Genomic DNA, 71,867 nt, shown 5'->3' with positions numbered 1-71,867 from the left:
CCTTCCCCTCCCCTTTCCTTCCATGCTTTCCCTCTTTCTCTTTCCCTTTATCTATCTGCCTTTATCTTTCCTTCTATTCTTCACATTGTCTGTGTTAGGTCTGAAAAGAGGGAAGAAGAGGGGAAGGGAAAGAGGTCCGTGGAAGGAGTGGAGTGGACGGCCATGAAAGTAGTGGGTGGCGGTGGCTTTATTTCGGGAATGCGGGGAGAGACCCCCCTCCCCGGCCCGGGGCGCAGCATCTCCACTGCACCCGGGGCGGGTGGTCTCTCTCTGGAACACACTCTCCCTTTCTCCTTCTCCTTCTTCTTCTTCTTCTTCTTCTTCTTCTTCTTCTTCTTCTTCTTCTTCTTCTTCTTCTTCTTAACATGTGGAGTCAGGCCCATAAGTAACCTCTGTCTGGGGTGGACCCCAAGGGGCATTAGGGATGTACAGGTATTTCATTGGCACACGTTTTGGTGCCAGGGTTATAGGGATGGGGGTATAGGGTTACAGGCAAATCTATAGGGGCGGGGGAGGCAGGAGCCCCCTAACTTGGCTGAGGCTTTTCCTGGTTAAAATGTCCGGTCTGGGCCAGCAACTCTTTCAGTCTGTCTGTCACACACACACACACACACACACACACACACACACACACACATACACACACACACACAGACTTTAAGAGTCCTTGAGCCTCTACTCATTCCTGGGACCCTGACTCTCTCTGTCTCTCTCTGTCTCTCTCTCTCTGTCTCTCTCTCTCTGTGTGTCTCTCTCTCTCTCTCTCTCTCTCTCTCTCTCTCTCTCTCTCTCTCTGTCTCTCTTTCTCTCTCTCTCTCTTTCTCTGTCTCTCTCTCTCTGTCTCTCTGCTTCCTAAAGAAAACACTCATTTTCCTGCTTCTTCCCTAACCTGTCTTGATCCCATCTTTGCAGAGAAGCTTTTACAAGGAGGAGCCAGGGTACAGCAGGGTGAGTCCCCAGAGCCCAGAAGCTGGCTGTAAACCCTTTTTCCTGCATCCAGTTAACAGAGGACATATCTGCTCTAACCAGTTCCCCAGGAGCCACTTTGAAAAAGGCTTAGGGGCCTCCAGAGGCCCAGCCTGGATACCTTGCCTCACTGGGTAGTAGAAGAGCCATGGTGGGACCCCAGGATCACCAGGCCTGTCTTCCTCAGCCTCCGTGACCTGCATACCTCAAAGGATTCCACATCTCATCTTCCTAGGCTGACACTGGAAAGCTCCCAGAAACTTGGGGAACTTGAATACTGTTTCAGGTGGGGCTACCATTCCTGGGCTCATCCTCAGAAGAGGCCACCGAAGCTGTTAAGGCACTCACTCCTCACCCAGATGACACCTGCCCATTTTACCTGTGGGGAAACTGAGGTCTGGAGAATCCAGACATATCATGTACAGGCATGAATTCTCTATGGTGAATGTGATTTAAGTTGTACCAATAAACTTAATAATTTTTCGTTTTTACTCATAAAAAAATTTTTAATTACCTAAGGAAATTTTTTAAAAATCTGTCAGGCTTATAAATAATAAGACTTGTAAACTGAATTTCAAAGTCTGTGTGGAAGAACGGAGGAATTCAAAACTTTAATAAATTGAATATTAATTTTGAAAAACACAGAAAAATAAATAAAACATCACCTCCACCCCAAGACAGTGACCCTCACACTCATACTCCATCTGGCAAGTGGGGATCCACAGCCCTGCTGCTTGGTATCCCACCTCACTTCCCCAAGGACAGCCATGCCAACAATTTTCTCAGCAAGAGTTCTGCCTCTGAAATGCTCTGTGGTTGTTTCAAAACCCTAGCATTTTTTCAAAAAGGGAAAAGGAATAAAAATTTGCAAATGCTTCTTGGGATCAAGAAGGTGTTACAAAACCACGGAGCTGAGGGGTTTGGGGTATACAGGGCAGGTTGGGGGATCTTAAAAAACCTGGGGCCTTCAGCCCCTCCAAGCCCCTCAGGAATGGTATAAGTCAAAGGCAGAAGTGCACAACGCTGTGCCCGTGTAATACTTTCTGCCTCTTGAATCACACAAGTGGACTTGGGCCTATCTGGCTCAGTGTGGTTTGTCTAAGGTGTCAGGCCCCCTAGGAGGTGAATGGTCCCATGGAGCCCTTGAAATACCCTTGGCAGTTGGCAATTGGCTTCAGCCTTGGGAGAGAGGGATGTGAGCCCCAGCCTCCCACCTGCTAGCAGTGGGGTCCAGACCAAGTCATTTTCCTTTTGTGAGCCTCAGTTCTCCCACTGTATGAATGAAGAGAAAGCAAGGCTGGATTAAATGCGTTGTCCACAGACTAAACATCCTCTAGGGTTTTCTGTTGTTTTTTATTTTTTAATTCAGAATCTAAGGCCCCACCCAGATCTCCTAATTGTAAGTAAATTGAGAAGCAGGCCGTGAAATCAAACTCGATCATTCCAGGACAACCTGCTAGGGCAAGGACACAGCTAGGTTGACTTCTGTCTAAGAGTCCCCAGGTCTAGATTTGAGGACTGCAGCTCTGATTCTGATCTGGACCTGATTCTATGTGTGTATTCTAAACTTCTTTTTCTGCCAAGATCCAAATCCTAGTGTGCTAGAGGTTCCAAATTTCAGAATCCTAAAATCCCAAGACGAGAGTAGAAGATTTCAGCCCTTCTTTTTCCTAGCCAAGTTTTTTCTCCTGCAGGGGTAGGATTCAGGGCCAGCATGGTCCTCTACCCCAACTGAGTGACAAAGACAAATTTTCTTCAGGGCCCAAAGGCCTCCTGTAGCCACTGAACAGCAGAGATTCCCCTCTGGGCTCCTCATTTCCCACCGTGCCTCTCCTGCCTTCCTGGGAAGGAGCCCCTCCTCTGCAAGGTTCTGGCTCCTAATTTCCTCCTCTAGGCCAAGCTTGGGTATTCAGAGAAGCTCTGAAATGGCCTGGGTCACCCAGCCCAAAGGGGCAGTCATGGAGAGGCCCAGAGGTTCGGGTTACTTTGGCAGCTCTAGGTGGTTTTCCCATAGAAGAGAACAGAGTCCAGGGCCCCAGAACTGAGACTTCTCTGCGTGCTCCCTTCTACCCTCCCTTTCAGCAGCGCCTTTCCTAAAACTCCCCAACTCATTCATAGTGCTGCCTGCAGTTCCCACATTCTGCCGCCAGAAGGGGCCGCTGGCTCAGGATCCGGGTAGCAGCCATGCAGCTAACTTTCTGCAGTAGGAGATTGCCTCACACACACAGGTGAGGAACTCCTGTTCCTGCTGAATGATGACTGCTGTCATAGTAACCTCAACTGAACAGGGATTGCAGAGCCTCAGGAAAGTCGCCACATGTCCTCCTGCCGAAACATCTGGCCTCAGGTGATGAGCATCACACTTCTACATTTCCACTTACAGAAAATGCCATTCACCATAGGCGAGCTTTCTAACTTGAAATGTGTATTTTAATAACAATGAAAATTACAGTGATGATGTTGATGATGATGATGATGATGATGATGATGATGATGATGATGATGAAAATGTATTGTATTTACCGAGTACTACTGTGTATAAGACATTGCCAGTAGCTTTACGTACAGTGTCTCATTCCCCTGACTTGGCTTCTCTATCTATATCTTAGTAACCTATGCTGACTTCTTCCTGTGAGCTCCTCACTTTCATGTCACTCACTGTAGACGGGTCACTTCTGATGGTGCAAAAGGCCTTCCACAGAGGACAGGATCCAGGAGGAAGACAGCACATCCATCCTCAGTGCACAGGCCAAGGAGCTCCTCCTTTAGGATCAGAAGCCAGCTGAGAACTGAAGGACCAGAGCTCCTGAATGGGTAGGGTGGGGATGGATCCCTCACGGAGGAACAGCAAAGACTTGAAGGGGAGTACATGAGACTGGTATAAACAAAGAATTAAAGGTAGCACTTTCCGATTGATTCAGCCTGTCCCATATACTAGGAACTTGCACGATAATCTAAGATTTCTGTGTTCTGGATCTTCATGACTGACAGGTCTTGCCTCCTTGCTCAACCTGGTGTCACTATGTTAATCTCCCTCACTTCCTGAAAGACATAATATGCCTAATTCTTTATAGGATGCAGAGATAATGGAGGTCTCTCTCATCATATAACTTCTTCCAGATGAAATGTGCTATAGGCTCTACCTTCTGGGGATTATGGACTCTCTGACTGCTTTGAAATATTGGGGTTCACTAGCTGGAATAGAAAAAATCTGTCAGGAGAAAGTGAAAAAAGAGTTAGTGCCTACATGTCAAGAATTGGTGAGCTGCTTGTTAAATGAGCTTGGTGAATTTGTCAAGAGAATCATGGGCTGTAGTCTGGACCATCATCTGAAGCCTTCAGTAGGTAAACTTCACTATTAAATTGAGGAGGCAAAGCCCAAATATGAGAAGGTGCAAGTCAGAATGTTTCCTGGTCTGTCTTTAAAAATGGGCTATGATAGATAACACAATTAGAGACATGGGGTATAAATTAATACCAATATTTGTTTAAACCCATCACGGTGTCATGTAGGTAAAGTGTAGTTTCCTGTGCTCTCCAGGGTATGTCCCTCTCTTCTCTATCCGTTCTAACAAAGGAGGTGGTCTGGGCTTACAAGGGTTACAATATACACAGAGTACTGAAGCTTTGTAGACCTACTGAGTGATCACTGCTAGTCCTGGTACTGTGAAATTTTGAGTGACCATTTCCCATCTTTTCCCATATGGAAAGAATCAGGAAGGGCTTTTATAGCTTTCCAATATTTCCTTTGAGAAAAGATCAGTTTGTTTCCCAAATACCCCAAGGCCCCTTTTAATTTCCTCCCATTTACTTCTTCAGAAAACTGGAATATAGCTAGGGCCTTGAGGAGATGTCAGAATGCCATTTTTTGCCTATCAGGTTTTTGAATTCCCAAGGAGACCTCAGATATATCCCTTTGATGCCCCTTGTGATAAATGACAGTGACCTACCTGGGAAAACAGACTGGCTACAGGAATTATAGAATTTCTTGCTGGTGTTTTACAGATGATTATCAGTTATCAAATTCTTTTCTTTCCAGATTGCTTCAAGAACATGTAACACCAGAAAGCGTATTTGGAGTATGTGTAAATATTTGTCCAGTTGCTCTTTTCCTAACATCCATGCCTATCTAAGGGCCTCAAGCTCTGCTTTTTCACTGGAGGTCCCTTGGGGAAGGGATTTGGCTTTAGTGACCTATTGTGAACTGACTGATGTATAAACTATCTTTGTTGGACAAAGATACTTCTATTAGTGAATCATGCCTGAGCGAGAACATGTTTTATTTTTCAAAAGGACTTGTTCATTTTAAGGGCTAAGATTCAGAACTTTTGATAGCCTCATATTAGTATAAATGTAAGTATCCAGATCTGGCAAATGCTGGCCATTCTGAGGAAGGAACAAAGCTGTTGTTTGGTGACAGGGGACCAAGATCACAGATAGCCTAGACCTGGTCTCTAGCCAGCTGTTGTTCCTCAGGTGTAAGGATGTATTTCAAGTGTTTGACTCTCTGAAGGGATACCTGAGCTTTTTCCTTTGAGACTTTAAGGTCCTTCTTAGTTAGAAAATTGAGTGTTTAGTAGTATAATGTTTATACAGCTCCCAACTTGGGCTGCTGATTGCAATATCATCTACATACTGTAGAAATCCCCTGTTTAAGCTCTAGTTGCCTTAAATCTATTGCAGGTGGCCAAGTAAGTCCTGTGGCGAACTGCCCAAATACATTGTGTTTTCCTTTGAAATGAGATTTCTCTCATTCAAAGACAAACAGGAACTAGAAATCTGTATGGAAGAAATAGGGGGAAAAAAGAGAATCTTTGAGCTCCAAGACTGGGAGCCAGTTTGTGTCTTCTGGAATTTGAGAGAAGGCTATATACTGATGTGCCACTAGCTGATGTACTGGGATTATAGCCTCTTTAATGAAGCAGAAATCTCAGACCATCCCATATACTCCTGAAGGCTTTACTATGGATAGAATGGGAATAATGTACAGGGATGGGCAAGGTTGCAAAAGACCATATTTGGGAAACCTGTCTATGAGAGACTTGAGGCTCTTCATACTGTTTTCATATGGGAAATTGTCTGTGATGTTTTAATTTTATAGACACCAGTATTGCTGAATTTTTCCTTCCAACTATTCCACTTTTAGTGCTCAAAATGGCCCCAGGCATGATAGTTGGTGGGGTTAATGTTTGGGCACCTGCAGTTAGCTCATGAGGCCAGGAGAGGTCTGGAGGCTGTTGAATGCTGACTTGCAGACTGCTTGATGTGAGCACCTTATCTAAGGCTTGCATGAAGGGACCTAAAGCTCAAGCAGTTAAAGGCCTGTGATCTGACTACTTATGCTCTGTGAGCCACCTCTCGCCATGCAGCATGGGGCTACTGAGGCTCAGTGGGGCAGATAACTGAGGTGAGGGTGACCTGGGATGCCTGGGAAATGGGATTTCTAGGGCTGGCTCCTAATCCACAGCCCAGTCTTGATGAGGAACAGATGTAGGCTGGCCCTGCCCATCTCTCTTTGGCTGACTGGGTAGCAATGGTTTTCAGATGGACTCAGCTCTGAGTGGTACCTTATGTGACTTGTCTGGTTGCCTGGGGGCCTCTTTCACAGTCTCAGATCCTCTGACCTGGTAAATACCCAATATACTATCTTGATCATGCCAAGTGAATTTTGACAACTTGCTGTAGCCCAAATAAAAAAAGGAGTCCTGGAAGATCCAGGGAGATATGCAGATGAATGATATGCTGCAAAAAGTAAAAGAAGTCACCCTAGAGAGGATACTGTCCTTCTAACAAAACCAAACTGGACTACAGAGCTAATGATGAAAACTTTTCAAGGGAATAAAAAGATGCATTTAAAAACTTGCAGATTATGAAATGGTGAGAGAAATTATAGGGCAAGGAGGAAAATTTATATCTAATTCATAGCTATCTCTGTAAATATACAAACATATGCAAATATGTCCTTCTAAGGAGAAACAAGCATTAATTGGACCACATTTCAGTAGTCAATCAGTCCCAGGTATTTTATGCAAATTATGAGAAATGAAGATGGATCCCCAGGCCTAATGACCCAATTGCTGGACATAGCACTTTCTGTATTCATCAATCAGGATCTGGAGGATTATGAAAAGAGAAGTAGTACTTTAAGCACATCCAAATCATTTCCGGAGAAAACCCAGGACAAATTCAAAAAAAGAATTCCTACTTCAAATGCAAAGAAAACTACACAGTGGGCAAGTGACTATATCAGGCTACTGCCTGGGCACTTTTTCATGTGTCAGAATCCAGAGACAGGCTAGGCCTGACAAACCCCTCACCTCCCACTCTGTTGGCAACTGAAGGCCCAGGACCAAGTGCAGTGGCCCTGTCCATGACATCTCCACCTCCTGCAAGAAACCCTAGGAGACCTTGGAGCAAGCATATCTAACTCCTTTATTAATACAGAGGCGATTTACTTTTTCACATCCCTCTCTGGAAAACCATTGTCTAGTTCGATAGCCACAACTGAAGCTAAGGAGAGACATTTTTTACCTCTGTTCTGGCATGTGAATTTGAAGGTCAAATATTCAACCAAGAATATTAATAATCCCATAATTCAGTATTCTTTTAGTAGGGGGAGATTTACTAGCAATTTGTGGGCAGCTCTTTAGTTCTGGCAAAAGTCACAGCAGATTTTACCTACTGGGATAACACCAGGCCTTCCTGATCTAATTAATAAACAGAAGAGTCTTGCTGCAAACTGAGTAGTTTGCATGGTCATACAGCTCACAGGAGGCAGAGGAAGGATTTGAACCTCAGTGCCTGGCTCTAGAGTTCCCATTACAAAGCACTCCCCACTGCTTCTCTGTACCACACCTCCTCCCCAGTGATCCCCTGTAGTTGCTACCACAGTGTCCCCTGAAATGGAGATAAACACGGATTCTAAGTTGTGCTGGTAGCCTGAGGCTGTGGGAGGAATCTCCACTTCTAGCCACGTGGAACCAAGCAAGAAAATGAGAACAGTGTGGAGTCTAATAGTGGCCAGGATGGAAGAGATATCAAGTTAGAGTAATGGGATCAACAAGCAGCTCAGACACAAGTTGCAGCCCAGAAAAACCTACTGGAGAGGTGGAATTGATCCTCCTATACAAGGCACCCCAGGAGCCCAAAGAGGCATAAAAAAAGACTGAACCCAAAGCTCCACTTAAAACAGAAGGAAACTGGTCATGCCCCAGATGTTGGTGAGCAGCAGACAGCACCTCGGCCTGTCTGAAAACTATGCAGCAAGGAAAAGCTGATTGGAGCACTTATACACTGACAGGGCTCTGTCCTGAGTCAGTTGTCCCAAAGGCATGGGAAGCTGTTGGGCTGCATGAGCAGTTTGTATCTAAAGCATCTGTCTACACAGCACCCACAGACAGAGTGGGTAGATGAACCATTGTAACTCTTTACCTTACATCCTTCTAGAACTCCCTTCACTGAACCAGTAAATATTTTATCATAATAAGAAAAAGAGAAAGCAGGCTCATGACAAGACCTCATCCCATATTTGATGAAAGTATTTGAATTCCTGCTGCCTGAATAGTAATTTGAAGGCAGTGGCAGGAGAGGGCTGGCAAGCATGTTGGGGGTGGGGATCATAGAGGGCTGAAGTCTTCTCCACTGGGTAATTGAGTGCTGGCTGGATGTCAGGCACCATTCCCAGTGTGAAATCTTCCTCTGCCAGCCAACTGTGCAGATGAGGAAGCTGAACCCCAGAGAGATTGCTCACTTACAGCTAGAGACAGCAATGCCAGCCACAGAGCATAGCACCCAGCATCTAAGAACATACTTTCACCATTGCTCAGGCTAGACATATGGGGTTGTGTTAGGACCCTTCTCAATGTGTTGGGGAGAGAAATTCTACAGTGTAGCATAATCAGCCTCTGTGTACCCATATGTAGTTCTCCTGTAACTCTGTAACATAACTCATACCCAACCAGACTGTAAAATGTTAGTGTACACCTATAAAAGAAAATCAAGGCAAACTGGAAAAGTCAGTACTTCCCAAGAATTGGCCATGCTGGAACTGGGAGGATCTAACACAAAGCCAACTAGTCAGCCTTCCTGGTAAGCTGTGCAAGCCATGCAGCTTCCAAGGAAGAGAAAAGTCAATGCCTCCGGAGAGCCTACCCCTCAAGCAACCCGCTCATTCTAAAGACAGGCTGAGTTAATGGCAACTACGGTCCATAAAGCAACCAAATATTTGTATTTTCTGGTTGATTTTGCAGGCCTGGGGCCAGTGGTCTGAGCATCTCTTAGAGGGACGACAATATGCAATACAGCAAATATGGGAGAGTTCCTTCTATCTTGTCTTTGAAATCCAATATTGTTCTCACTGTTTTGGTTTGTTCTGCTGGTTTTGCTTTACTCAGTATTCTGTTTTGGTTGGTTTTATTCTGTTTTGCTTTTGGTTTGATTTTGCTATACCTAGAATGGACAACTATTGTGAAGATAAGATATACTATGGTACCTATTGTTTTCCTAGTGTCCTGCTTTGAAGTTCTGTACCGATTTTGCTGCTTTGTTTTGATAGGCTTTGTTCTGTTTTGTTTCATTGAATTTTACTATCTTTAAAATAAAATAAGACAAAAAGCACAAAAATTGTATAAAAGGAAATAACTATGCCATGTTTAGCACTCAGCCCACAAATCTGCTGAGTCAGTGCTAGCACAAACAAATTCTCTTCCTGAGAAAAAAGGCCTTTGTGTCCTGTTTCTATAAAAAAAATCCTGCAGCATTTCTGGAGGGTCATCCAGGGTTCAAAGGCAGTGTATTACCACCTCCTTTGTTTCTGGAATTTGAACTTCAGAGCACTTGGGAGACATGACCACACCTGTCACCAGTGGACTGTTTGATCCATAGGAAAGGTTGGCCCCTGCCAACCTGCTGAAGCAAGAGGTCCAGACACATCATTGAACCCAGAAGCTCAGAAATCAGTTTAGGAAACACTACCTGCCAGATTTGGTAAGACATGGATTCAGTTTGGCAGTCCTGCATTTGGCAGGAGAGACTAATCACATTCCAAAGTTCCCAGAGTAAATGTCATTAAAACTGAGACTGCAACTCTTAGGAACTAGGTGAGGGACTTGAGTGCTGGAGTTGCCCAAGTAGTTTTGCAGAGAACAAAACCACAGCCCCAAGGCACTGGGCGCTGGGTGGTGGGTTGGAGTCATTGTGTGTTTGCAAGAGTACAAGATGGGCAGCCAGAAGCTTCTGCCCTTACCACAGAGCAAAGTGAGTGTTGAATCCCATCCACAGTTTTGTGGTGATCTTCATATGACTAAATGTGAAAAGGCCCCTGGGAACTCCACCAATGCTAAGAGGTGCCTGAAATGTCTCCAAAAGGAGAGTGACTGGGGACAGTGAGTGTGCAACCTACCCCCTTAAAATCCATCCCCTTCCCTCTGCCCTCTTTTGTGTGTGAAAGTTGTCTCTTAATTGGAGGAAATGAGTGGAAGCAGAATAAACCAACTCCCCTCGACTATATGTTAAAAAATGTTTAAAAGAGATATTGAGGTGACTATGATGTTAAGCTGACTCCTGGAAAGTTCTGGACCTTTTGTGAAATTTATTGGCTGCCATTTGAGGTAGGATGGCTGAAGGCTCATCTGATAAGGAGATAATTAGCTATGTGTTCAGCATTGTTGTAGGGGCCCCCCACTATCTTGACCAACTCCCTTACATTGACTGTTGGCAAGACCTAGTCCTGTCTCAGCCACCTTGGCTGAACCTTTCACTGAGAACTATAAAGTGATGATAGCTAAGGTAACAGCCATCTCCTAATGTTGACCGAAGTCAAACAAACCGATTCTATCTGGCAAATCAGAAGTTCTATCTCTACATGTATCCATCACTTTCCCCACTCCAGAGACTCTTCCAGAACCAGTTCCCTAGAGCTTGCCCTTCAATCCCAACATCATCTGAGGCCTCCCCAGAGACCCCCCTTTTGGTGGCCTCCCTTGAGTTCTCCATTTTGATTCCCCACACAGCTGTGGGCACCCAACAGCCCAATCCTCAGATCTCATTGAGGCACAATGCAGACTCCACTTTGAGGGGCAGATCCAAGGAAGGGAATGCATGTAGTGTATCAACCTTCACCACTACTGATCTCCTTAACTGGAAGAACCATACACCTTCATAGATTGAGAAACTCCATGTAGTGGTTGACTTAATGAGTCCCTTATCCACATCCACTGCCCCACATAGACTGACTGCTGGCAATTCTGCTCAATCCTAATCAATACAAACTCAATACTCTATTCAATAAAAAGGTACTCAAGCTGTCACTACAATGGTTGGAAGAAAGTTCCCCAGCCAGAATGTTAGATCCCCAGGCTTACACCTCAGCTAGTTCCAAAGAGAGAAACCCCAGTGGGACTTGAACTCAGAAAGAAAGCTCTCCTCAATCACATGGTATCATGAGGACCTCCTAAAAGGGACAAAGAAAGGAGGAGAAAGGCCATGAACATGAGTAAAATTTAAGAGGTGGTCTAGGAGCCAGAAGCAATCCCAAACCAATTCTACAAAAGGCTTCTAGGCTAGATATTCTGATATTCTGACCTTGCCAGTCACCTTGGAACACACCTCTCCTGCCTGTCCAAAAACAGGGCACAGATGACTATCAGCCACTTCAAGACCTGCGAACAGTAAACCAGGTCACTATTACTCTACTTCTGGTTGTCCTAAACCCTTACACTCTCTTGGTCCTCATTCTCTGCCAAAGAAACCTTCTTTATATTTCTAGAACTCATATATTTTCTCCTGTATCCATCTGGCCCCAAAGAACCAACCAATTTTGCCCTCCAGTCCAAAAATCCCCAAAATGGCAACAATGACCAGCTGACTTGGAATGAGGCTACCCCAAGGGTTTAAAAATTCTCTGGCCACTTTTATTACAACACCGGTTACCAATCTGAAGGCCTTCCCTGCAGGCTAGCATGGCTGTATATTACTCTACATATGTAGATGACCTGCTGTTGGCTCATCAAATACAGAAAGGCTGCATAGGAGGGACACAATTACTCCTTACTCTCCTGTGGGAGGCCAGATATATGGTCTTAAGAAATAAAATCCAAATTTGCCAGCAGAAAGTTAAGTACTTCAATTTCCACTTGTCACAAGGGCAACACCATCTCAGATCTAAGAGAAAACAAGCAGTTTGTTCAATCCAAGTTCCAACAACCCAATACCAAGTCCAAGAGTTCCTCGAGGCCACAGGTTACATTAGGATCTGGGTACCTAATCTCTCAATCTTGGTGAAACTCCTTTATAAGGTCACAAGGGTGAGGGTGAGAACCTCTGTTATGAGAAGAGGAACAGAAGAAAATGCCTTTGAAGAGATGATACAGGCCCTCACCATTGCACTGGGCCTGGAACTTCCAGACAAGATTAATCCTTTTTTATTTCTATGTCCATGTGCATACTGACAGAGCAGTGGGAGTTTTAACCCAGATATTGGGATTCTGGCATTGACCAATGGCATACTTCTCCAAGCAACTCAACTCTGGTGCCCAGGATTGGCTACCCTGTTTGCAAGCACTCACAGATACTGTCCTATTAGTGCCAGAGGCTGACAAACTGACTGTGGGACAAGAATTAACAGTCTGAGTGCCACACTCAGTGCTGACATTAATGACTGGCTAACTAGTGCCCAGATGGCCAGATATTAGATGTCACACATTCACTTAGAGATGGTGAAGACCCTAAACACAGCAACCCTACTGCCAATCAGGCCAGGCAAGCCAAATTATGAATGTGCTGAGGTCATGGATGAGGTGTTCTTCAGCTGGTCAGACATACAGGACCAGCCCCTCAAGGATCCCCGTGCTATTTCACAGATGGTAGCAGTTTTGTAAAAGAGGAAAAACACCTCACAGGGTTACCTTGTGGTAACTCTGAATTCCATCTTTGAGGCAAAAATCTCTGCCAAAAGAGACTCGGCACCAAAACTCAAGCATTTCAGCTGGTGTCAGGAATATACATAAACATATACACAAGCTCAAAGTATGGCCTCAGCTCCCTCATCTACATAGGGCTCCATATAAAGAAAAAAGCCTGACAAACTGAAGGGAAAAAACAAAATATGTCCTTGAACTCTTGGATGTTGTGTGAGACCTAAAAGAGAGGAAGTCACACACTGTTGGGAACAGCAAAAGGGAGACACTACAGCCACTCAGAAAATTATAAAGCAGACCAGGATGCTAAGCTGACAGTCACCAGAGGAACAGCAAATTCAGTGGTCATGGCCATTATACTATTTCCTAGTCCATTAGCAGAGTGAGACCCTAATTACTCACAACATGAGGTTGCTTGGTTTAAGACCAAGGATGGAAATTACCTCCCAGGCAAATGGTAGAAGTTTTAAAATGGCTGTGTATTTATCTCCAAGGCTCTGACCCCAGCTGTTGTCAGTAGGCTTCATCAGAACACCCATATGGCCAAACAGCTCTCAAGACCAAGATGAGTTGACATTTCAACATCCCTCACCTCCCAACATTGCCCGTGTAGTATATGAACACTGTGAATGTGTGCCCCCAATAATCCATGCCAAGGGCTCTGGGCTGCTGCTACAGTACAAAGTGTCAGAGGAGCCCCATGTGAAAATATGGTCATGGATTTTACTGAGCTTCCCTGAGTCCATGGCTGCAAGTGTTTGCTAGTTTTTGTGTGCGCTTTCTCAGACTGAGTAGAGGCCTTCCCCAACGGCATCAAAAAGGCATCTGAGGTGGCCTGGATCCTTCAGAAAGAAATCTTTCCCTGTTTGGGAATTTCTGCAACCATAGGATGAGAGAGCCAATTGGTATTCATCACAGAGATGACGTAGTTAGTAGCCAAACACCAAAGATGACTTGGAAACTGCATACGATATATTGTCCACAAAGTTTAGAGCAGGTGAAACAAATGAATGGGACTTTATAGCTGCAGCTGAGCAAGCTGTGTCAGGAGATTCACCTGTACTGCAGGAGAGACCAACTCTTCCCAACAGCTCTGCTAGTCCCACTATACAGATAAGGCTTTCCACTTTTGAGGTTCTCCCTAGGTTTCCCTCTCCTCTTATTAAGGGCATAAGAGGATTTAAAAGAGCTTGGGAACCTCGTTGTGAGACAACGGATGCAGGCATTAGGCTCAGCCTTAGCCACCCTACACCAGTGAGTTAAGGAATGATTGCCATGAGTTTGACCACAGATGCTCACTCTTCTAAGCCAAGGCATGCTGTGTGGACAAAAGGATGGAATGTCCAACCCCTGAAACTCCTCTGGAGGGAGCCATTCTCTGTTATCCTACCTATTCCCATTGCAGTCAAAGTGGATGAGATAGTTCCCTGGATTCACTACAGCAGAAAAGAGCCAGCCTCTCAAGACCGGGAATGTGTCTCTTGATTTCTTGGCACCATGTAAACTGACAATCCAGAAGAAGCAGACTGTAAACCCAGGAACACCACTGAAAGATGAGAATCAATGCACAGGCTGACAAGTATACACCTGGCAGAAGCCTGAGGATGCCACCAACTGGTGCTACAGACAGACTGCATCTTTTTTCTTTTTTTCTTTTTCTTTTTCTTTTTTTCTTTTTTTTTTTTTTGTAATAATTTGTGTCATTTCCATTTTTATTTTTTTATTTTAACTGAAAAAGTAAATAAGATCCAAAATGTACAATAGACATTGTGAAAACAGAAGGAATAGAAAATGCATCCTTTTTGTGATTATCTATAACGCACTGCCATTCCTCGCCCTTAATTGTATTTGGGTCTGTAACCTTGCTTTTTCCCATAGCCCTTGCCATGCCTGCCCCAGCCATCTGGAAATGTGGTGAGAAATGAATGCTGCCCTCATCGTCCTTTGTGGGTGGCATCTTTCACTGGTAATGCCTGCATTTCTGAGCAGCCCATTGGTGCACCTGACTTCCCCAGCATGTGACCCATGTATTAGCCTAACTAGGTTAGGTCAAGGAGTCACTTGGACTTTATCTACCACACCCAATTCTCATGCTTAGGAAGGATCCAAGGGACCTGCACATATAACACTACCTATTCTACCTGCCAACATGGAAATAAGCACACCTGTTTGACCAGAGTACTCCCTGACTGAGGAATGGTTCAAAGTCCTACACTCCCAAGGTAAAGAATCATTAATTAACAAAACCCAGGTTACAAACTCTACCTGCCAGTATTAATGTTTTGATATGTGTGCCACCATTAGGAAAAATCCCTGGATAGTTCTAAAATGTGAGGGTTATCATGAGAATAAGAATACAGGCTCAATAATAAGTATATGAGTGAGCAGGCCTCAGCCCAACTTGCCTGTATTGTGACTGCTGGGCTCATTGCCCCTGTTGGAGCAGAGTCTCATTGGTCACTGGAAAGGGTAAAGAAGGTGGTACTCCTCCAAAAGGGAGGGGCCACTCTGAACAATGAGCTGGAAACATGCAACCCTATTAATTTTACTATCTTTAACCCAGGAAACTCAAAGCAGAAAAATGGTCTCTGGAGTAGGATAGATGATAGATAGATAGATAGATAGATAGATAGATAGATAGATAGATAAGGCATTGGCTTGGGGACTGTATTACATTTCAAGAGTCTCACTACCATCTGAGTAACCTCATCTTATTTGGTTTTTCACTCATTTGATGAAGAAAGAGACAATTACCCCTCTCCAATTCTGGCCACAACAAGAAAGTTGGTGTTAGCCTTAAAAGGGATTCTAGCCCAGACTCTGCAGGTCTCTTCTTGCTGTGTATATGGAAGAAACAACATGGTGATTAATGGCCATGAGAAGCTGTAAGATTAGATTTCCATGAACTTTATATTGGCACAGGGTACCCCAGCTCTACCTCAGCCTCACATGTCTGGCTCGCAGTTTCGACAGCTCAGTCATCTATAAGATTCAATAGTGGGGGGTTCCCTGACTACTTTGAAACAAACCGGCACCCCCCACCCATTTTCTCATCTAAGGGGGACCTGGTGCAGTGTTAACCAGACATGGAGCAGTGGGCCCTGGATAGACTGTCCAGGATATGTAGAAGAGCTGCATGCAACATGCTTCCCCCAAACCGATCAGGGTCTTGTGTATTAGGCACATTTCTTTTTACTTCCATTTGCTAGGGGAGAGCACCTGGGAGTTCAAGTGTATGGGAAAAGGAGGACCCCTAGAAATGATGTGCCCTGAAAATTGACACTGAGAAAGATGAGGAATGGCCCCCTGGATGCAGCCTTGTACCCTCCCCTCCTTAGACAGTCCCTGATCACATCTCCAAAACCAGCACCCAGATGGGGCTTTCAGGCACTTCTCCCCACCACTGTCCACCAAGACTTGACTTTGGTCCCTTCCAAGATCCTCCTGCAGCTGCATCTTCCCTGCTCTCTCTACTCCTGCCACTGTCCTATACTCTGTTCTCTGAACATGAAAAACTCATTCCAACCTCAGGACCTTTGCACTCGCCATTCCTTGTGTGAGGCACACCCTTCTTCATGTCTCCCTGTGGTACATTTGCTCTATGTCAGGAGGTCTTCCATGACCTGGAAACCCCAGGGCCTCCTCTTCCTCCAATCTCCTGCCTTAGCATCTTCATGGACCTCACCCTTACCTAGCATCTTGTTTATTTACTTGCCCATGCATTTGTAGCCTGTTTTCTTTTCCTAGCACATGAGGTCTGGTATTTATTTAACCTGCGTGCTCAGCCATAAACAAAGCCACATTGGAAGGAGATGCCTCTCCAGGAGATGCTGCTCCCCAAAGACTCTGCCTAGCTGCCCCAAGCCTCTGTGCTCCAGTCCGTGAAAAGGGGCTGGTTCCAGTGCTGCCATGGTAACTGAGCCATGGGTGGGATGGAAAGATTAGATCTGTCTACCACCAGGCAATATAGCATATGATATGTGGTACAGATTTAGGGACATGGCACAGACTCCCCTCCTCTGCTAAGGGAACCCCCACTTTGTGCTGAGAACCATCCACAATAGTTGGAGGATCCTTTGCATCTCTGATGGTCAACATAGTCAATTCTGGAGCAGGATAATGTCCACAAGAAGAGACAGAAAACTCATTAGCTGCATAGGGAACGGGGCATGAGAAAGAGTAACCATGGGGATCACTACGATGCCTTCCTAGGAATCTGTTGGGACTGGGGACAGAGATGCAGAATTTAGGAGTGCATTCAGCTATAAGGAGCAGAAAATTGAGAGTGTAGCTTAAACAATGGAGTTTATTTTTCTTTGTTAGGAAAAAGTCTCGAGTTAGGAGTCTAGCAACATAGAATTGGCTAATGTGATTTTTTTTACTTTATTTTTGGCTCCTTCCAATAGTTTCAAGATATATTGTATCCCTCTATCCTCACTCCCACCATTATTTGGCTTCTAGGCAACTCCATGAACTTCAGCCCCTGTGGTCAGAACAGAACAAAGTCTCTGTCCCTGACTTCACGTTATGTTTCATTGACCAGAGCTGCTCATGCAACCACTAGGTGGCAGGGAACACTAAAGGGAACCCTTGCCTGCACAGCCTCAGTATTTGAAGGGGATTGATGGAAATGATCTCTGAACTAGGCATCTCCAAAGCCTATCGCGAGACATTCTTTCATCCTCAGTTCTGATTCATTTGGAGGTGGAGGGAAATAGGACTGGCACCGCAAGCACCACTTGGACTGTAATGTCCACTTGAGAAAGTGTCCATTGCTACTGAGGTTGGCCCAGCTGTACCTGAAGGCTGCACTCCTCGCTATATCTACTTACAAATACAATAATAATAGCAATAATTAAATGTCTAGTTTTGTTTTGCTTTGGTTTGTTTTGGGTTTTAACTGAGCCCACTCTTTGCAAGAGGGACTCTTGGCAGAGGAGATGGCACTCAAAGTTTTGAATCATGGCCCTCAATTTCCTGCTGTGTTGGGCAGTGAGTTTGCTTTTGGCCAAGTCATTTCCCTTCTCTGAGCTCCCCATGCCTTTTCTGTAGAATGGGCTTCTGCTGAAGAGAGCCAGGGAAGTTTGTGACACTCTGGTCATGGATCAGCCCGCAGGCACAGCCTTCCTCCTCCCTTTCATCCATTCATGTGAACATTGATAGACATTGGAGGTGAATTTATTTCTTTTTCCTTTAGACCAAGTGCCCCAGAAGTCAAGAACTTTTTCACAGTAGGTACTCAGGAAATGTTAGAATTAAAGAATGTAAAACTTCAGCCACCAGTTTAACCAGCAATCACGGTGGTTAACTAGGTGCCAGGTGTGTTGTAAACAACAGGGATGTAGAACAAATCTTAGATACAGTCCTGTGCTCTATAGTTCATGATTGCATGGGAGTGCTACATTCTGAATGTGTGACCAAATTCACACACTGGCCACTGTCCCTAGGAGAAGGGCAACATTTGGGTGACAACTGGGTCATGATGGTGAGTCCTGGTGAGTAGGTAAGTATAATAAGTGTCTTTGGGAAAGAGTCCTGTGAGAGTTCCTACCCCTTTCCACCATGCAAGGACACACGCACAAAGCTCTATCTGTGAACAGAGAGTGGGCTTCACTGCACACCAACTCTGCCCATGCCCTGCTCTTGGGCTCCCAGCCCCAGAACTGTGAGACATAAGTTGCTGCTGTTAATAGGCCACTGGTTTACAGTCATTTGTTACAGTGGCCTGCATACACTAAGACAGGGAAATGGTCAACAAACAGGAAAAAAAAAAGAGAGAAAACAGTGTCAGATGGTCAGGGCGGTGTGAAGAAACTGAGCTGGGAGGTGAGGAACAGTGCACATTTACCATGTGCTTGGAAGACCTGCAGGAGGGCAGGGGTAAGAAGCCAAGGTTGGAAGGGCCATCAGGGCAGTGACCCAGGAAGAGGGGACAAACAATGCACAGACACAAAGCTTGGCTTTAAATGATGTGGGACACATCCAGATGAATGAATTAATTAATTCATCCCCAGCAACCTGGGGATTTCCTCTCACCCCAGAGCAGAATGAAAAAATGCCCCACCTAAAGTGTAGACTGGTACAACCATTGTGGAGGTCAGTCTGGAGATTTCTCAGAAAGCTGGGACTGGAAGCCCCATTTGACCCAGCTATTCCACTTCTAGGCATATTCCCAGAAGAACTGAAAGCATCATACCACAGTCATATATGTGCGCCCATGTTTATAGCAGCACAATTTGTAATAGCCAGATCTCAGAAACAACCTAAGTGTCCATCAACTGAGGAATGGATAAAAAAGATGTGGTATTTTTATACAATGGAGTACTGCTCAGCTATAAAGAATGATCACACTGAGATATTTATAAATAAATGGATTCAGCTTGAGACCATACTCATAAGCGAAATAAATCACTCATGTATAAATACCGAAAAGTTTCCCTAGTATAAGAAATGGTAAGAATACATAAAAGTATGTGGTAATTGTGATTCCCCATTATATTGCTTTGAGGCCTTATAATGGTTTCATTCACTAGTTGGAATGGTTTTATTTGGGGTTGTTTTATTTTATTGTCAGTGATGGTATGAACAGCTATTTTGAAGAAAATAAGACATTATAATACCTAGTGCTGATTTAATATCATCTTGTTTCGAAGTTCCCCCAAGCCTTTGTTCTGTCTCCATCGGTTTTCCCATGTTGTATCTTATTGTATTTTAATATATGTGATAGCATAAACAAAATTTTTTATGGTCAAGGAGATAATGTAGAAACCATTGTTCATTTTCTGTTAGTTGATTCTGAATATCCTGTAATACTTTCATTCTCTTCAATGGTTTTACACTGTCTTGTTATGTTTGATACTATAGTGTATAAAGGTATACTCAAATATTTCAAGAAAAGAGACAGTATGGTAGCTACTGTTATGTCAAGTTGTCTTGTGGTGAAACACTATGTTGCTTAAATTGTTCTGTTCTGACCTGTTTTGTTATGTTCTCTTTTATTTTAATCTTTTTTTGAAATAAAAAAAAGAAAAATGCCCCACCTAAGAAAACAAGCATTTTTCCAGTGGTCAGCAATATTAAGCGTTTCTTCATTTGTGTGGTTGCCCTATTAAACATACAGGAGGTGAAGAGTGGGGGGAAGGCAGCATAACACATTTGAACCTTAAACTGTATGGTTTGAGAAAGAAGAGAGAAAATTAGGACAAAAAATCCTTTTGGAGAGAAGGCCTGTTGTAAAAGTAGGTAAATGGACCAAAAAACTGACAAGAGATAGGAGGCAAGAGAAAAAGGAGAAAAGAAAGGAAATTGCATGGTAAATACAAATAAGAGAAAAAAGAAAAAAGACAAGTAAGAAAAAGACAGAAAAAAGGACAAAAGAAAATGTCCTAAACTCCAATAAATTAGTAAACATTGAAGAGAAAAGGAAAGAAGAAAAAAATCACATACATTCAAGAAAATAGAGACTTCTCTGTGATTTTGAATGCACAATTTTCTTCAGGATCTATACTTTTTGGGCAGTGTTCAATCAAGATGTATCCCTGCTCATGCTGGTAACTAAAGAATGCAGTCAGGTCCATGGTAAATGCAGGTACCAGCAGGCAATACCAATGTTGCAAGTTTGAATCTAGAGCCACTCAGGCTGAGCTGGTCTCTGGCCTCAGGGGCAAGGCCAGTCTACTTTAGTTTAAACCCCTCAAGGGTCTCTCTTCAGGCTTCCTCCTAACTGTGGCTGTCTCTCACTCAATCACTGTGGGACTATAACATGGTAAGCCCTGAAGTCAAACTACCCTCAGTTATTCTGGGTCTTGGTTCAAATAGTCAATATTTCCCTGGAAAGGTGTCTGACCAAGCACTCTATCCACAGACGTGGTGGGTGCTTGGACTAGAGTCACTCTCCAGCTTTTGGGACCCAGTACAATCACAGCCAAGCTGCTAAAGGATCCCATGGGAGAAGAATCCTGCACTGTTCTTGCTGACCACAGCAACTGCCTCTCCATTTCACCACTGAATTTCTCCCTGAGGCATCCCTGGGGTCCCCAGCATTCACTTTGTCTCTCCAGGTTCCGTCTCCCTTTCCTGTGAGTTAGAAGCTAGGGAAAAGTTGGCAGCCTGCCTCTTCCCTTCAAGGTTGTCTTCTGTCTCTTCAATTTCTCTGTAATTTGTAATTGTCCTGTGAGATCTTCCCTGGTTCTCTCTCTCTCTCTTTTTCTTCCTCAAATTATTTTCTAGTATCTGGATTCTGAATCACTTCAAGAGTTTGAATTGTTGTCACTTACCACTCCCCCAATTTTTTCAAGTGCAATTCTTAAAGTGTTCTCTTCCCTTCACCAGTCAAAAAACTCATCAATCACATCTGCTTTCAAAAGGGTGGGTCATGGAAACAAAAGACACCAGAGATCTAGGAGAGAACCTGGGATATCCCATACCTACCATTAAATATAAAATTCTCATGTTCGCAATTATATTTAAACATTGATGTCATTATATTTAAACACTGAATAATGGGCACATTTGGATAAAGAGGCAGTACAGAGAGCCAAGTGGAAATGAGAAAAGCCACAAGTCATAGTGCATAAAGGAGAAACCATAATTCTGAGTCCCACCATGTGACAATGGCATGCACCACTCCATTTGATTCCCACAATGATTGTGAAAAGTATATGCAAACTTTCCCCATTTTCATGAGAAGGAATTTGAGGCTCAGGATTTTCCTCTTGGGCCACAAGGAACAGTGAACTGAGCAGAAAAGGGATCCAGTACAGTCACAGCCAAGCTCACTGTCTAGCAAAGTACCCCAAAGTTAGTAGCTTGAACAAAAACTTTATTTCTCACCTCTTCTTAGCCAGCTGAAAGATTCTGGCTGGACCAGCTCAGCTGTGTTGTACAATGCAGGTGGGCTTCAGAGATGGACCTGAAGTCGGTTCAGTGTCACCTAGGAAGGCAAGGTGCCTTGGCCACGTATGTCTCGCCCTCCAACAGGCCAGCCTAGACTTGTTTCCATAGTGACCACAGTATCCCCAGGAGCAGGAGAGGTCCCAGTGCACAGCAGAATCCTAGCCTATTCTTATCTCACACTTGAAAATGTCATGTTGGCAAAAGCAAGGCATATGACAACAATCACATTCAAAGCAAGGAGAAATACAGACTCAGCACCTAGGCACCCTTGCCAGGGAACAAGCTTGCAAGGATGGCAGGGCTCTGCAGTCAGGTCTGTGGCCTCCCACAAAAGCCACCAGAGACATTCAACAATATGGAGAAAATGGAGAAAATCCCAGCCATCCTGCTGGGATGAAAACTTGGAGTCATCAACCACTGTTAAGCATGCACTTAGAGAAAGACATCCTGCTGAGGAAAGTAGCTCACAATATATCATTAAGTATGAAAACAGGCTATTAAATTACATGCACCCTTTCACAGATACTGGATTGGCACAAAGGCAAAGCTGGATAATACCATTGAATAGCAATGATGCGGTACTATAGAAACCCTCATGGAGCCATTTTGGTGGCCTCCTCAGGGTGGTGGGACCTGTACTTCACACCCTGGGACAGCCACCCTTCTTTCAGTCCCCTACAGAAACAAAGACCTTCTTCTGGGTCACGGATCATGAATAGGCAGCAATAGCAACATCACTGGGAATAAGAAAAGGATTGAATCTACACAAACATGCTTCTGCCAGAGATGGATAAACAGTTGGATAATTATAAGATGTAGCACTGCACAAGAGTCAGAAGACAATAATCTTGTCACAAGATCTCCGTGTGTCATTTTGATATCGAAAACATTGAGTAAGCAGAACATTGCATCCCACATCATTACATATTAATGCATTAATATTTTGAAAACAAAAGTAATATGATGTTTATACATACATGTGTGCACATCGGGGAGGAAAGGGAGATGAATGAGATTAGGAAGGAATTAGCAGGGCTGCTGACATGACTTGTGATATTCCAGTTCCTTTAATATTTGGAAAAACTGCAAAATATTGACGAGCACACATCTAGGATGCTGGCTGTGTGGAGGTGTATTATATTCTCCAGAGCATTTCCTGGATTCTTTTTATGAAAAATAACTAAAAACAATTTAGAGACTATTCTTTTGTGATTTTAGCTAAAAGCCACCCTTCCTATCCCCCTCCCCCACGAAAGAATGCATCTCTGTGGAGGAGGAAAATACTTCAAAATGTTTGCTGTGCTTTTGCCTCTGACTGGTGAACATACAAATAACATTCATCTTCTTCCTCTTGCCAATATGTACTTTCTGATTTTTCTTCAAGAGACAGGCTGTGCTTGTTTAATAAAACAAACAAAATACAGAGGGGCCTGTTGATACTCTGGGTCGCAGGCGCTTCTTGCTTTCACAGGATCTGAAATCCAAAATAGATCTGCCCTCTGACTTGGCAGCCTCATTCTTCAGGGTCAGACTGAGTGGCAGAGGCAGGCTGTAAGCCACAGAGCTCCCCAGGGCTGAGAAAGGATGGAGTGGCCAGAGGTCCAAGCTGGGCACAGCAAAGAATGCAACCGTCTTCAACCCACATGCCTTTGGCCCTCTGAGGAACACAGGCTGGACAATCCCACTGCTTAGAGGAGAAACTGAGTCCAGGGAGAAAAGCCAAGAGAGTTTGCTAACAACAGAGGCAGCTGTGTGTGAGGCCTGGCTGGTGTGGCCAGGGAGGCTGGTGACTAGAGACAAATCCCAGAGTGCTTCTGGACCCATCTACTGGCAGCTCCAGTGGGAATAATCTCCCTGCAGCTCCCTGCTGCAGCTTCAGCAGTCACAGGGCCCCACAGGACACTTTGGCAGAAGAGATGTTGGGTCTCTCCAACTACAGCAAGGGTGATAAGAACAGTTCCCAACTATGAACCGTGAAATGCTGAACAAGCAAATGACACTTTCTCATCCTCCCTGCTGAAGTCAGTTCTACTTTGTCGTAATGGCCAGAACCCTGACTCCCATGCCCCATACTCCTCTGGCTTTTTTCCCCAACCATCAAGGGGTAATCTCTCCCTGCTCCCCCAGGAACAGAATGCAGAACACTTGACCCTGTGAGACTTTCGGTACCCTCTGCCCAACTCTCTCCCTGGAAGTGCTCACCCTTGGGGGACACTCACGGCTCTCACTATGAGACCATATGGGGATGTCCTGGCTGACAGCCTCAGCTGTGGCCTCAGGTCTGTGGAGAGGCTTCCAACAACAGTGGACCCAGCCTTCCAGAGACTGCTTCTAGCAGGGCAGAGTGGAGCTCTTACCACTAACTCTGCAAGTTGTAGATTTGTGAATAATAGATGTTGTCATTGTTTTAGCCACTAAGTTCTACAACACGTTGTGACATACTACAGGTCACCAGAAAGCTGGGATTTGTACCCAGTCAACAGAATATCTGTGTCCAGGCCACACCAGCTAGGCCCCACACAACTGCCTCTGTTGTTAGCAACAGGTTTCTTCCTGGGCTTTCCCTCCAGCCTCAGTTTATCCTCTGAGCAATGGAACTGACCTGGCTGTACTTTCTACAGCCTCTACAGTGAGGCATTGTTCTCTCCAGATGAGGAAACTGTGTCTGCTCTGCTAAAGCAGAATCAGGATGCAGCTCCAGGAAAACAGGGCTCTTGGGTCACAGGAAACCTCGAAGTCCAGCCTCAGAGTCCTGTTCTCCATTACTTGGGTCACAACTCTGAGTTACAGAGCCGAAAGTGGAAGCAGGGGACTGACGGTGAAAACTGCAGTCTTGGGTAGAATAACTCAAAGCCCCTACAGACAGTCCCTCAAGGCTGTTATCAGCCCCCCAACTCCTGCAGGCCTTCTCCTGTGCCCATCTATGGCTCTGATCATTCCCAGGTGCTGGTCCCAGGGAAGAGGACAGCCCAGGTTGAAGATTGCACCTTCAGCGACCATCCTATGCTAGGATCAAGACATAAAGGGCTGGGGAAATGCTGAACTAGGAGGGTGACAGCAGATAATGGGAACTCAGACTGTGACAACTCTTCTGCATCCAGACACTTGAGGAGAACAAAGCAACACATGGTTCTGCAGGAACCAGGGAAAGTGGGTTCACTTGGTGAGTGGCCAAGGTGGAGACTATAGGCAAGCAGCAGGTATCTTGTGCCCAGCAACCTCCATCTGCCCAGTCACCTCCTCAGATCCTCTTAAAGTCCTCCTGGTCAGCTCTGTCCCTTTGAGTCCCATGAGGCTGGACTCTACTCCACAGTTGCTGGCCTGGACATGTATCTCAGCCTGACTAACCGGAGCTCCCTCCACCCCATCGTGTTGGTTCAGGGAGGGCCATGTGACTCCAGCTGGAAATTCCTTAGCTATCAGGATGGAGACTCTCACTTTATGAGGGTGTTGAGTTGAACAATGGCAGCTGCTGCCACCAGCAGGGGTGGCAGTGGTGGGAACTGTAAGAAGATGAAGCCAACAAGGAAAATAAAGGCCTAGAAAAAATTATTCCTCATGTCATTTAAGCTGCACTTGAAGCTAGAATCCCTACACTTTTCAGTTATACTGACCAATAAGGTCCCTTTTTGCCCAAGTTATCTGAGCAAAAGTCAAAGTCTTTGAAGTGTTATAAGTATGTCTGCCACACTAACTACTTGGTGGAAATGGACTGACAAAGTGGTAATAACCTGCAGAGTTGTTTGGTTTGTTTGCAGTGTCTGGATACCAGTCACCCAGAACAATCCACACAGAAGCTTCCTGTTGTCCCTGCCCTGAGGACAGAGTGGTAATTTGAATCTCTGCTTTGAGGCTGTTGCTCCAGCTTGTACCCGCAATGGGATTATTCATTCTACAAACACTCATGCAGACTTCTCAGGGCTAGCCAGAAGACAGGAAACAGACATGGAGACTGCGGCCACAGGGCTAGGAGAGTGCAGTGTGGAGGGTGGGGAGACACTCAGGCTTTAGACCACAGAGTAAGCTCCTCATTGGGGACAGGGGACAAGGAACAGGGCTGGGGGTGGGGGTGCCCTAGACAGAAGCACTGCTTCCCCTGAAGACAGAGGGACAAACTGCAAGTCTTTCCAGAACACCATCCCAGAGCACAGTGGGTTTAGAGGGCAATTTTCAAGCAAAAGTTTCTTCAAAACACAGGCCATGCGGTCACAGTCCCTGCTGCCCAAGGACATGAATAAACAAGAAGCTGGTCTCATGTTGCCAGGTCCGAGTTCCAAGGGAACATCACCAAGGCTGAGTCCAGGGTTTGGAAGGATTTGCAAGCCATGTGAAAATATGTGCGTCAAGATTTGTGTGCTGACAACCATCCCCCAGGGTGATGGTGTTAGGGGACAGGGTCCTGGGGAGGGTATAAGGATGTACAGTGAGGCTTTCATGACTAGATTAGAGCCCTCAAAAGAGATGCTGAGAGCTAGCTGCAGATGCCAAAATGGGTCAAGGAGCCTCAGTGCCCAGCTGCTGCTCTGCCCTCAGCTGAAGACAGGGCACCTGGGCTGGGAAAGCGAAGTAAGTGTCCTGGCCATTAGGCAGCTATGATGACATATTTGAACTTAACCCTATTTCACATTTATCTATCTTCCATTTTGTACCTTATTCATATATATATTTCCCATATAAGAGAAAACTCGCAGTGTTTAAACTTATGCATCTGATTTATTTCACTTAATATTATGTTCTCAAGTTACATTCATTTGCCTATGAGTGGCTCAAATGATTGTATTAATTTACATTTTCAGCGATAATGTAAAAGAACTCCTTTGTTCCCCCATCCTTTCCAGAATTTGTTATTAATAGATTTTTATGGTAGCCATTCTTTCTCAGAAGTACAAATGGCCAATAAATATATGAACAGATGTTCAGCATAGCTCACCATTAGATAAATGCAAATCACACCTACACGAAGATATCACTTTATCCCAAGAATCACCTTTTAAACCTGTTTTACAGGGTGGTCAGGCAATTACTATTATCAACACCTTTTGATAGAAGGAGAAATTGAGGCAAACAGATTAAGCAATTTAACTGAGCTGACACCCAAGAGCAGATGGGACAGCCAGAATTCTAATCCAGGCAATCTGACCTAAGCCACCCAGAATCAGCCACAGGTACAGACAGAAAAGAGTGTTCAGGAGTCACTGGGAAAGAACAGGTCTGTGAGATGCCAGGCCAGCAGCAAGGGTGGGAGGAGGAGGCTCAGGACCCTGGCAAGTCTGTCTGTCTCATCGTAACCAGTGCAGAGAGCCCTTGGCTTACAATTTACTATGAATTTACAGTGGCAGCATAGTGTAGTGGTGCATGGCTATAACCCCAGCATTCATGTGCTCATGTGGCTGAGGTATTAGCATCATGTAGGTTCAAGGCCATCCTGGGCTACGTAGTGAGTTCAAGGCCAGCCTGAAATACATAGCAAGACCTATAGAAGGAGGAGGAGGAGGAGGAGGAGGAGGAGGAGGAAGAGAAGAGCAAGAAGAAAAACAAGAAAAGGAAGGAAAAGGAGGAGGAGAAGGAAGAGGAGAAAGAGGAAGAGGAGTGGGAGGAGGAGAACTTAAGGTGGTGACAGAGCATTAGATCAGGCAATGTGAGTGCTTAGGAAAACTTCCAAAGCTGGATCTTGAAAGACAATGAAGCTCCCACCTCGTACCCTGGGGACCTGTGTGAGGGCCTTTGTGACCCTCTTAGAAGCCTGGCTGCCTCTACTGGAAGCACCAAGAGAAGAAATCAGAGATGCCCAGGCGTGACAGATGAGGGGGCAGTCTTTGGGATGACCCCACCTCGGCTACCATCTGATAACAATATCACCAGGGACACAAGTGGAGCTTCACAGTTGGGCTGCTCCAAACTCCTGGCCCCCAGAACCCTTAGGTATTTCCTTTCAAGCCACTAGGTGCTGTGGTAACCTGATGGCAGCTGTAATAACCAGAGTAACAGGGAGGGAGGAACTATGGTGTGTGGACAACAGCGCTCTGGACAGAGTGCAGGGAGGAGCTAAAATGAAAGTATGGGGCTGACCTGGGGACTTCCCAGCCCAGTACATGGAAGGGATCACATTTTGCTCATTCATTCTTCATTCATTCATTCATCCATCAGCAAGTCTGAATGAATCTCCATGCTGTGAGCTTCCCACTGTCATCTGGATGCCACTGCAAGACTCTCATGTCCACTCCAAGGTAAGAACCCTATCTCCAGTGCACAGACACAGAGATGAGGTTCATGGAGCCAAAGAAGGAGCAGGAAGTTGATGGCAGTGAGGCTCAGAGTGGCTGAACTTTCCTCTGTACTCAGATCATACTCAAATGCTCCCAGGCTGTGTGACCTTAGACAAGTCGCTCAACTACTCTGAGCCAGGTTTAATTTTTCTCTTGAAAAGCAGAGTACCGTTTGTAGGGAAGGGATTAAAGCAACACTGGGTTTTCTGGAGAACATGATGGCAGGGGCCAGTGGTAGCTCCTCTTCCAGCCAGAGCCCTGCAAGTTGTGTTCTGTCTGTCCTTAAGCAGCCTGACTGTTCAAAACTTCATCAGGATTTGGAAAAACAAAAGGAAAGAGATGATGCTGCGTGATAGTCATCTTAACCCCCCAGAAACAAGCAGGGAGGAGGTGCCCAGGTCCCAAGGAGGAAGCTCTGTGCTCATGCAGTTTGAATTCTGTGGGCTAAGGCAGGGAGACATAAGGTAAAGCACAAAATATGCATTCCATGTTCACTTGGTACCTGAACTGCCCTATCTCAGTCAACTCTTCTGCCCTGCAAGGTGGGAGGCATTATTTTTCTCATTCAAGAAGAAACCAAGGCCTGCAGAGGGTACGTGACTTGCCCAAAGTCATACAGGTGGGAGGAGCCAGAAATTGAAGAGCAAACTGGAAATCCCTCAGTCCCCAGGGTGAAGACTATATGCTGTCCTCAGGCTAGAGAAGAGATTCCTCAGGTTTGTAGATTAAGGGTGGAGGCCTAGAGAGGTAGAGCTGCCCAGTGAGTCTCCTGGTCCCCGTGGCAGCAGGATTTAAGATCAGAGTGTCTGGCAGAGTCTGGCCATCATACAACTGTAACTGCAAATTTCCACACCTTGGCCCATCATCCCAGTCCAGCCTCAGACAACCTACCCCAGGGCATGACAATTTCTCATCATTTTCACAGCAATCCGGTCAGAGCCATACCAGTTTACATAGCACCCCCAGGTCCTGGAGGAGAAGTGCAAATAGGAGCTGGCTCCCCACGGTGCACCCACTTCTCTGAGTCTCCAGAAACTCATGGCTGAACTTCCCTTCCACAGCCTCACTCTGCCCTCCCTTCCCCTCTCTGTGCTCTCCAAGAGTCACTTGCCCTTGTCTATGGCCCAGGCTAACAAGGAACCCAAGGGGAAGGTGCAGAGGCTGAGAAGGGGGAGCTTAGGGACTGAAACTTGAGAACCCAGCCTTGTGGGGCAGGGCTGGGAGGAGATAGAAAGGCAGAGCCAGAAGGCAGCACAGAAGCCCTGAGTTCGAAGCTGTGGGGACTGCAAGTGTGCTATGTGCCTGGCTCCACATGTTTGCCTTTTACTGCTCTGGGACACCTAGGCCCCAGCGTGACTATCTCTGGCCTCAGAGGTAGGACGAGCAAAGTAGGTTCTGTGACTCCTTGGGGTCAAGAGGAAGAGGAAGGAAGGACCAGAGCAGAGGTGAGGAGTAGCCTGGAGGGAGCAGAGGCCAGGAAGCCCTAGAGCAGTGGGCCTTGCTGTATAAACAGCCACGGACAGTGCTAGCCATACAGGAGTCTGAAGCTGCAGGACCTCTGGGGACCTGTGCCATCGGGGACACAGACCACGCTGGTGTCCCAGGCACAAGGCTGGCTAGTGGGAAAAGACAGCCTGTGAGCGCTCTGAGTGGATTCTTCAACCCATCACACGTCTCTGGATGCTCTCCCGACCAGCCATGCTGCTGGGCAGCCTCCTCTTCCTGATAGCCACCATGACTGCAGCCCAAAGGAGGGGACAGCAGGCAATGAGGGGAAGGATGCAGTATCAGATCAAGAATGGCCTGTGCAGCTACACCTTCTGGGTATCGGGACTTCCATCCTGCAACCCCAACTCTACCACCTTGGGGGCCTCCAACCACACCCAGAATAACCAGCCACTCCTGGTACACATGAGGCTGTTGTTCGACCATCAGATGGAGAAGATGGAGAACGCACTGAGGAACAACATGCAGAGGATGGAGAAGGTATGGCAGGGCTGGGGAGGAGGGGCAGTTCAGGGCTGTCATCATCAGCAGGTGTAGTGTGCAGCAAAGAAGTCTTGCTGGGCACACAGGGATGAGAAATTTACGGTGCAGAAATTGGGATGTGAAGCCCGAGAGGGGCACGGGTGGATCCGATGAGAAAAGACAAGAGTGGGCAGCAGGGGAGCAGGAAGCAGCTCCTCACAGCCATGTGTTCAGGCTGAACACAGACCAGGCCTGTCCTTGGTGAGCAGACAGCAGGGAGAGAACAGTTTGTCCCTTCTGGAGGAGGGGGAGAGACAGGCCATGAAGAGATGTCTGCTGTGTCAGATGGTGACCCAAAGGGAAGGAGACAGAGGGCAGGGTGTGGCCAGGCTGTCTGAGCTCAGATCTGACAGGATATCACAGAGGATGTCACAGAGGACAGAGCACAGAGGTGGCCTCTGATCCCAGAGGATAAGTGAAGTAAGCATCTGTAGGCATGGTCTCACTGAGGCACAGTGCCAGGATTACAAAGATGAAATGTGATCCCCTCCCTGGGGACAATGAGGTATCATTTTGACTAGAGCAAAGGAAGAGGAGCCAGGACTAAATCCAAGAAGTGAGGGAAGAACCAGCCATGAAGACCCCATGGGCCCCATAAGAAGATTCTGGCTCCTACCCTGAGTGTCACAGGAGCCACAACACAGTTTTGAGGTGCAGTTGTACTGCTGCTTTGGATTTAACCACATGAAGTGTAGGAGATAGTTGGATTCTAGGAGCCCAGGAAGAGGCTTTGTGGCCACTTCAGCCACCAGCCATGGGCCCTAAGCAGTTTGGGGCTAGAGAGGGCAGAAGAGTTGATTTTATAGGGAGTGAATCATTTTTGCTGAGAATCAGATGCAGAAAGGCAGAGAATAGCAGCTGAGTTTCACAGCAATGTGGGTCAAGGCCAGGACCGCTAAAGGACCTCCTGTCATTGTCTCTGTCCTTCAGCCAACGCTGAGCACTGCTCTGTGCCCCAGTGAGGCAGGGTGGAAGGAAGTGCACTTGGCTCTGGAGCAGTGTGGGTGGAGCAATGGCCAGTGGAGTCCAGGGTGCAGCTGGCTGGAACCCCTAAGTAGCAGCTGCCAAGGGAAAAGAACGTGGTGCCGGGTGGAGCTAACTAGAGATGAGTGTGTTCCCTATGGGAGGTAGGACACTCTTGCCCCTGTGGTTTCGGGGTTCTTTAAATCTCATGTCCATTTGGTGGAAAAAAATCTGCTCCCCAATATGCACATGTTTACCAATCTTATACACAGGACCCACATTCGTACGATGAATCACATGGGGTGACACATAGAAGTAGAACTGTAGGAAGATGATGTAGGAAGCCATGTAAATAGAAGTTCTGGCGGCCCCACTTCCGTTTTCCTAAGCATTGTCTTGTGCATTTACCCATCCCCAGAGCAGAGAGGCTATGCAGGATCCAACCACAAGTTTGCCCACACACCGTGCACACGTGCATACTGACCCCTGTCCTTGCTCCTGCCTGGCTTCCTCACACCTTCCCACCATTGCTCAACCGTGCTGCCTCCCTCCATCCTCCCCCTGATTCCCACTTCCGTCCTCCTGGAGAGTGTACTTGGCCTCCCAGCAGATGGGTCTCCAGGTAGGTCACTTTCCTCAGTGACCTGAGACATGGCAAGGCTCACTTCCTCTTCCTGCCTTATCTTCACATGTGCTTGCCTGTTCCATCCTCAAAGATTTCCAGGTTACATGACACTTGGGGGGTACTGTGCAGGCAACCATGCACCTTCCAGGCCCTATACCTTCTTTGGGCTTCTAAGGAAGGCGTCCCTACTTCTGTGGTAGCCACTCCTCACTCCCAGACTCCGAAGCTATATTTTATATCCCCTCAGCCCTCTGCAGCCACCACCCTGCCCCAGTCTCCAGGACTTCTCCCTGCAGGCCTTTCACCTGTGCATCTCATCACACCCCAGGGTCTCCCAGGTAGAAAAGAAGGAAGAGAAGGGAGGAATAGTGGGACAGGAGTCTCTTCCCAGCTCAGAGACATCCTCGGGCTCGGCCCCTTTTTCCCCACTGCCATTTACACCTTGTGTGGCCACTCCAGCTCTCAAATCCAATAGCCCCAGCTTAGGCTTCACCTTCCCTGATTATTAGCAAATTTAACGTTGGTGACCAACACCAGCCTCCCGGGAACTGTCTGCCTCCGCTGCCCTGTGGACACCACACACCTACTCTGTCTCTTTTCCCTCCCTCTTTGGCTTCCATCAGGACCAGCTGCCTGTGTCTCCTGCCTGCCTCCTCCCTAGACTCTGTCATCTGTTCTCCACCCAGACAATAGAGGGCTCCCCATAAACCTAAGTGAGACATTGTGCCCCTAGTGTTGCAACTCATCAGAATAAGAGCGGAATCCTTCATCCATGGAATGCCCTATCCTAAACACCCATGCACCTTTCCCCCAACCCCAGGCCTTCGATCACACATCATGGCCCCCAAGGGACCCTTCCTTACTGCCAAAGTTATACTGACGTGTCACCCCGATCCCTTCGCTGCTGCTGATTTCCTAACACAGGTCACTATGTGACGGTCTCAAAAGCATTTAGCCTTAGATGTGGGTTTTGGGTTCCTAGAAAGTAGGGACCAAGTCTGATTTGCTCATTCTGGGTCCCCAGTTCCTCAAACAGCACTATCATAGAGCCAGTGCAGGAGAAATCTCTGTTAAGTGAATGAATACATGAACACTCTTCTAGTCTCAGTCCATCCATCTCAGTCTGATCTGCAATGATACCAATTGCCAATGGGTGGGATCCTAAACCCCAAACTCCCAGACCTAAACCGCCAGAATCATCCTCCCAAGGTCCATGGGGCCCCAAGTGCACAGCTGCTACACCCCTCCAAGTATACCCCCCCCTTTAGGGCTTCCTGATTGCCTAAGGTGCTGGAATCTTCTCTGCCACCTCCTCACCCCAGGCAGCAGGTCCCCTACCTTGTGACCTTGGCTGCTTCTGTCTCCCTTGGTGCTGCCCTGGGACACAGCCATCTGTGCTTTCTGTCCCAAGTCTCTTCTCTCCATCTCTGGGTTCCCTGAGTGCCTGGATGTTGGGAACCTGTGGCTGTTCCCAGTTGGGAACTGTTGGCTGAACCAATAGATGGATTTCACCTGACAGTCTTCTGGGTCAAAAGTTCCCTCATCCCAGGTGCAGTGTCCTCTCTAGGTGACCCCAACCTACCCTGGCAGTCCTGGTCAGAGGACTCATCATGTGGGCCATGGAAGGGCTAAAGATGTGGAAGTCTAGCCAACCCAAGTTCATATCTGGTCCTGGCACTCACCTGTTACACAGCCGAGGATGAACCAGTCTCAGTTACCCTGTCTGCAATATGGAGAACACAACAGTATGCAGAGGATGGCTGGGGACACGCCATTCTCAGCCTGCTGCCGGGCTACATGCATCCTAAGGACACACATGTCCCTCCAAGACAGGAGTGAGGGGCTCAGTTCCACATAGTCCCCACTTGAACCCCTGTAACTCTGAGCTCAAAGTTTAGTCATCACTGGTCACACAGTCCAAGTCTCACAGGCTTCCTTGGGGCTTAGAATGTGACCTATCTGTATCTGTGTCCTCAGCAGGTCCCCTCCCGCCAGTTTCTGGTGGGGTCCAGACAGGCATTTGCTGCACCATTTCTTAGAAAAGGGTCACTTGGTTTAGTGCCCTCTGCCACAAGTCACCCACAGGCCTGAGCACACCTGGCCACCACTCTCCCTGGGTCTGTCACCAGTTTTGGCAGTAGAGCCTGGAAAGTGAAAGCCAAGCCAGCCCTGTGGCCCAGTGTGAGCATTCGAGCCCCAGTTTCGACCCTGCCTAGCAAATTGTTTCACCTCTCTGAATCATAGTTTGCTTTACAAAATGATGTGACACCAGTACCTACCTGTCTAAGGATTTAACCAGACAATGCCTGGAAAGTGCTTGGCTAGGATTGGGATTCTCCCTGCCTTTAATAGAGGTGGCTGGGATGGCCCTCTGGTTCTTCTCCTGGACAAGCTACAGAACCTCTGCAACTCAAAGCCACCTTCCTGGGGTCTGCTGTAGTTGCCTAAAAGGAGAGAAATAAGTTTTAGAACATTGCCTAACACCTTCTTTACCATTGTCACTGAACTCTCAACAAGACTTTTGCATCTGGAGAGGTAGGGGGAGACTTTCTGTTGTGAGGGCTGAGAAACCAGTGCTCGGCCCATGCTCCTGACTCCCCTCCTGTTCCTCCAGTGTCCAGATGAGGAAAGCAAGGCAGGGACAAGTGAATTGCCAGAGTCGTGCAGGAGGGATGACTAACCTGGACCTCAGTCCGACGGAGATTCCTTCCCCACTCTGGAAGGAGTCAAAGAAACAGCAACACAACAGCTGGGGACAGTGGAGTGCTGCTTTCTGCCTAAAATTTCCACATCCCTGGTACACTGCATGCTGTCCATGCTTGACAAAAGTGCGGCAGGAAGCCCCTCCTTGCCCTGCTGCCTGTCCCCCTCTGCCTTCCTCTCTTCTTCTTCACCTCCTTTCTCCTCCTGCCCAGTGACTCACAGAGCGGACTTCAGGGGTGGGCTCTACATCAGCTCTGAGCCCCAGATCACCCCCTCATCTGGATGAACAGCGCTGAGCCAGGAATGCTGAGCCAGGCTGGGCAGCCCAGTGGTCAGACACAGAGCCTCCAGGGTGCACTGTGGATGTTGGGACACAGAGCCAGTCTTCACTCAGTGCCTCCCTGAGAGGCAGAGGGTAGGGACACCTTCAGCCCCCTGATGGGGGTGAGAGCCAGGACAGGTAAAGCACCTGTCCACAGTATGTTGCCAAGGTCTTACAGCCAGAAAGTGCCACCTTCCTTTACCTTCTCTCTGTTGTCCCTGCTATAAACCCTTGCTATGGACAAGAGAAAGGAAAAATGGGGCCGGCAGTAGCCCCAGACTGGGCCCACACCCTCTGGCAGAGTTTTCCTGTTCACTCCGTGTCTCCGCTCTGGCTGGCTGTCTCTCTAGTCTCTCCCTGTCTGTTCCTTATTTCCTCCCCTAAGTCCCATGGCCACACCTCATATCTCTACCTCCATTGCTGTCCACACTGGAAACCCAGGACCCAGAAGCCCCATGGCTGGTGGCCCTCACACACAGCTAAGCAGCTGGCTTGGGATCTCTCTCTTCTCTACCCAAGCCAGGCCAGGAGAGTCAAGGGCTGGGCAGGGGCCTTGACCCTGGCACTGCCCCAGCATCTGCAGTTAGCTCCAGGTCCCTGATGTCAAACCTCAGAACAGGTCAGCCCCTCAGCCCAGCCATCTACAGGCCTTGCCTGAATGAACTGGGGTCAAATGAACATCCAGTTAAGGGTGTGGTGTGCGATCCAGGACAGGAGAGCTTCCTAAACTGGCTGGGACTCGAAGGCGTCCCAGCCTCCCCAGGCTGCCCATTAATTCCGGCATTTTCAGCCTTTGGTTATCCAAACTAGAGGAGAATTCAAGTTGCTGAACAGTACCTTGGAGTTTGTTTTCTAACCCTGCTGCTGAGATCTCTCTCATCAGTTGAGCACTGGGGTGGGGGTGGAGCCAGTGGCCTCTGCTTCTTGGAGGAACTGGATTATTTTCCAAGAAGGGCCCTGGAGATGGCTGGCCCAGATGTGCTTGTCCTGGGGAGGACCAGCTTGGTGCCTGGTGAGACTGAGGAGCCTCTGTGGTGGCAGTCCCTGGCTCTGTCCCCCAGAGGGATGGGTTTATTTATTTGCTCAGTGGCTGGATCAGGACATCCTGTGGAGCAGGGCCATGTGTTTCTGGCTCTGTCCTTCCTGGCCCAAGAACTGAGGCCAACTGGGATGAATACATACCAACGCCCCTTCTCCTCCTCACAGAAATGCAAACAGGTAGCCCAGATCCCCAAGCTCATCTTCAGCCAGACTACGGGGTCCTTTGCTTAACCTCAGAGTTAGCTGAGATACCTGTGGGGTCCAGGGCAGACCGAGCTAGAGTGAGGGTGTCAGTCTCGGGAGACAGCTGACCACTTGTGGGACCCTAGGGAATTTACCTGCCCCGATTGGCTTCTCTGTGAAGTGGAACTCAAGCGCTGCCTGCCTCCAACAGTGAGTGCAGGACAAACACAAGAGAGACGCAGGCGGGCATTTAGTGAGCACTCGGCGTGTGCCACGCACTGCCTGTGTATTTCGTGCAGATGATTGGGTTGACTTCTCACAGGGACCCTATGAGTGAGACTGTTTGTCCAAGAACAGATTGGGAAACTGAGGCACCAGAGGTTAGGTGAGTTGCTCAAAATCACATAGCCAGGAAGGGTGAGGTCAGACTCAATCTCAGGCCACCTAATGCCAGAACCCGTGATCTCAGTCATTTGGCCAGGTTCCCAGCCCGAAATAAGACACAGCCATTGTGGGGTGGGTCGCTGATGCCCAGGAGGCCCTGGAAGCACAGGGAGATCTTCACCTCCATAATGCCTCCCAGGAGCCTTAGCTAAAGGTTAGGATTCTGCCAGAGGACAGGCAGGTGGCACCTCTGTCAGCAGATGACCCTTGAAAGCTGGAGTCCCCAGAGCTTCAGCAGCTTTGGTCTTCCATGTTAAATCCTCTCCACATGCAGTCCCACCAGGACCCTGATCCAGCTTGAATCTGGCTCCACTGCTTGCTGTGTCTTCTCAGACAGCTGGTCTGCCATTCTGGGCCTCGGTTTTCTTCTCAGTGAGATAGGGACAGTAGTGGATGTGAAGGTTATGGTGGAGATCAAATAAGTCCATCAGTTGATGGAGCCATCTGCCTGGCTCAGAGTCAGAGCTCAGGTAGCTTCAAGAGCACAAAGGGTTCAGGTCAGAACAGGTTGCCCGGGAGTCCAGGGTTCCCCAGTTTCTGTCTTACACAAGAATCTTTTATGCTCCCCTGGGCTTCAGTTTAGTTTCCACCTCTCCAAAACAGGGAGATTATGATAACAGAGACCCCAGATAAAGATAAAACAAGTAAAAGCCTGCAAATATCTGAGGGTGTCTGAGAGTGAGAGGTGCCTATGAAGCTGAAAGTGAAGCCACCTTCCCATGGGCAGGAGAGCAGGGCTCCAGAACCCGAGGCCAGCAGAGCCAGGGTACCCCTACTCCTGACCCTCTCCAACATCCATGGGTCTACATACACAGGTGACTGGGAGTGGAGCTAAAGAAAGAAGAGAGCTACAGAGGGAAACCTCAGGAAGAAGGTCTGCAGAGCCCAGGGGGAGCCCACAGGGCAGCTTGGTCTTGTCCCTGCTCCAACCCAAAGAACCAAACTCTAGCGCCCATTCCACTGCTTGCCAACAGCCTAGCTGCTTTGTTTAGTCTTTTACTTAATTTTCAGCATGTGAAAATGGGGAAATATGGGAGTGTAGGAAGAGTCAGATGACAATTGCTTGCCACCCCAGCATCCCATCAATTTCCTTGCCTTCTGCTTGAGCACTTAAGTTTCTTACTGAAATGTTTCAGATGCATGAAAATATAGAAAGAAAAACCAAATAACATGTCTTATTCCCACAACCCAGCTAAAAAACCAAAGCCATCAATCCTCTAGCCCCTCTCTGCTCCCTTCTCCCAGCAGAAAGCACTGCTCTGAACTTAGGATTCCTAACCTCTCATCCTCCCTAGGTAAGGGGTGATATTGTTTCCTACAGGCAGGATGTCACACTTGCATCTTTCTACAGTTAGCTCTGTCCACTCAGGCTTGGATCTGTAAGACCCACAGCTCTGCTAATGTTTGCAAAATGGGCCTGTGCTTTCCCACTTCCCAAATGGGAGGGGTGATATGTGCAGGCCTGGGTTTGCTATGAGGCCACAGGAGGAGGCCGGGGATGTGTCTGGTGCTGCTTCTGTTGACAGGGCAGTGTGACAGCCACCATTGCTCCTTCTGTCTTCTAGGGTGTGTCTTCTTGTGTGCATACACCTGAGGCTGTCCCTGAGCCAGGCCATGGGTACTAGTGACTCATTAAAACTACTGATACTTTAAAACATGAAACCTGTTCTGATCCCCATGTGTGGTGTGAAAACAGAGGGCCAAGAAGTGAGAGAAGTGGGAGTGAACCCAGTGACTGACTCCAGACTACATACTCATAACCATTATGAAGAAGGCCCCTTTGTGCCCATGTTACAGATGGGGATCGGCTGGGGCAGAGAGGGGTGTGGCCCATTTACTGCAGCAGGGCCAGATCTCAGACACCCAGACACACTGGCTGCTCCCAGGAAGAGCTGCCGTCTCTGGACAGTTATTTATCCTCTCTGGGATTCTCTATAAAATGAGTTGGCAACAGCTCCTTGCTCAGTGAGTAGAAACAGGGACTTATACAGAAGGATCAGAACAGTGTCCTGAATGTAGGCATTTACCAAATACACAGGAGGCATTTGCCAAAGTGGAAAGATAGTCCTGTTCCCTGGAGAGACAGACTCACAGGGGCAGGGAGAGACCTCAGAGGGCTTCATTTCCTCCCAATGGAACTTCCAGTTTCTGTGATGTGGGATTCAATAAGGAGGACTCAACACTGGACCCTACGTGGACAAAACCCTTGAGATATCAAGGTTCCTGAGACACAAACAACCACAGGAGACCAGTGCTGAGGAGGAACCCTCCCTACCTTATGGGGACCTCCACAGCCTGATGACAGAATGGGCCTGGTGCCCCTCCCCCAAGCCATTCCCCATTGTCCATCTCTCCTTCCCATGGATGTGAAGCAGAAGGCAGGACAGTCACAGGTATTTAACAAGTCCTCATAAGCACCTACTAGCACAAGTACTGTGCAAGGCCCTAGAGCAAACTAGACTGGAACCCCAGTGCTTTGGAGTATGAATTCTAAGGTGTCTCCTTTATTCCTCCCAGAGCCTCAGTTTCCCACAGGGCCACTGAGGCTCATTCACACATGAAAGGAAATGGCCACGCCATGACAGGAGCAGGTCCCCCTACCCCCCAGCACAGTGGCTCAGGCCAGATCAGACTCAGCTCAGCAACTACAAGTTGCATGACATTGTTGGGGAGCAGAAGCTTCAAATGAGTCCTTAGAAGCTCAACTCTCCTTGAGACCCTACAAGTCCTTGGTTCTGGTCAGGCTTCCTGCCCCCTCACTCTGCCTGCTTTAAGCCCAGACCCAGAAAAGCAACAGAATATCTCTCAAGGAGAAAAACACAAGAGGAAGACCGGGCCTGGCTACTCAGAGAAGGCAAGACAAAGAACCTGGAATTTTTGAAGTCCAGGGTCAGAGCGTGACCAGGGCCCAGCTGAATGAGAGGAGTGCTGGAGCCGACCAGAGAGGAGTGTAGTCATAGGCTGCAGATTCATGACAACAAGCTGGCCCCATGGTCAATATGAGGCAACTGAGACACACTGAATGGAGACTTGACTTGCCAACCTGTGGAACTAAGGCACCAGGAACCAAAGAGTGCAGCCACTGAAAACTGTAAAAGCCATATATTCATTATGTGCTATAGCAAACAAGGGTCAGGGATTCTAGAGCAGCTTGACCAGGCGGCTCTGCCATGGGTGACATGTGTATGTGTGGTGTGGTGTATGTGTACCCGGAGCCAGTGGTGGCTGCACTGAACTGCAGGTGGGACTAAGGGACAGTGCATGTACAGTTGGAAGCTGGCACAAGTGGAGATCTTGTTCCCCTCTGGGACTTGGTGACTGACTTGTCCGAGAGCAAGTGATCAGAGAGGGAGAGGGCAAGGCCAGAAGCCAAAATAGACACTGTCTAGTGGTAGAAGTCATGCTCCAATATCTCTTCTGTACCCCATCCTGTCCCAGTGACAGAGAGGATGGCACAAGGGCATAAGTTCCAGGTGAGGGATAACTGGGGCCATAGTCATCTGCCCCAGGTAGCCTGTTCTCCCAGTTAAACGTATGGTCGTAGCAGGAGTCATGGTGCATGTCAGTAATCCCAGCATTCTGACAGGCTGCGGCAGAAGGTTCAAAAGTTCAAGCTTAGTCTGGGTAATTTAGCAATACTCCATCTCAAGAAAAAAAGAAAAAAGAAAAGACTCAGATTGAGGATGTAGCTCAGCATGAAGGCCCTGCAGTCAGTCAGTCCTCAATACTTAAAAAAAAATAAGAAATGAAAGAAAGAAATAGAGAGAGACAGAAGAAAGAAAGAGTATGGTCTTTGGAGCCCAGTTGCCTGCATTTTAAAAATTAGAATCTACAATGCATATTAATTACACAAAGTAGTGCAATTTGCTGTGACATTTTTATACACACGTACATGTCACTCATGTCTATCCAGCCTTCTTCTACCCGCTCCTCTCCACACTCTCCACCTCAATGACCCGTTTAACTCCAGCCTCTGCAATACACAAGCTGTTCAACTCATCTTCTCAACACCTTCTTTTCCTCATATGTAAATTGTGGAAAACAAAACAGCAAAAGATAAAATGGTTCCTGATAACCATGCCTGGAACAGGTAGTTCAGATCTCCCTAGGGGAGCCTTTTCCCACCTTGAACACTGCCCCCTCCACACACACACATCCAAATATTTTTTGAATAGTTACATGAGCACTTAGAGTCTTGTTTCCTTCTAGAACTTTCCTCCTCCAGCCACCCCATGCTGACTTCTCCCTCACCACCTGCTCCTTCTGCCTCAACCCCAGGGACACCTTCCCTGCCTCCAGCCTCTGAGTCTGTGTCCTCCTCTTCTCCTTCTCTGACTGTAGCTGGCTATCCCTTCTCTGACTCTCCAGTCCCTTCCCATCTCTTTCCATGGCTGAGCCCACAGGCCCAACCTTATATCCAGCTACCTAATACCTATTCTGTGGAAATCCAGTGCCCCTTATAAAGCTGACCCATGTGTTCCTTTGACAAACATGGACAGAGCCTGTCCTCCATGCCTAGCACCTTTGGGCACCTAGGGCACAACCCTACATAATGTGCCCATGAGAAGGCAGGGGAAGCACTGGGTGTTAGGTGTTATGGGGCTTTTTATTTATTAAAGTATAATTCACATGTAGTAAAATTCACCCTTTCCACTTACAGTTCTATGAGTTTGCACAAACATACAGTCCTGCTACCACCCCAGGCACAGTATAGGACACTGCCTACATTGCCATAAACTTCCCTTTCTTACAGTCAGTCCTCACCTTAGATCTCAGCCCCAGATAATCACAGATTCTGATTTCCCAGAAAATCACAGAAAAAGGAATCCTACAAGCTGTAGCCTTCTGAATCTGGCTTATTCCACTCAGTATTGTGTAGCCAAGGTTCATCACGGTGCTGCCTGCATGAATGGTGCCTTCCTATTCATTTCTCAGTCATGCCCACTGGATACCTGGGCCATACTTGTTTATTGATTCACCAAAGTCTATTCTGTATAAATAATGCAGGATAAAACCAGGCTCCAGGAGAGCTCGTTGGCTGTGGAAGTTGTTCATGCACAGATTGAAATCTGTTGTTCCTCTGAAAATCCTTTCTCTTTCCCAACCACGATCTATCTGTCCAAGTTCTCTTCCTTCTTTTTTAGGACTTTTTCAAATGCCCTCTCTCCAACAAAAATAAGGTTTACTATGCTATGCCACAGATTTGTGATGTGAGGTTCAGAGACACAGAGTACTCTACAAGAGCCAGAGCTAGAGTGTAGCAGAGGCAGAACTGGAATCCAGGGCCAAGAACATGATAGCCAAGGGCTCCCAAGCTCAAACTCTTTGCTGGAGGGGAGGTGAGAAGATGTAACCTATTCTCTGTGTCAGTCCTCAGATTTCCCAGCCTGAGGGTGACAGAGAAGGGGTTTTCCAATCCTGATGTTGGGCGAGGTCCTAGAAGACACAGGTCCGCTCCTGGTCCATTTCTCTATTGGAAACCTTCCTACATCCTTCTCCTGGTGTCTGAGCCCTAGGCCATATCCATCCCCCACTCTCCAGGCCAGTATGGACCTCTAGAGATCCAGCCCAGCTCAACTGGATCCATATGGCCCAAATTATTCATCCCAAGGCCTCAGCTGGTGGGTGGCCATGGCAAATTGTGTGATGAGATCCAGCTGTGGGTATTCTTTGTCCTGCCCAGGAACTTGCAGCCTCAGGAACAGGGGGAACTTAGTAAGGATGCATAGGGAGCTACAGTCTCTCAAGATGACCTCAAACTACCCTGAGTCCCCAGCCTACTTTTGCAGACCCTCAGGCAAAGAATCTTGGAAACTAGTCTGACAAAAAATGACTTTGGGCAGATCTTCTGAACTAGAGCTCCTGAGGAGCAGTCATAGGGGAGATCTAGGAAGTCTCAACCCAGGAATGAACTTGCTGTTTGACTATCTAGAGTAGAAGGCCAGAACCTGCAGGTTACTATGCCTGGAAAACCCCAAGCCCAGCTTAGCATAGCTTTACTTGCTCTGCCCAGGCTAATAGCCCCAGTCAGCTGCACACTAGGATCTCAGGAACTAGGTTAGCAAGGGAGAGAGTCACAAGAGGTGTCTAAGAAGATGAGAGAGTAAAAAAATGGACCAAACATTCATAATGGGATCACAGCAGGCAGACCTTAGTACAGGAATGACGTGGCAGGTGAGAAAAAGTGAACTCGAGGTTGACACCTGAGTTTGGTGCTTTGGAAATGAAAAGAGGCAATGACTGAGATGAAAAGGTGACAGAGCTTCAGGGACAGGGCAGTGGGAATGAAAAGAATCAGAGGTCCACTTTATTTATGTCATATGCTTGAGGTAGTGTTGGAAACCGTACAGAGAAGCCAAGAAGGTGGGACACCCAGGGCGGAAGTCCAGGTGGAAGATGGTGACAGCACTGTCAGCACAGAGGACATGGAAGTTCTAGGAGCAGCTTCAGCCCATGGGCAGGGCCTTTGTACAATTTGGGAGCTTGGGTCCTCTGGCATCTGGTGCCTGGCGAAGTTTATAAATCCTTCCAAAAGCACATAAAACAAATACATAGGAATCCAAAATAATATTGAAATCATAACTAAAATATTAAAAAGCAAATTTGTGATAATGCTGAAGCATTACCCAGTGGTAGACCTGATAATGTCCATAATTTCAAATTTATAGGGAGAAAAAAGTCATCTTTGAAGACACTGTGAACCACTGTTGAATATGAAAATGTTTGTGATCTCTATAGGACAGCTCTGGTTTGTGGGCGAAGTTCATAACAAAGGAAATGATAGCTTTTAATTACACATTTCCTGAGGTTCATGGGCCCACTGAATTCTCTTCTCAGACCCCGCGATTGCACCCTGAGGACACTGCCCTGGGGAAACAGGGGAGAGAGAGAAGTCCTAGCACTGGGCCATCAAAGCCCCCAACATGCAAGAGCCTGATAAAGCAGAGCAGCAGCCAGGGACAGAAGGGACAGCAAGACAGAAGCCTCTGAAAGTGCATCCACTGGCTATGCCACTGGCAGGCCCAGCAACAGACACGGGACAAGCAGTGTCCCTTGAAGGGGGTGACGAGCAGGGTCACGGCAAAGTAAATGGAAGAACAAGGGGGATTCCCGGGGCTGGAGTGGATGATGGGTAGTAAAAGAAAAGGATGCAACATTAGAGGTTACTCTTTGAAATATTTTTGTATATATGAGATACACCAAAAGTATATGTTAACTTTTTACAGGGTAGAGTGGACATGGAGGTGAAAAAATAATTTTGTGTCTCAGCAAGCAGAGAAACTAGAGAGGCAGCGGGCAGGGCTGTGGGTGATTTTCAGGCGCGAGTGAGAGAGCACTTCTGTGCTTTGGGAGGGACTGACAGGGGTGATGACACTGAGAAAGGAGACCAAGACTTGAGGGCTAAAGGGGCTGGGGAAGCTTTGGCTCCTCGCAGTCTCCATGCCCAGGCTTCTCACCCTGGAGCCAGTGTCAGACGGAGCCAGAGGCTGTTGAAGGGCAGACTGCTGGGATGCCTGAGCCCCTGCGTCATAGAGCTGGGTGGGCCTGGAAACTTGCGTTTCTAAACAGCTATCAAGTGGTGCTGAATTTTGTACCCACTTAGAGAAAAGTCCTGCTCTAATCAACCATAGCATCACCAGGTGCACCCCTTTGGGGTAGACAATGAAATGCAATCTGTAAAGGTATCCCTGGAAGACGTAGGGATGGGAGTGCACCGGTGAGACCAAGGAGAGGAGGAGATGAAGAAGCCAGCAGCTGCCACCTGGCCTCCAGTCCCTGAGGACTCCTGGCTTTCCTAGAGACCCTTGAATCCACTCACTCTGTGGAATCTCCCTAAGATTGAGTGAGAGGGTGAGGGAAAGAGCCAGGAACAGGGTAGAGATGGTGGCGTGAGCCAGCAAGAGCAGAAGAGAAGGTGCCATGGAATGAGGACAGAGGGAAGGAAGGCGAGTTCACACACAGCCTGCAGGCTCTGAGACTGAGGACGTGCTGTTCACCCTACAGCTGGAGCCTGGTGTCAGACCAGCCCTGCTTCCTGGCTTGCAGGAAAGAGCAGCCCTGTCCATGAAATGAATGACAGCATGCACGTTCCCAGGACCCTTGGGGACCAGGGTCCGACACTGTGTGGCAGATAGACAAGGCCAGGAATTAGAAAGCACAGCCTGGCAGATGGACCTGCAACCTGAATAAGGGAAAGATGGGTGCGCGCCCCTGCTGGCTGCTTTCCCCTGGGGAGCTGGGGCCAGGGCATGACATAAGGGCCTGTGCTCTGGCCCTCCCCTTTAGCATCAATTCACTGAGCACAGTGTACCAAACACTGTGCAAGACATAGAGATAAAGTAGTGAACAAAATCAAGTTCCCACCTTTATAGGTTTGACATTCTAGAGGACAAGAGAGAACAAAGAGATAGACAAGCAGTACAAATTGACAGAGTGGTAAGTGGACCGAGAGATCTGAAATGACAAGAGGAACTGACTAAGCCATTTGGATGGGGCTAGGGTGATTGGGGGAAATGTTTCAGAGGGAACAGCATATGCAAAGGCTCTCAGGTGGCACAGGCTTGCTTGTGGCAAGGATATTCTAGAGGCTCTACACGTGGAGAGGAGGAAGAGAGGGACATAGGGTAGGACGGGTAACAAGAGTGATAGTGGGAGGCTCAGGCATGAAGAAGCCCAAAGGGAGGACTTTGGCTTTTGGTCTGTGTGAGATGGGAGCCCTGGGATGGTCCCTAAGAGCACAGAGAGTGTGGCTTGACTAAGACTTAACAGGATCCCTCTGGCTGCCAAGGGGAGGGTGAAGGAGGCTGAAAAGCAAGGAGAAGCTACAGGGACAGTGCGGGCAGCAGGTGGGGATCACTTGGCCTGGCACATTCTGAGCCCCTAGCGGCTCTGTGGCTCCACATGGAGACACTCAGGAGGGACGGAAGCTGCCTAAATCCTCTCCATGACCCAATCCACTGTCTCACTGCAGCTGGAGGAGAACATCCAGGCCATCCTGAGGACGGAGCTGCAGCAGGCTCAGCAAAACATAATCCAGAAACACACAGACTTCATACTTCAGCTGGGCACCAGCCTGATGGCCCAGACCACAGCCCAGACCCTCAAGCTGATAAACATGGAGGCTCAGGTAACCAGGAGTGAGTGGGTGGGTACCCAGGCTGGTGTCTTGCCTTGACCTCTATCCCTCTATTCCTGTTTTATAAACTTAGTTTTGTAAATTTAACCAAGAACATCTAATACCTTAAGGAAACCTATTGCTTTAGACACAGAAAGCTCAACCTTTTAATTGTAACCAATTTATATATATTCTGATTATATATTTGATAAGATTTGTTGGGAGGGTGCCACCATAAGACCCTGGGGAAAAAACTGGAAACACACTCAGAAGTGGAGAAGCTGAATGTATCAGTTTAGGCAGCTGCTTTTTTAGTCACAAAAGGGAACTGCATCCAGCAGTTCCCCAAGCTAAAGGGCTCCCCACTTATTTATCTTAACAATCACTTTTGATCACTCATGTGAAACAAATCCTAACAATTAATACTTTTATAAACTATGTATTTTATTTCAGACCAAGGAAAAACTCTGAAGTTATGGTATACAGACAATAACAAACATTGTATTTATAAAACCAATTTTGATACTATCTCACTAAGCAAACCTGGATGGAAACATGTCACCAATTTCAAAGACATCTTTTCTCTTACCTGATTTAACAAGTTAAATTAGCTCACTACTAAGCCATGAGAACAAAAGCATTTGGGCTATATAATGAGTGTCCACCTATCAATAAGCCAACTTAAATAAAAATTTTGGAGGATAATATGTGAAAGTTAATACACAGAAACAGATATTCATCAAATTATAGAGGGAAAAAACTTACAAACTTACATCCTTTATTGTACAAAGCTTGTAAGCTTTTATTCACAAGCCCCACATAAGCCTCAAGCCTATCAGCCCTCATCTTGTAATGTCTTGATTGAACTTGGCTGTCTCAAAAAACCTATCGAACTGATTATTCACAAAAAGTACAAACATAACCAAAAAAGCAAAAAGAGAAGGAAAAATAAATTGTTATGAACTCAAAAAGCTTTAGTGAAACAGCTGAATCAGTGATTAAACAAGCAAGAAACGTAGAACACACAAAACAATTACTTTTAAGTCAGAGCAAACTCTCAGATATATTGGACAAGCTGAGCTATAATGAGGTTATAGCTTTAGGTTTATACTATAAATACACTAGTCAGTACTTTTCCTAGAGGTCTTTAATTAGCATTATTTAGGTGAATCATAACAGATCTCTTATAATACATTAAAATACCAATAATAATCAGAAGGGGAAAGACAGAGAGAAACCCTTCTACACTGTGAAAGCTGGGACTGTTTAGAAGAGGATTAGACCTTAATTTTGGAATAGCCATCACCACAGTACAGGCTCCTTCGAGCCCTCTGAGGTAGAGTAATTACGGTATACTGCTCTTTTGACCCACCACGCCCATGCCTCTATATTAGAGTTATTATAGTAAACTGCTTCCTCGATAGCCAGTTTTTTGTAAGTTTTTTCCCCCTCAATTCTTTTTTTTTTTTTTTTTTTTTGGTCTTTTTCCTTTTTATCGGTACCGGGGATCGAACTCACGACTGCCTGCTTGCAAGGCAGGCGCTTATGCCACTGAGCTAAATCCCCAGCCCTCCCCCTCAATTCTTAAGAATGCAGCCCAGTGGCTGTTGTCCACAAAAACAGAAATTTCTCTCCCAGAGTTGAAAGAAAGTGGTTGAAACTGAATCTATATTGATCCCTACAGCAGGCCACCTGACTAAAACTTAAGAGACAAGCCCACCCATCAACTGACTAAGGTGATAGGCATCTGTGAGGTTCTAACGTTAGTCCCACTGTGATCTTCAGCCTTAACCGTAATTGTAAGATACCTTCCCCAGGGAACCCAGGGCACACTCTACTAGGTAACTAGCTCCATGAAAGGTAGGGCAAGGGCCAGACAACAGGGGAATCAGCACTGAGAGAGCCTCAAAGGTGAGTTGGGGTCCTAACCAATTCCCAGCCCACTAAATCTATCAAGACACATCTGAAGAAGAGGGAGTCTGCTATATCAGCCCATATTCACAGCTCAACTGTTAATGGAGTGTAATGAGAAGGTTCTGACAGAGGGGGTCTCAAGTCACCCTGAAAAGGAGATACCAGGAGAGCACTGAGAGGGTCTGGCTCTCCTCTCACAGAGGAGTGCAGGCTGGATGTGACAGGCAAGTGGAAGTTTCTCTGCTGGACACCCTATTGGGCTGCAGGGACCTGGTTGCCACCAGAGGATGTCCCCAGGGGTTCAGCAAGAGATTAACTGGGAGGTTGCCGTGGAACCTGTCTACCATGTCAAGAGTAGTAGCTTTTAACTGGTGACAGGGTATCAGCATTTCCTAGAATGCAAAAAGGATAGAAAATGAAAGTGAGGTTCAGTCCTTCTGCCACACTCACTTCTCCATAAAGAAGTGCACTCCACCTTGGGCACCAAAGTGTCCCTGGACTCTCATTTTGAGGATGACAGAGAATGAGGACAATGGACACAGAAGTGAGGAACAAACCAAAAGTAGTAGATGATGGAGTGTCTAGTTACTTCTCATTGCTGGGACAAAATACCCACATGTTAAAGGAAGAAAAGTTTATTTTAACTAACAGTGTGTAGAGGTTTCAGTCCATAGATTGCTGGCTCCAGGCAGGGCAGCATGGCACCTGGGCATGCAGAGGAGAAACAGCAAGCAGCATCAATGAGCCTCCCTTTCCCTCTTTATTCCAAATTCAGGCTACAGCCTATTGGTTGCTGCAACTCACACCTCGGGTGGCTCTTCTGTCTTCAGTAAATCCATTCAGCCACATTCAGAATTATGCTACACCTATCAGTGAACTAATCCAGTTATCCCAATACCCATAATCCATATTCACACACCCTAGATCTAGCCACCTCTGAACAACCTCACTGATGAGTGCATGAGACTGGGGAAGGCCATTTAGGCACAAGCTACAACAGAGAAAACAAACAAAAGCTCTAGGTAGCTGAGAGGGGTTCCAAGTAAGGATATCAAAGAGGCATCCCAGTTCAGGGGTTTATATACAAATTTTAGTGAGGTATTTGGTGGACTTGGAAAAACAAAGCAGTAAAGCAATGTGGTTGCTGTTTTTAGCTAGGCCTCTGACTGTAGAACACACTTCACTTACACCACAGCTTCCCAGGGAATATCTCCAATTTACCCAGGCCCTGGCTCTTTGAAACAAAAGGGTTGCCATTTTTAACTAGGTGTCAGGAGAACAGATTTTTCCTGTCCTCTAGCTCTGTGGGGCCTCTTTCCCCTTCTGTTCCAACTTTCCCAGATTTTATCTCACTTTACTCAGGTCCTTATCCTAACTACCTGTGGTTTCTCTACCCCCTGGTCTCTGCGGGAACAACAGAGGATTGTGAGCAGAGGACCTGTATTTGGAGATATCTTTGGCTTCTAAGTAGGGAGTCGACTATGGGGCAATATAGACCAGGGAGCTGTGTGAGGAGGCCAGTGCTGGGCACTGAGCAAGAGATCATAGAGACCAGTGCCACACTGGGGGTCTTGGAGGGAAGTGGTCAGGGCCTTTTGGTAGGGGTGGCTGACAGTGCTTATTAATAGAACAGATGTTGGATCACTGTTGTATGCAGTGATAGGGAGGGCAGGAAGCAGATCATGCAGTTGGGTGGGACTTGTGTTCAGGTGACTGCACAAGTGGCCACAGGAACTAACAACTTGGACAGTGGCTTTTGGTCAGCAAATGTCAGGAATGACATCCTGTGGGCCGGTAGATGGCAACTGGTAGGCTCCTATAGTGAGTCTCCACACTCCTTCATCCTGAGACAGATCCTGAGCCAGACACTGAACATGGAGAAACGGATGCTGGAGATTATGCAGACCACTGAAAAGCTGGAAAAGCAGATGCAGGAGCAGAATCACACAGTGCACCAGCTGCACAACTGCAGTAGGTAGGTACACGGTCCTACCAGGGAAGGGGTTGAGCTCAGAACCTGGGCTAAAGCTAGGGCTGGGTTTGGGCTGGCAGATGGACATGGGCTAGTGTCTGGGATGTGACCAAGGCCTGGATTAGGGCAGAGGGACCAGTGTAGGGGGATGTGACTGAAGCTGTGACTGGGCCAGGGCCGCTAAGTACTACAACTAGGCTCTTGAGACCAAAGAAGCTTGGAGGAGAGTGGCCACGGAGATTGGGTTAGGGATGAGCTGAGAGCCAGGCAGGCCTAGGTCACAGCCCCCAGTATTGAATAGGGACCAAGAAGGGGCATGTTCTTTGCTCAGGACACTGATCCTTTCTCCTGTGCTAATGTCTTTCTCTGTTTATAAAATTTTAACTGCTTTATGGAGGTATAATTTACAAGTCATACAATTCATCCATACATTTTAATTTGCTTTACTGTTTACAAGGAACTAAACCTGATCTAATCTACTTGATCCCCTTCCCTGAGGACACCACAGTTACCACGTTCTAGTCTGTAAAGTCAGAGTTCCTTCCCTGTATGCAAAAATACATCAGGGAATAGAAAAGATTAGTCATGGGATACATAACACAGAAAAATAAGATATCCAAGGCAGATTTTTACCTTTATTGGTTTACAGCTGAGTAGAGAAAAAAAATTACCAAGGTCTGAATTCCAGGGGAAGCTAAACCTACTGAGTGAACAACCCTGTCAACGAGGCAAGATGCTTTTGCTTGCATGGCTGGTTCAGGACATGGCTGTACGTTCCATCCTCTCTCTGACCTGAATGCCGCTGGCAGAGATTCTTATTCTCATTCCCTAAGCTTCATGTGGCAAGAACTGGGTAATTTTCAATCACTCAGAATTGGGCAACTGCATAAAAATACATAGAGATGGAAAACATTGTTAATAAACTCTTGGTCCATGAAGACAGCTAGAATTCTAGAATTCAAATACTCAATTTGTATTATAACGTGGGGCTTGGAGGCAGGGCTTGTGCCCTGGCTGGGTTTAGTTGAGTCTGAGAAAGGGTCTGTAAAACTAGATCTAGAATAAAACTCTCCCTCTCATGCCTGTCCCTCAACCAATAGGGATCTGGAGCCAGACAATGGCTACCTGGATGTTGGTGTCCCAGATGTCTGACCTGACCTCCAGTGTGCCCCAGATCTCACCACTCCCCTCCTCATAGTAGTCCCCTGCCTATTATGGGCACAGCCTGTGGGATGTGTGACCCTACCTCTCTGGACCCCCCTACAAGCAAGCAGGCATGTTTGACTCAACCTCTCTGGACTTTGCTGTGAGGCTCCGAAGGAGGGGTTGGGCAGTGGTCTCAGTCATGTGTTACCTGCCCTGCAGTGACCTGGAGACTCAGTTGCATGACCTGAAGGCTGAGCAACAAAACCAACTGGGGGGCCTCCATAGAGAGAAGGATCAGCTGTACCATCTACTGAGCAACCAGGGCAGCACCCTTGCTAGCATCCAGCACAGCATGTTTGCTGTCAGCAGAAACTCCAGCCAACTATGGCAGAAGCAACAGCAGCTCCAGGAGAATCTACAGCAGCTGGTGACTATCCTGGAGCCGAGCCCAGGTGAGCAAGCAGGGTGTGCCAGGCAGGAAGCTGAGGAAGAGGGCAGAAGTCAGAAAGGAGCCCTGCTCCGTCTCCAGGGTCACTCTGGGCTGGGAACTGTCCTGGAAAAGATCAAACCCTCCTGGCCTTCTGGACATAGAAATAACAACAAGCAGTAATAATAATGGGCAGAACAGTGGTCCTAAGAGAAACCAATCTAGACTCTGCCTCCTGACTCCACATCCTATCCCACTTGCGGCCTCAGTTTCCCCATGTGTTTAATGGAAGTGATGGTGTTAAGAACAGCATTAACCCAGCTGACAAATTTGGGTTTCAGGATTTAGCACTTAGCCCCAGTTGTCTGTGTTGCACTACACTCCTGGGCCTCCGTTTCTCATAGAGTGGCAATGTAGGACTCAGTGCACATAGAGAACAAGACTTCTCTGCTGTGAAGTCCCCACCTCAAAGCGCAAGAGAACCAGAAAGAACACAGATGGCCTCCCCACCCAGTTGAGAATAGAGCACAGTGCTTCGCCTGCTCCTCAACACTCACTATTTCCTCTATGGCCCGCTTAGGGCCAAAGGTTCCTGATTCCACTTTCACATATCAACAAACGTTGATTCCTCACCCACTAGGTGCCAGGCCCAGTGCTGGGTATGAGGGATTCAGCAGTCTACACAGCATGGCCTGTGTCTTACAAACTTAGATTTGTGGAGCTAACAGGGTGGGAGGAAATATTTGTTTGTTGAGTGCCTACTGCTGCCCTGCTAGCAGCATTTCTGAAGCCCCACAGCACGGCTAAGGAGAGGGAACTTTCACCGGAAATCAGAAGGGTGCATAGGTGGGATTGGGTTGCCCTCCTTTTAGGAAGTAGAGAATGGCTGAGTGAAAGGGAACCCAGAGGAGGCCAGATAGGAGATCCTACTGCTAGTAGACATCAATGGGGGCCTAGGAAGACTTCAAGGACAAGGAATTTAGCAAGAGTGATGAGGTTCCAGGTATTGTGGCTGACAGGGACTGGGGGCAGAGAACTCCACTTAATTTGATGAGGCTCAAGGAAGAACTGGATGCCCTCCAGACCACAAGCTGCAGAGTAACCAGAACCCATGGGGGCCTGTGTGTGGCCCTGGCACTGAGGCTGAATAATATGCCCCATATGTGAGATCTGAGGCTCAGCCCAATTATAGGGATGGGTTCCTCTCTCCCTGCTGCTCCCCACTAAGCCAGTCTGCAGTGTGGCCAAAAGTCTGCTCACCTGCAAGGCTGAGAAATTGTGTCAGCACTTCACCATTGGTATCCTTTGCCCAAACACCCTACACTCTCACCCAGGAAGGACAATTGGAAAGTGTTTTTCTTCTGATAGAGACTCCATTCCCAAGCACAGAGTCAAAGATGGAGTGACAGGAAGGGAGCATGGCCTCTTGGCAGAGTTCCACTACTGGCTGGGTCACTTTCTACCACTGGGCCTTTGCATACTTATTGAATTTCTCAGACCTTCAGTTGTCCTCCCTGTGGAATGAGGATTGGTTATAAAATGTGAAATAGGTCACAGAGCATGAAATAAGACCATGCACACAATAGAGCTTAGCAAGGTACCTGGGGTCAAAAGGGGCAATCCAGGTACAGATTCCCATCTCAGAGACTCAGAGGGGGCCCAGAAAGGAATGACACAGAGCTGTATATCCAAGCCATTCACTCTACCTTTATGTCCCAGCCACCTTCTAAGATTTATCCTAAATACAAACAGGCATGTAAGGACCCTGAAGTACAACACTGGTGCTCATTTCACTTTTACTGTTACTGTTGTCATCGCTGCTGGTGTTAACAAAGGAAATTTACAGTGCCCAGAGCCATGAAAAAGATGGCTAGAAATCTCAAGCCTGCTCCTAGCTCATCACTTGCCTTGCCAGGGAAAGCATGTCCCTGATCACTTCTGAGCCAAAAGTTTCCCACCGCTTTTCTGGATTTCAGCTCTCATGTATTATAGGAGCTGGGGACTGCTGGCAGGTGGCAGTAGTGACTCCTGTCTGGGAAATGCTATGCACAAGTCCTAATGTTCCTATTGATGCTATGGGCACAGCAGCCCCCTTCAGACAAGTGTCCCAGATGCAGGACCTATGAGCCACAGTTCAGATGTGAAGCCCAAACAGGATCTCCCATTACCTGATAGTCTCCTGGTTCCTCCTTGGTATTGAAGTATGTTGTAGCCAGGGTTTGCAAGGAAAGAAATTTAATAAAGGACACATAATTTATACTATTATTTTATAATAGCCATGAGAGTCAAACACAAAAGTGCAGGAAATCTATCCACACACTGAAGACCCCAGAGAATCCATCTGAGGGCCTGGATCTCACAGCAACATCCTGCATGAGCCCAGCTGAAGACCTAGAGTCTCATGCAAGTCTGTTTCATGGGTCTGGCTGGGAAGGTCCAAAGGTCAGAGGTGAAAGCTAGAAAGTCTATGCCAGCAGGTAGAATGATCGATGCCAGTAGGCTAAGGGATCTGCACTGGAGTCAGGAAGTGATGCTCAAAGTAAGAACCAGAGCTCCCCTGAAAAGTACCACAGCCATCCTCAGTAACAACAAGGTCCTGAGCTCCTCTGAAGATGAGAACAGCCAAGTTCATATCAGGAAAGCAGCTCAACAAGCTCCTCCAGGAGAGCCAAGGGCAACAGCAAAACCAACACCTTTTTTTCCTCTCCAGTTCTTCCTACTATATTGGGAATAATCCTGAGGTCAGCATTCTACACCCAGGACCATGCTGATTCACTTCAATTGAGTGTTAAGTTGACCAGGAGTTGTCAATCATTCACCACAAGACACCTGCATCTGAGACTTTATGCTGTGCTTGAGTAACAGCCTACGTAGAGTTTGGGTTCTGATATAACCACCGCCCACATCTCAAATTGGCCCTACTAAATGAGCTAGAGGGAGGATTTCAAATGCATGCACTTCATGCAATGCAGTGAACATTATCAACGCCCACTTTTTCCAGTGGCCCATGGGCCCTGCTAAGGTTTCAGGAATATCAGTACTATCCTGAGCTCTAAAATAGTGAAAGGAAAAAAACGTGAATTTGGAAGGCCAGGGGTGAGGTCCCTGGGAGGGCAAATGAGGGTCCTGTGCCCAGAAATGCAGGTAAAGCCAGGCTAAAAGGTGGGGATGCCCTATGTCCTCTACCTTAGTACACTCCAAGAAGGGTAGACTGTACCCTCAAACTCAGCCTCCTGGTCTGTGGAATGGGAAGCAACTTGGATGAAGGCTCCCCTCCCTCTCTTCTCAAGAGCCTGGTGCCTCCTCTCTGGCCTCACTGCCTTGCAGCCCTGCCCCTCCAGCCCCATCCTGGTATCAGTGCTCTTACTGGGCACAGCAGACTGAGCTCCACAGCCTGGCACACAGGCTAGTTGTCTCTGCTGAAACAGGCTCTCTGCTCTCTTCCTTCCTTGCCCTGTCTCCTCAAGCAGCCAGGGCGTGCTCCGACTAAGAGGCCACACTAGTGATCTAAATCAGCAACCTTCCATGCCCCTGTGCCTTTTACAACAGACCTGTTCAGAGCTGTTCAGAGCCTATTCTAGTCAGTGGTTGCAGGGAGAACGATTACATGCAGGACACAGAATTTGCAATTTTATTTTATGATGGTCATCTGGAGTTAAACAGAAGAATGTGCAACAAATCTATCCACAACACTAAAGCCCCAGAATATTCAGCCAAGAGCCTGAATCCCACAACAATGTCCTGCATGAGTCCAGCTAAAGACCCAGAGCCAATGAAAATGCCTCCCACAAGTCAAACTGGAGATCTAGAGCTCACAACAAGGCCTCACGCCAGTCTGTTTTACGATCTGCACTGGGAAGGCCCAAAGGTCAGCAGGGGAAGCTAGAAAGTTTATGCCAGCAGGGTGAAGGAGCTGTGCCAGTGGGTTGAGGTTATTGCAGTGAAGCCAAGAAGCAATGCTCAAAATAAGAACAAGGGCTGCCCTGAAAAGTACCACAGCCATCCTCAGCGACAGTGAAGTCCCAAGCTCTTCTGACGATAGCAGTCAAATACATGCCAAGAAGCCAGCATGACAAGCTTCTCCTGGAGATTAAAAAGCACACATCTTCCCCTCCAGCGCCAGGAAGCAAAAATCAATGTAAGGAGCAAAGCTCCCCAAAGTGAACCACAGCCACTCTCAGCAAAAGGTCCTGAGCTTCTCCAATGATGATGACTGAATTCATATTGGAGAAGCTAGCCGTGACCTCCTCTACGAGAACCAATGGCTCAAAACAGCAACACTTAGGAAACCCACAATGCCCCGCTCTTTTTCTCCACCTCTCTATGTTGGCAGTTTTCCTCAGGTGGACCATCTGCACTCAGCACCATGCTAATTTAATTCAGCTGATGTTAAGTTGACCACCAATTTTAATCCATAACAGAGCCTTTATCATGCTATTCCACGTGCCCAGGCCACCACCCCTCCTCTACCCAGGAACTACTGCTCGGGTCCCAGCCCACTATCCCTCTTCTAGGAACCTGGCTCGTCTTCCCATCGCTGCACCTCCTCACTCAGGGCCTGCACACAGGAGCCCACCCTGTCCCCGCCCTCTCTTTGCTCATCTCCACATGACTTTTGCTTTATCCCATCGATGCTTGCACATTTGCAGATGAACAGGTATTCCAGGACTGTGAGGACATCCGTAGGTCTGGAGTCAATCAGGACGGCGTCTACACCATCCACATACCAAATCTGAACGAGAGCAAGAGGGTAAGGAGGATCCTAGCATGTGGAGACTGTGGGTATCAGTAGACGCTGAGCCAAGGGCTTGTGAGATGAACCATCCCACATCAGAACTGAGTTTTGTCCAGTATCAGAGATGTCACTGAAGAGGGGTGCCTTGCCTTCTGGCACTCCATACACGCAGTGTCAGGTCTTGGGGCAAAGCAGAATTCATGGGAGTATAAGTGTCACCTGCTAGAGAGGCCTTTCATTGGAATTCCAAGAAATATCTTTGTGCTGATTAAGGCTATTCACTCTGATAGATCACATAAAGCTTGAAACTCTAGAGTCTTGGCAAAAAAAGGGCTTATTTCCAGTTTAAGGCAGGAATTGGATCTCTGCTCCATGCAGGACATTAGTGACTAGAGCCCATGGAAACACTGCCCTCTTGAATAAGAGGCTCCCAAGGTGGCCCTGAGCTTACAGGCTCAGTCATCAGGTGGGGAGGGGTTGGAGGAGAGGGGATGTCAGCTAGGACTTGGGGCAGCCAGAAAGGGGAGGGAAGAAGCAACCATCCAGCAGGCCTGCCCCATAAGTCCCTCTGCACTTTGCTTCTGACCGTTTGAGTATGCCAAGGAAGGGCTCCATTTGTCCCCAGAGTGTCTTTTACACTCTTCACACATGTGCTAAGTGACCCTTTTAACAAACAGATCAGCTGAGAGACAAAACTTTCTAACTAGAATTTCATATTTTGTTTTCATTATATTTTTATAATCATGTAAAGACACTCCTACTTTTCCATTTATGATACTGATAAGACTTCCTTGTAATAAGTATTTCATTTCCTTAAATATAAGGACATTATTTTTGTTTTTTCGTATTTTGTTTGAGACAGAGTCTCACTGTGTAGCCCAGGCTGGTCTCAAACTCATGTTGATCCTCCTGCCTCAGCCTCCTGAGGGCTGGGATTACAGGTGTGGGCCACCACGCCTGGCTCAAGACACTACTTTTTAAAATAAATCTGCTTTGTAAAAATGGAACTATGCTAGGATTTGGGAGGTAAAAATGAATGAGATTTTGGAACACTGATGAAGAGGCAAGAGCTGGCCAAGGGGGAAAGAGATCTGCGCCCAAGCCTCAGTGTTACTGTGAACCAAGCTCTTCACCTCTGAGCCTCCTGCACACCCTGGTGTGTCCTGCTTCTCTCTCTCCCAACTGGCCTTTCTTTCCTCAAAGCCCCTACTCTTCCTGCTGCCTCTCTCCTGAAACCTTCCACCCATCTCTCTCTCACAGACACACTGTTGTTCAAAGCCATGTTGAGGAGCACCTCCTCCAGGAAGATTTTTGGGGCCCCTCCTTGTAGCTGTTCAAATGTTCACAATCAGTTGTCTTCCCGCTCTCTCATAGCTTCCTCCAGACCAACCCAGTCTGAGGCATGATTTATCTCTGATTCATCAATAATTCATCCAGTACAGGGCCAGGTGCCAAGTCTACATTCAAGGAATCTTGAACATGAACTGGCTGGATGGAAAAATAGTGTGTGAATAGAAGTTCAGTTGAAAAATGTAGTTGTGATAGATGGTAAGCTCTTTGAGAGAAAAGATTCTTTTTGTCTCTCCCATGGGAGCAACCCCAGTGCTTTGAACAGAGCCTCACACATAGTAGGTGCTCAGCAAACCGTTGTGCCCTGAAGGGCAGCAGTAATTGCATTTCCTGCTGCTACACGGTGGCTAAGCCCTTATGCACATCCACATTTAATCCTTCCAGCAATAAGGAGTAAGAAGCTTCCATTCATTTCTCCCCTGGTATGTGCTGGGCTCTCCTCTAAACATTCACATGACCATCTCATTTAATTCTCACAGTAATGCCAGCTTCCAGTGGAGAAACTGAGGCACAGAGGTAAATGTATAAGCAGCCCCATTTTACAAGTGAGGATAAGGCAGGTGTGGGAGAGCATCGCTGGCCTGTCACTTTAGGAAATGATGACGATGGATGGGGTATGGGAGCCTGGATCTTTCTCATCACCTTGGCCACCTTTTACTCTACAGGGGGTGGGGGGCTCCATCAGCCAAGTCGCCCTCATGCTGTCTTAGACCTGTCTCCTGACCGTGACCTGGGGATTTCAGCAGCTCCTCTTTCCCCCAGGTGTTCTGTGTGATGGACACCAGTGGAGGCGCCTGGACCCTCATCCAGCGCCGTGAGAATGGCACAGTGAACTTCCAGCGGAGCTGGCAGGAATACAAGCAGGTGACACTGCTGCCCTGGGACAGGGTGGAGGGGTCTCTGCAGCTCTGAGGCCTAGTGCTGCTGCTGGGGTGTTGCCAGGGGCAGGGGTTTGGTTCATCCTCACCCTTCTCAGAAAAAGACATCAATCCCCTAAGCCACCTACCCTCAGATTGTCCAGTGTCCGTGCTCTTCCCAGGACCCCTCACCCTGAAAACAAACCTCGGTTTGTAATTTGTGACACACCTCCTAGGAATGAAATGTTAACCTTCATTTCGCTTTTTAGAAAACATTGCTAAGTTTTTTTTTTTTTAAGAATACAAAGAAGGTAACCAAAAAAGAAGTATCACCCACACCTCTGGCTACATTGCTTAAACAAATTTATTTCTCCTTTTATACATCTATGACCACATTTGCAGGACAAATTCTGTAATTTAAAATAGATCGTTCAAAGGCCTTGTGCCTTTTTCGAGATAAGATATACTACCTGACTGCCTTCCAATATTTGTTTGTGTGTTTATTTGTTTGTTTGAGGGCAGGGTCTCACTATGTAGTGGAGGCTGGCCTTAAACTCACTGCATAGCTCAGGCTGAATTTGCAGCAATCATCCTGCCTCAGCCTCCCAGGTGCTGAGGCATGAGCCACTACGCCCAGCAGCCTTCCATTTTTTTAATGAAATGTTAAGTAGAAGATTTTTTCACAAAGTGTCTTAAATGGTCTTCACCTTTTCAAAAGTAAAAGAAAAGGAAAGGTATCCATAAGGACACAGAATAGTATTATTAATTCTGTTTGCTTTCTGTTCCATTTGATAAATACAAATATCATATTAAGTAATGGCTATTCTTGAGCCAAATGGGTTTTTAAAAAATCATTAAAAATGCAAAGAGAAGTAGGTATTTCAGACACAGAAATACACAAATGATGTCAACGCTTAGTAAGTGGCACCTCATCCTGTAAATAGGGAGCAGGACTCGAGTGTCCCCTGACGTTGGTGCTGAGTTATTGTTCTGCCCAGAGCTTTGGTTTTTTGCCTCTGGACATGGGTGACAAGGCACTCCATGTGCTCTTACATTTTCATACATTTTTATATTGCTGAAATTCTGCAATGCCTGCCCTGTCCTTGAACAAAGTCTGTTCTATCATTTGTGTAACTGATTAAAATCTTTATTTTTTTTACTGAGTTTTAACACAGCTAAACACACAAGTATTAAGTGTAAGGCTCATGAATGTCACATATGTACTAACCCTGGAACCCTCTGAAAGCTAGCCATGCAAACCTCCCAGCACCCTAGAACCCTTTTTCAGACCCCTCCCAATCAACAGCCCCCTAAATATTTTCATATTCTCATTTCTGTTACCCACTTTAGGAACAGTTGTGCCCATTCCTAAACTTTGGAGAAATGTGATTATTTTTAATGTACTTTTACATTTACAAATGTGGTAGTCATTTTTCCTCTGGGTGGGGACTCTCCTACCCCAGACTGCTCACAATGATCACTACCTAGCAGTTTGGAATGTGGTTTCAGACCCTGGCCCAGGCCCCTTGATCAGCCAGGGACATACCTCCCTCCTAGGACTCGTCTCACCCTGTCCCCCTGTACCCCCATAGGGCTTCGGCAACCCAGCTGGGGAGCACTGGCTGGGGAATGAGGCAGTATATCAGCTCACAAGCAGGGCAAAGTATTCTCTGCGTTTGGAGATGGAAGACTGGGACGGCAGCACAAACCAAGAGAACTTCAAGCATTTCCAGCTGGGCAGCGAGGATGAATTTTACAAGTGGGTTTGGGGCCCAGGTGGTGGGTAGGCGAAGGTCCCTGGTGGGTTGGCTGGGTTCCAAGGCTAGAGCCTACAGAGTCTACACCAAAGGTCAGTCCCAGGGCGTCTCCCTTTTCTACCATCTGTCCCCAATTTGAGCCCACGTCATGGGATCTGGAGGCAGCTGGTTAGCACTCAGCACATCCTGACCACTGGTGGGGTGGAGAGAATGTCACTGATGCCACCATCCCAGAGTAGAAAGGGAACATTCAAGAGCAATCACTCCAGGTCAGTCATTTATAGAGACCCAGGAAGAAATGACTTGTCCAGTCCATGCTGTGCCCTGGAGTGAGGTAGAAGTGTCCCTGGGATGAGGGACGAGAGACCAGGACCCTTCCTGGCACTTTGGCAGCTCTCACTGGGTAAATCAAGGTCAAGTTGCTCTGAAGCTCTGTGCTTCCAAATTAAAATGGGCTTGGATATGAGGACACTGCAAAATCTTCACATTTTCCTACTCTCTCCATAGTCTGGTTCTTGTGTGTTTAGGGAAAGAAATGAACATTTCCTGAGCACCCACAGAGTTCCAGACACTCTGTTAACTCCTCCCATAACTCTGAGGTGGGCATTACTGTGCCTACTATTGTAAAATGATTCTCAGGCACTGAACTTAAGTCATCTGGCTAAAGTAACATATTAGGTAGCCTGGACTTGACTTCAGGTCTCCCTACTATCCAAACTATTGCACACATGTTGTTGCATCTCTGAGAAACTCTGATCTTGATATACTCACATTACCTTGGTTGCACCTGGGGCATCTCCCAGGCCCTGCCCTGGGGATCAGGGCATCCTTGAGCAGCTCTGGCCATATCTGCAGCCATTCTCCTCCCCCCCCCCCCACCATGGGACTTTAACTGCTCCCAAACAACCCCCAGGCACAGCCCCTCACTCCAGTCTCCCTGCCAGGCCTGATCATGTGCCAGGGGCCCAATAACAGTGAACACTAAGTGTGACCTGGGCTCACTGCCCTGTACTCTCTACATGCTGGTGCCACCAAACCACACAATGAGCAAGGTTGCCATCAGTATTGCTGTGGTTAACACCTGCGTAGATAAAACTGGAGAGGTAAAGAAGTTTTTCCAAGGTCATGCAGCCTCTGGGTGGCAGAGCTGAAGTTTGAATCCAAGTTTATGACCACCAGCACCAGGCAGCCTTAGCCATGCCTGCCAGGACCCTGGCCAAGAAATATAACTCCTCCTCCCTGAACTGCCTGCAGATGTGAAAGTCACCAAGCTGGGGTGCCCTGGGTATAGATCTGTGTGGGTTGCTGTGATCAGAGAGGGCTTTCTGGAAGAGAGAAGTGGACATGAGTGGTATGGTCCACCAGGTGCAAGATGGTTATTGGGTACAGAAATGCATGTAGTTCCCCAATCAGGCCACGCTAGAGCAAAATATGGCACTGACCCTCCTTGGTCTTGAGACCTTGAGCAGGTTCTTGTGCTCTTGGGATCTCATCTCATGTGGAAAGGGTGTTGAGAGGCTTAGATAAGAGCGAGTCCATCCCTGCAAAGGACTTTGGACAGTCCCAACCCCCTGCTGGAGGTTCTAAAACTGTCAGCTGTTGTCCTTAATATGGTCATTGTGATTTATCCACAAGACCTAGCTGATGAGATGGAGAAGAGCCAGCACACAGTAGATGCTTTGTCCTTGAGGGGCAGCAAGAAGATGAAGATTGGAGGAAAATGGTCAGGCTGAGGTCCCATCCAAGGACAATAGGAAGGAGACCCTAGCTGAGACAGTGTCCCCACTGAAGGTCTTTCCTCAACATGGCCATGACCTGACTCTGGTCTTCTCTCCCACCACTGCCTCGGGGCGGGCATCAGGATTTTTGTGAATGGGCACAGTGGTGTAATGTCTCAACTGGGTAAGGTGATCCTGTGGAACAACACCTTCAGCACCCGTGACGCAGACCATGACAACTGCAACTGCAATTGTGCGGCGATAATGTCTGGAGGTGAGTTAGGATCACATGTACCTTCCCCACCAGGGTCCTAAGGTCCCCTTCAGGATACCCCTTCTCCTAACCCAGAGGTCAGAGGAGTCAGGGGACAGCTCCCCATCAATGCTGTCTCGAACAGTGCTCCTGTGCTAGTACAGAGATCAGAGAGAGGGAGATGGAATGAGTCAGGGACAGAGCAGGAAGGACAGAGGAGACAGGGACAGATGGGACAAAGGGAGACAGAGGCTGATAGAAATGAGAGCAGTGGACACTGAGCTGCACTGCATCAGGGAAAGCAGAGGGAGAGCTGAAGAGGAAATGCAGCCCTGGACATAGCCAGAAAAAGACTCTTCATGGAGACAGAAAGACCTAGACTAGAGACAGACATCCAGAGGAAAGACCTCAACCAGAGACATGCACACAGTGTAACACACACACACACACACACACACACACACACACACACACACAAGCCATCAAGAGGGAAAGGCTCCTGAGAGAAACAGAGGCTTCCACATATGTACAGAAAGATCCGAGGTCACTGAGGAAAGGACACAGGACACAAAGGAGTCAGGAAAAAGAAAGGCGGTCCAGAGGGGCCTGGAGGGGTAGCCAGAACCCTCTGGTGCCCTTTAGAGCCCCTGCCTGAGCAGAGGGTCAGTTGCGCCCCAATCTCCTCCCCAGCCAGAGAGTTCCCCAAGGCAGCAACAGTACTGATCAATCCTTGTCCCCTCTTCCACAGGGTGGTGGTTTGATGCTTGTGGTGGCTCCAACCTCAACGGCATCTACTACCCAGCTGACCAGCACTTGCACAAGGCCAATGGTATTCGCTGGAACTTATTCCGTGGCACCACCTACTCACTGCGTGCCACCCGCATGATGATACGGCCCTTGCACAGCTAGCCAGTGCTATGCAGAGGCTGGGCCTTGCAGGAGCTGGACTTTGATCTCCCAGATCCTAGAATCAGCATGGAACACAGTTCTTGAGTCTCATCCTCGACATCCTGGGACATCTGAGCCAGCCATCTTTGTCCAGAGTCTAGAAGAGTCACCTGCCTCCTTACTCCCCTGTATGTGTGATAGCATGGGCATGGGGTCCCTTTCACTGCAGTATGTGCCCCTCGTTCTTGTTCCTCCTACCTCCTCCAGGACTCCCTCCACCTTGAGGGTCACTGTGCCCTGAATAAGCTGCTGACTAAACTTGGGCTCCTGGAAAGAAACCCTGACTCCTGGTGTGACTGCAGGTCTTGGGGGAAGAGGGACACACACAGGAAGCTGTCGCAGGCAGGCAGGCAGGACTCCATGACTTGTGGGCAGGACGATATCCCATTCCATACTTCCCCAGCCTTGAAATCCCCTTGCTTTCTCCAGGGTGGAGGGGCGGCACTATTCTCTCAGGGCAACCATTCTTTCCTCTCCACTCCACTGCTACGAGGCTCCAAAGCCTAGCATCAGACCTGGTTCCTCCAGCTCTAATGGAAGCTAAAAGGGATCATTTGCCCCAGCATACCTTAATTATTAAAAAAGAGGCTCGGACTTTACCTCCAGCCCTATTCACCCTTTTTTTTTTTTCTTTTTTGGTCTTTTTTGTTTTTTATCGGTATCAGGGATTGAACTCCCAACTGCCTGATTGCAAGGCAGGCGCTTATGCCGCTGAGCTAAATCCCCAGCCCCCCTATTCACCCTTTTTGGCTATAAGGAACACAGCAATGTCTCAGACAGCCTCTGAAACAGCTGAAAGGAATTTGAGTCAAAACAGACCTGAGGAAGACCTAGGACCAAGTCCCTGTCTATCTAGGTACTCATGCCTTCCAAGGCTCCTCTGGACCCAGGAGCCACTTCTCTGCCCATGTGGCAGCCACCAGGGCTCCTTGGTATTCCAGGTAACCCAGGCTCAAGTCCAGAAACCAATGGGTAGGACATCAACATCTGGGTCCAGATACCCATGACCCCACACCAGAGACCTCAGCCTTTCCCTGCCTCAGCCCACAGTGGTACTGTACTGGGGTTTGCAGAGAGAAGTGAGCCTTTGTCAGGGGCTCTTCACGAGTTTTTCAGAGACTGGGGTCAGGAAGCAGTTACAGTCACATTGCCACCACCTCATCTCGGTGTCCCCTCAACCCTGATGAGGCCCCATAGTCCTGTTATTGGGCAGGCTCGGCTTGGCCCTGCCTGCCCTAAAGCCAGGAGGCTGAGCCTGGTCCTCAGCCACAGTGCAACGCTTTTCTGCTATGTACTGCCCCAGACCCTGGATCCCCTCTCACCTTGAGTATACACAGCATAGACCTCCTTTTAATCTTTCAAGGGAAGCAGCACTTACTTGTCAAGCCTCAGTCACATGGCTGCTGCTGGTGGCCCTCCGGGCAGGACAGAGAATGTACCAAGGCAACCCTTCAGGCTTTCTACTGCCCCAAAGCTCAAGTTGCCTCACACAGCACTTGCCCTACAGGCCTTTCTTTAGCATCTACTGTGTGCAGCTTGGCAGCATGGACAGGACCTTGGAGCCAGACCTTAGGCCCATGGCTCAGCCTCTCAAGGCCTCAGTTGCCTGCCTGTAAAGTGGAGATGGTGTTGCTCTGTCCTTGCTGGGCTGCAGCAAGGAGGATGAGACCATGTGTGCAAACTTCCCAACAGAACCTGGTACAAAGCAAGTGCCTAATAAACGTTGGCTGCAAAGAAAGTAAATGAGGGAGAAAAGCATTTAGTTTTGCATCCATGGCTTTTATGTTTGCACTGCAGGGCTTCTAGGCTGGCTGTATGCTGAAGGGAGAAGGGCAAAGCTAAGAGACCCAAGACAAAGGCCCAAACCTCTGGCTGCACTACAGTTTCTAAAAAGGCTTGAAGGTGACTTGCAAGACACCTGCTTTTAGATATTCGTCCTGGCTTCTTCCTTCCTCCCCTTCCATCAGGAGCCTCCAAGTAGAAATTCTACTTGGAACAAACTAGTTCATGTAACTGAAAAGTTAAGGGAGGATTCAGGCATGGTTACCTGCAGTCACTCAAATGATGTCCCTCTCCCCTTCTTCACCTTGCCATTCCCTGTGTCATTTCATTCTGATGAAATGGCTCCAGCAGCCCAGATTCTTGTCCACCCAGTCAATATCCCCAGCTAGGGAGCTCCTCTGGCCTGACCATTCCAGCACAGCAGTGTCTCTCCAGGCAAGACAGGTACAGTGTCCAGCATAAGACTCATCGCCGTGCTTCTGACTGGCCATACCTGGGTCACACGATTGCATCAGGGTCAGTCCTACCCAAGGCCTGTGTGTCTGCAGGAAGCAAAAGCCAAAACTGGCTGCCAGGAGAGTGGCATTCTCCTCGTACTTCCTTCGTCCCACCCCCTTTGCTCTTCTTTCCTTCTCTGCCTTTCTTCTCAGGGACTTCCTGTCCCAAGTCTAGACTCCTGACACCAGCTCATCCCCAGGTCACCTCACAGCTATGACAAAGCCAGTTCACAACCCTGCCTCTGGCCCTCTCTGAACCTGAGTTTCCAACATTGGCAATAAGGATATGACCTCTAGCAGCCCTACTGACAGATGCTGACTCACAATGGCCACAGACAAAGCCAGTCAGAAGACCCTGGGCAACACAAGGCCTTGTGGGGGTAAGGCCAGTGCAGCCTTAGGCTCAGGCAGGAACTGGCTCTAGGATACTTGCATCTACAAGTTTCCCTGTCCTGGGGTCTGGGGATTTAGCTCAGCGGCATAAGCGCCTGCCTTGCAAGCAGGCAGTCCTGAGTTTGATCCCCGGTACCAATAAAAAGGAAAAAGACAAAAAAAAAAAAAAAAAAAAAAGGAAAAAAAAAGTTTCCCTGTCCTGTCTCTCCATTTTGTCAATGAAGACATCAGGTTCAGAGAGGGAAAGGTTCCAATGAAGACAGCTCAACCAGGCATCTCCTCCAGAGCACTCGCGTGTGAACTGCCCCCCTCCAGAACTCTCTGGAAGCATCTCCATAATGACAACAAAAATGTTGCATTAGTGTCTCCTCTGCCTATATCAAGGGCTAAAGGGACATTCTAGAAAAGCCTCCAAGACTAGTCTGTCTCACACTGATACCTGCCAGATCCTGATGGAGCCAGCCAAGCAGAATACATTGTTCTGAGCTCTGTGCCTGTCCCAGGGAAGCCACTCCCACACTGGGAGAGTTCAGTGTGTACACATCAAAGACAACAGCCCCAGGCCAGACGAAAGAAGGTGGCCCTTTCAGAGGGCAGGGAACAGCCATCATTGAGTGCCAGTTTGACCACTCTTTCTGAGTTCTCCCTCCTCTTGGTGTCTGTGTGGGCTTCGCCTCTCCCATTAGTAGCTAGTAGTGTTGCCTTGGCAACCACGACATGGCTACCTTTTGACAGAGCACCCCTCCAGATTCACAGGCTCTGATTCACAGCGCCTGGTCCACGTGTCCATCCGCATTTCCTCATTCCTTCATGTGTTCATTCATCCACATCACAATTATGTCTTGAGGTTGTGCCTGGGTCCAGGTCTGGCCGGGTGATGGGGTGACAAAGTGAACAAGAGAGATGTCCCCATCCTGCATTCACAGAGCTAACCAGGCTTAAGGAGAGACTGGAAAATACAAATTAAAATTCACTTATAAAACCAAGGTGACATTTTAATTATCATATTGCAAATTAAAAGTATTAAGAGGATGTAAAAGAGAATTACAGAGGGTTCAACTTAGAGTGGTCAGGGAAGAACCTCTGGGGAGGTGATGCTTAATGTGAGGACTAAACAGGTTTGAAAGAAGAAAGATGGGGCCCTATCACAAGGCTGTCATCTCCCAAGATGAGGCTGCCCTGGGAGGGTAGGTGCTATGAGGGCAGACTGGGCATCCTGTTCCCCCTTCTGCCAGGCGGGAAATGGTACCTTTGGGTGCAGCTGCCTTGCCTGAGGAGGGAAAGGATGTATTGAGCATGGCAGAGCTACTCAATGGCCATGGATGCTTGATTCCAGACTCCAATGAGTGACAGATTTAACTTGGTTATCCAACAAATAGGAGTGAACCCTAAATATTTCAGAGTAAATTTTTAACTGATAGAAACAAATCCAGGTGTTTGCTCTTTTTATCATTTTTCCTAATCCTTTGAGGAAGTACCCCCAGGGTTCCATAGGAACCTAGATTGAGGACAATTAGCCCAACAGCATGGCAAACAAACTTGGCATCTGTACCACAGGTTCTGGTGATTATGACTCACTGGCTCAAAGGGTACAGTGCACAGGAACCCCCAACCGGACAGCAATGGACAGAAAATGGACAGCAGTGCTAAGTTCAGACAAGGGAAGGGATACAGCAGCAGGGCAGTTCTTGGGGTGCTGGGAATGCCTGTCACTAGACCTGAGTGAGACACACAAGTGTTCAGTTTGTGAGGATTCAACTGGCTGCACTGTTATTTGCTCACTTTTCTCTAGATGGGATTCTCTGTATAAATATAGGTAGAGGAGAAGGGAATTAAGCAAATTTACAGGAAACAAAAAGAAAGCCATTTGAGGAAAAGTCAGAGTTTGGAGAGAAAGTTAGCAATGGGTAAAATTACACAAGCCTCCACCTTAGGCTCATTTGTCCTCATTCCAAGGAATCTGAAGTTTATAATATAGGCATATATAGTATTTTTTTGCTGCTTGGTTTGTAGTAACAAAAACTGGAATCAACCCAAATGAATAAGCTAGAAAACATTAATTTCTATACATCAAAATATCCCAATCTTAGTAACAAAACCAACCACCATGTACCTCTTGCTCATGGATTCTGTGGGTTAGGAGTTCAGGCAGAGCCTGTGGGTCAGTTACGTGCTCATGTTAGCTGTTCCTCTGTCCAGCGACTGGGACACACTCACCTGGTCCTTGCTTTTGGTCTCATGGGATATGCTTGCACTGTTTCAGCCCCTTAAATCGATAAAAGTCCTACTTTTTTCTTCAAGCAAGCTAGAGTTGGAATTCTGTTACGTGTATCTTAAAGATGCCCAAATGGCACAATAGCAAGGCTGTGAGTAGAGGTGACAAGGATGTGGCCTTTCCCACAGCTGAGCAACCAAGCCATGAAGCACCAGCATGCACTGTAAATCAGTGGTGAGCAGGAGCTCCAGAGCCCCAGCTGAGACATCAACCTCTAAATTACTGTCCAGGAAGCGTTCACGCTGCTAGAAGTGGTCATTAGCTTGACTGTGGGGAGAGTTTCACAGGTGGATACGGATGTTAAAACTTACCAAATGATTTTCTCACACATCAATTTTACCTCAAAGATGTTTTTAAAATCAGGAAAGGTAACAAATTAGACATCAGGCAAAACACAAGCTATTATTTTCTCTTCATGCCCAATATTCCTCAGACATCATACCTACCACAAATAGAGACCATCTGGGGAACTGGAGAAGCACAGTATTTCGTTTAACACTCACAACTCAGAAAGTTCTTTAAAAAGTTCTTTAAATAACAAAATGAGGCAAAGCAACTTGCTGTACCACGTGCACTGCCACCACTCCTTATTAAAATATATTACAAATCTCTAATACTTGATCCAAGATGGCACCAACATGATAGCCAAATAAAATGATCCTAAATAACCTACATTATTCTTGTTTTTCTCACTTAACTTTGTAGAAAAGAGCAGTGAACCAGACTTGCTTTATGATGTGATACGAAGAACAAACCCAGAGCAGCCCATGGGCTGTAAAAACAACTGACAGATGTGATAGTGTGTATTTACTCCATATCTGTATGAGCTTAAGCAAACTGCACAGTCTTTCTGGGCTTTTTGGCCCCTCTATAACAATTCAGTAATGCAGAGACACCTCCTTACTCATGATTTCATTTTCCATGACACTATAGCTCAGGTCACAGCGTCCCCCAAAGGCCCGTGTGTTAAAAGCGTGGTTCCCAGATTGGCTCTCTTGGGAGATGGTTGGAACTCCAGGAGGTGGGCCTAGTGGGAAGCCATTTCATAATTTATAGTTCTTCCTCTCCGCTTCCTCCCAGTCACGAGAAGACTAGATTTGCCACATTTTGCTGCAGGCCCCAAAGCAATGGGGCCAGTGTACAATGAACTGAAACCTCCAAAACTGTGGGCCAAAATAAACTGAAAAATGATTTCCTCTTTGTAAGTTGATCACAGAAGCTATTCATTATAATAATAGAAAGCTGACTAACACACAGATTCAGTTACTCTTTTACCACAGCCAGCAAATATTCTTATTTGTCTTGATGTTTTCAAAAAAGAGACACCACATTCTTAGAACTTTTATTATAGCTTATACTATAATTTCACTTTATTATAATTATTTTTATGGACTGCTTACTGTACCTCCTCTAATAGATTAAACATTATCATAGGTATATATAGGAAAGGACATGATGTATATAGGGTTTGACCCTCCAAGGCTTTAAGCAACTCCTGGGGGTCTTGGAACATGACCTCTGGGATAAAGGACACTGTACTATCTGCCTCCTGTGGTCACTGAACTTGATTAACTTCTTGATTAACTTCTTGATTGTGACACAACCTACATGATTATCCAGTGAAGCCAGGAAACCCTCCTCAGAATGATGGTTTCAAATGCTCAAAATAAAATGCAATGGGTCATGAGGGAAATAAATTACATTAAAAGCAAACCCATCAAAATATTCTTACAGAACATAATTGTGATATCATAATATATGGGAATGTATTAATTAGCAAGGAGGCCTAGCAACAGATCTCCATAATTTCAAAGAAATGATGAGTGCTAACAATATCTTGAGGTGTCTACAACCACTATGACAGAAAATGAAAATAGCCATGATTTCTGATGGTGACAAAGTTCCCACACACTAAGTCTATAGCTATGATATGTGTCCTATGTTCATAATTGAAGCAAATACTGAATTTCATTAAAGGTAAGTGAAAACAAACTCCATCCATGGACCCCAGAAAAACCCTAGGTTAAAAGTTCTTGAATTAATAACTACAAATTGCTTAGAATAGTACCTGAAATACAGCAAGTGCTTGATAAATATTATTAATATATCCTATGCATAACACAGATGTTCCTTGACTTAGGAATTGGGTTATATCCCAATAAACACATCATAAGTTGAAAAACTATAAGTTAATGAGACATTTAATAACACCTAACCTGTGAAACAAACATCACAGCTCAGCAACAGGATGCTGCAGAGTCTTTGTGATGGTGGCACTGACCGAAAGCTATGCTCACTGTGAGGACCAGCATTGTGGGACTACATCCTACTGCATATCTCCAGCATGGGACAGAAAATCAAAACTCAAAGGACAGTTTCTACCGAGTGTGTAATACTTTCACAACACTGTAAAGTTTGAAGAGCACCAAGTTTTAACCATCGTGAATCTGGGATTGTCTACGTAATTCAGTGGTGGCCCATGCTGGTAATCCTAGCACTCTGGGAAGCTAAGCTAGGAAATTTGTGCTGACCAGGTTGGTCAGTTTAGTAACTTAGTGAGAGCCTGTCTCCAAGAAAGAAAGAAATAAAAAAGCAGATAGACCTAGGATGCAGCTCAGTACTGTTGTTCAATACCTAGTACTGAAGAAAAGATTAATATGTTGTTGATATATAAATATGCATTATGATGCCACATATATTTACCCAGAAATGCATCTATACATACATATGTATAAATACGCACGTATATTACAACAGTATGGTTACCTTAGTAGCAGCCACATACACACACACACAAGAATTATATGTGCTTTTCATACAGGTTGGTTGAGATGCAAACACAGAAGTGAGGTACATCACCCTTGTATACATGCAGTCTGCTGGATACTCACACACAGGGGCTCGCAGCAGAGCCAAGTCACCACTGGGAGTCAACACCACCAGCTCAGGCTGGGAACAGCTCAGCACACATGAACACCAGATCTCAGAAGGCTTTGGGGCTTCAGTTCAAGTCCTGTCCTTGCGGACATCATTGAGAAATAGTCAGCGCCTAGTGATGGTCAACACCCTGTTCAACCCACACACGACAGCACCCGCCACACTCAGCAAGACACATGCCCCGCACTCCGCCTTCCCTTTCCTGATATGGGGCCCTGCAAAGCCCATTCCTCAGACACAGATTAGTGCCAGAACCCAAACCACAGGCAGTCAGTGTGTGATGTGTCCTTAGCCAGTCGTGTCATGTGAGTGAGCACATCCACACTAAAGAAGAAGACGTAGATTGCTGACATGATCTCTGTCCTGCAGGAGGATGATGGCTAAGACCACAAGGCCAACCACCTTTGGGATCAATCTGGCAAGGTAGGTGGCAAGAAGGGGGTCACAGAACGGAGGGACATAAAAAGTCTGGGGCTTTAATAACTTCACTGAGGGGCTGAGTCACCCCTCCCTGAAGCTGTCCTGTGAATACAAAACAAACTTCTAGCTCACATAAACTATTTGGAGTTGAGTTTCTGTAAGGTGATGCCCTGCTTGCATTTCTAACTTTACCCTCAACCTAACAGACCCATTTTACAGCTCAGAAAACTGAGCCTCAGAGAAGTCAGTTTGCTCGAGGGTATATAAGCACTTAACTTGAATTAGAAGCCGGATATTTCATCTTTCCCAAACCTTTCGTCTTCCAGCTGCTGATGATCATCCGCCCTGCACTTGTTCGGAGCGTGGCTCATGAATGTTTTCCACCAACCAGGCAGCAGTTCCCACTCTGGGCCTCCCTCCCCTGTGCAGGGGCCCAGGTGCACATGCACGAGCTTATGTTCAGCTCTCAGACTTGGCAGTGTACAGCAGGTGTGTCTGCTGGGCTTGCGCAGGGACCTAAAGTGACCTGTGTGCCTACAGATGTTTTGTTCACCTTTCCTTGCTTTCTCTTTCTTCCACCATGTGAACTGTTTTGGAATACTTAATGTAAAATTTTATATTTTTTCTTTCTCCTTGGTTTTCCTACAGAAGTAATCAAAATAGTAGCTTCTGTCAGCAATGGACTCTTCGAGTCAGGTAAGGAGTGTGTGGCTGAGTGGCCACCTTAAGGCCCAAGGCAGAGCCCCTCCCTCTCGGGTCTCAGTTTCCCCATAGCATGGCTGGACACCCTCACGTACTTGCTAGCTAAGGCCTTCAGAAGCCCTTCATTTCTCACTCTGCCTCCAGGCGTCACCCACGGCCTCTGCATGAATTACCGCTCTCAGAACCTCTGTACAGGACTCAGGTCCGAGCCTGTCACTCCTCTAGAGAGCCACTCAAGACCAAGTAGGAAAAGAAATTTTCCAGAAGAGGAAGAACACCTGAAAATGCCTGCTGGCTGGTATTAATATCCCAAATTTA

General features: G+C 47.2%; 1 protein-coding gene across 1 annotated transcript; it reads left to right on the top strand.

Annotated features, from left to right (window-relative positions):
- Positions 1-29,821: 29,821 nt before the first annotated feature.
- On the top strand, positions 29,822-62,666 carry LOC100714243 (angiopoietin-4). Its single transcript, XM_023560116.2, has 9 exons — positions 29,822-30,028; positions 45,323-45,478; positions 49,234-49,355; positions 50,718-50,950; positions 55,575-55,675; positions 57,773-57,874; positions 59,460-59,630; positions 61,532-61,616; positions 62,344-62,666. The coding sequence occupies exons 1-9, from the start codon at positions 29,822-29,824 to the stop codon at positions 62,502-62,504; spliced, it is 1,338 nt and encodes a 445-aa protein (XP_023415884.1). The 3' UTR covers positions 62,505-62,666.
- The last annotated feature ends 9,201 nt before the right edge of the window (positions 62,667-71,867 follow it).

The sequence above is a fragment of the Cavia porcellus genome, unplaced genomic scaffold (genome assembly GCF_034190915.1).
Source record: "Cavia porcellus strain 051 isolate PalLab524CR breed Dunkin Hartley unplaced genomic scaffold, mCavPor4.1 scaffold_5, whole genome shotgun sequence".
Classification (NCBI taxonomy): domain Eukaryota; kingdom Metazoa; phylum Chordata; class Mammalia; order Rodentia; family Caviidae; genus Cavia; species Cavia porcellus.
Note: the sequence above shows the minus strand (reverse complement) of the source record. Positions and strands in the feature narration are given on the sequence as shown.

What these genes read in the sequence shown, in the direction of transcription:
- LOC100714243 (XM_023560116.2), top strand. Translation starts at nt 29,822, where the DNA reads ATGCAGTATCAGATCAAGAATGGCCTGTGCAGCTACACCTTCTGGGTA. An exon ending in CAGCTGCACAACTGCAGTAG is followed by an intron (nt 49,356 to 50,717) that starts GTAGGTACACGG and finishes CCTGCCCTGCAG; the next exon opens with TGACCTGGAGACTCAGTTGC. An exon ending in TGCGGCGATAATGTCTGGAG is followed by an intron (nt 61,617 to 62,343) that starts GTGAGTTAGGAT and finishes CCTCTTCCACAG; the next exon opens with GGTGGTGGTTTGATGCTTGT.